Source organism: Electrophorus electricus, chromosome 19 (genome assembly GCF_013358815.1).
Source record: "Electrophorus electricus isolate fEleEle1 chromosome 19, fEleEle1.pri, whole genome shotgun sequence".
NCBI lineage: Eukaryota > Metazoa > Chordata > Actinopteri > Gymnotiformes > Gymnotidae > Electrophorus > Electrophorus electricus.
Window position 1 is genome coordinate 3293744 of NC_049553.1, and position 71031 is coordinate 3364774.

The window sequence follows — 71031 nt, forward strand, 5'->3', positions numbered from 1 at the left end:
ATTGACCTTTGCGTTTGGATGTGCGAGTGCATGGATGTGTGCCTGCATGTGCATTGCATATTAGACACACTAAAGTCTGCATGCATATCTATTTTCCCAGCAGTAAAAACAACACTATTCTCTGTGGTTTTAAAGCTAATGTGAACCAGTAAGAGCCATGACTGCCATTATGTCTCACTGCTCTCTTCAGTACAAACCAGAGGCACAGGATTGCCCAAAACCCAGAAATGAGAATGAAATCCTCCTCTAATCGCATAACCCCCCAAGGTCCATAAATAACCTTTACTCAACACACATTAGGCCTAAGTCATTATTAAATATTATCACATTTAAAAGAAGGTGCCAGAGTGGCAGCTGGCCATATAGATTAGAAATGATTACACAGCCTGGGTGGACATTAGGGCCCTCCAAGAATGCTCAAGGTAAATGCTGAGATAGTATGTTTAATGTCGTATTTCCAATACATTCACAAGTATCTATGAGTATAAGAGAATTAGAGAAGTGTTTCATGTAGATGTTAATGGTGCCTTTCTTTGAAAAAGTGTTATGGCTCTCCCTTGTAGCTAAGCACGTGTGCATTTCCTTGCAAATGCACTAATGATGCGATTAGACAGATACTGGAAATTGAGTGGGGGGGAAACATAAAAAGAGGTACACTTTTGGTCTATCATTTATTTTGCCCTTCAGCGAGTTTCAGTCTCTGCCTGAATGCACTCAAAGCATTTTTGTTTGCAAGGACTTACTGGGTCAGTCTGTTCTCGTATTTGTGTGCTCAGAGCCTCTGGAGGTTTGAATTGGACCTTCCATATCCAATATACCCATACCCTGTAACCCTGTGGGATTTACGTCATGCCGAGCCATGACTGCCCCTGTCCCTCTCATGTGGACTTTACTTCACGTTTGTGTCACGGTCTCTGCCCTCATCCCTACACACACTCAATGAAGCTGAGTGGCTTCTAGCGACTGCCATAACCTCACAGACCAAACATTTGCTTCGTGTCTAAGAGTTTGGCCTCCTGCCAATTTCAGTTAAGGATAATGCTGGGGGTCATTACAAAATGCAGCATTTAGCAGGCAAAAGCAGGTCGTTGTTTATACAATGTGCTTTAAATGTGTGAGGGCGGTGTACTTTGGAGCGTTAAATCAATGGCTAAGATTCCTGTCTGGAAAGCTCTTTGCTTCATTATCTTGTCTCCTAAGAACCTGAAGGGCAGTTACCTTTCATCTCCATAACACTTTCATTTGACAGATGTAACACAGCTTGTTAAAGGTGCGGTGAAGGCAGAGGTGGAGAGAGTCCTATTGAGACGCTGTGTTTTCAGCCTGAATGGTTGTAGTCTTCTCTTTCATCCCCTTAATGCAGCCTATTCAGATGGGACATCCGAGTTTTGACTCCCACAATCCAAACTTGCAGTACCAAACTGAAACCAGCCCTCTGTTTTACACACGCAAGACAGTGTAAAAGTCACTATCTTACAAAATAAGATATGAGAACATACAGATATCATTGCAGAACATGTTATGATGAGGGGGAAAAGAAATATTACAGCTAGCTCAATCATTTCATACATGATAGTACATGAGGAGCAGAACCTTGTGAGAACAGTGTCCCTAGCAGCCCTGGGAGTTAAAATTCACTTCACAACTCTACAGCTATGGCATGCAAGTTTAGCTATGCTTTGCTATGCTGAGGGTGAGTGTCAAGCAAGTAGTTCACACCTTCATATCAGCTGATGGGGAAAAGTGCCCTATCCACTGGAACACCAGGAAGACAAGAGCAGGTGAACATGATAGTGTGGGACAAAGCACTCCAGATTAACTGCCAAATCATGTATGATGTACTTATTGGCTTCAGCATTATAAAAATAACATTTGCTCTTGGCAAGTCATGTGTACAAAAGCAGCTCCTTCTCATAACAGGCCCCTGTATAGACTACAGCAGACCAAGCGGCATTCAGCCCAAGCAACCCTAAGTTCATCGGTGCCCAGTCATTTGGCCCTTGATTGCATTTTTATTGAATTATCGACAAACACAGCTGAGCCATCAACCAGTTTGGATGCATTTCACAAGGGTGCCAGTGAGGATCTAGCGATCAACTACCTCTGCATGCTGTGCGACAGTAGAAGCCGGCAAGCTGGAAGAAACGGCAAGGCATTGTCAGCTGCCTGCTCAGACATCTGCTCTGCTGATTAATACCATGACTGCCTGCTGTCTTAGAAGGTGAAGCGAGCTCTCAATCCACTCGTTTTGTCTCAAAGTGTGAGACTAAGTGACTCGAGGCTCACTAGCACTCGGTCGCACAGCAGGCAGCTCACACAGGAACAGATAGTCATAAAACCAATACATAATGGTAGGGAAATGAATCTAGAAAACACTGGTCTAATAGTTACCAAATATGTTGCCTCATTTTTCCAAGTCCCAGACCGTTTGGCTTGGAGAGGCAGCAATGTTCCTCAGCTCCACCATCCGAGCACAGGGGAATGCATTACAAGTATGAGCCGTCGATGTTCTTCCAAAGAATCATGGAACCACATTGACACGGCGAGATTTATCGCCTTCTTGCTTCACATGCGGCCACATGCAAAGCAGAGGTTGACTTTCCTCTACTATATGATAAAGCTCTGTCTAGTGCAGAAGTTCCTGCAGAACAAATGACGGTTTTGCTAAGTGGAACGTCCCATGTAGATGCACACTATATTCTAGTAAAGTCTGTGATGTGGCAGCTATACATCTCAAATTGTAATGCTCAACACTCTCAGGTCTTCAGGTGTCTATAAATACTCTAATGTTGGGCAGCTTATGTAATCTTTTTATCAAGTGTGAACTGAATGCATGTAAAGATGTGCTTGAAAAATTCAGGGACAACCAAGAGCTGACAGCTGCTAGTGTCCACACCTAAATAGACATGATGACTGACTAGGCAGTGTGAGTCTGCAAACCCAGAAGAGATTATAGGTCACTGTTTAGCTGCACGCGAGTTACAAACCAGCACCATTCTCCAGAAAAAAAGTGCCATCTTCAAAATTTTCTCAGGTCACGGCTGAAGTGCTCGATGGCCAGACTGGGAGAGACAGTGTAATTAGTGGTATCACGGTGTAAGTTTGGATAGCAAGCACTAGCACTAAATAACTCAGGTGGGACTTGGAATTCAACTCTTTCTTCCACACAAGGCAGGAGCTTAGGATAGCTCTATTGGCATGACATATGTTGCGTCTCCTGGTATATTAAACTCAGTGGCTGCAGGCAACAGCTCCTGTTCCGGTGCTTAACGGAGAGATCATAGGCCTCAAGCATCCTTTGGAGCGGAAACTCAACCATCTCATCTCCTTCCTCCGTTCATTAAGCCTTGGTTCCTTCAAAAACAGCAAGTTGGAGAATTTAGTGGGGTGATGGCAGCTTGAATGAATTGGTGAGATTAAGCGTGGAGGAGATACAGGCGAGAAAGCACATAGCAATTAGCGTTTAGGGTAAATCCAAAATGTGTGTAATGGTAGTAGAAAAAGTCAAAGAACAGATGAGCAAACTAGGAGATTTTACCCAAACTCCACCATTACTGGAGTCCAACATAGTTTCCAGGATCAGTCCTCAAGCAACGAACAGGTAGGGTTTAGGAACAGTGGATGCCCAAAGCTGAGTTAAGTCAGTGCTGGGTATACAAAGCAATACCAGGGCTAAATCAGACCCTATGGCTTCACTCATCATTGGGACACACATTTAATATATGCTCACTAATCTGATCTAAGATTAGCACAGAAAACTGTTAAAGCAGTGGTGATTAATTGCATTAGATGGCACTTGTACCCACACTTTCTTCACGTTTGCAATAGCATAAAGAATAAGCTTCTACCAGTTGATTCATGAGTGTTGAGGGCTGACTTCTGGATATATATATTAAAAAAAAAAAAAAAAAAAAAAAAAAAAAAAAAAAAAACACATCACAAGTCATGAAGAAAGACAAGAACAGACTGCAATGAATACAAAGACTGAACAACAAGATTTTGGTCCAATCATTCAGAGCTCAATCTCCTTTCACTCGTAACCACACCTCATTAACCAAGAAAGAATTCTAATTAGTGACATCAGCTGCTTCTGTGTGGTGTTAGCCAAAAAAAAAAAAAAAAAAAAAAAGTGTGAATACTACACCTTGAACTGAATAGCTCTGGTCTATAATGTTTTAAAATTACAGTGAACATAGACACAAGCAATTGTGCATTTGAAGGACTTTAGAATTAGTATAAAACAAAATCCCTGTTGTGTCGAAAGTTTTTTTTATGCCTGAAGAGGTGCTGTGCTGGTATGATGTGTTTTTCTAATTCATACTCACTGCTACAGTGACTCAGTGTCCCTGGTTCACCACGCTCGCTCACGCTCACGCACGCACACACACACACACACACACACACACACACACACACACACACACACACACACACACACACACACACACACACACACACACACACACACACACACACACACACACACAGGAGCTGTTGACTGCTGAGGTGTGTATATTAATACCCAATAAGCCAGGGTATTGCTTATTGTAATTATAAATTATGTGGTGATTCCATTTATTTGTTTACATTAACCAGATTTTACAAACACATACACTAATATTATACACAGAGATACAGAGATAGATATATCTATATCTCTATATATATATTTATATCCATCTCCTTAAGTTTAAAAAGCCCCGCCCAACTATATTCATGCAATATAAATATTCCTGTAATACCCAAATTGGCTGTATTAATTTACATCCCTGTGCTTCCATCAGAGCTGGATAGAAAGATCCCAGAATTGACTCATAACTACTCCAAACAGAAAAACCATCTCCATCTAGTGGTCTAAAGGAGACACTACACTTGAAACATACTTTCATTTGTTTTGCCATTTGAAGATCAGGTATGTGCAGTGTCATACTGTTTTAAAGTTTCTGTCCACTTATAGGCTTCCGAGACAAAACTCACAAGAACTAAGACTCGGAATGGCAGAATTTTATTTTAAAAAATTTATTTGCAAACAACTGTTCTTTTTGCAGAGTGATATGAAAGACCCCAAAAAGATTGTCAGAAAATATTTGTCTATCAGTGAGTTACAGCAAACTGCATTGCACATGGCCTTATTCAAAAACAGCTTGCATGGACATTATCCCTCCATGTAACACCAAAATAGACTTGATTAGAAAATATAGTCCTTATTATAAACATCTTAACTATCAATAATTACAACCAGTTTCGTCATAAAACAGTACATCTGTGTTCTGCAAACCAAACAAGCTAAAACTGTCCAGTTTTTTTTTTACCTATTTAATGAAACATTACATTTAAATAGTACAGCTTTTTTCATTTGCAAAAATAGATTCTAATGTCTATTGCTCATCCTGTTCGTACACGGTATGTATTCAAAGCATCTTCATGTAATCACACAACAGATGTAAATAAATGTTTGGTTTTCAAATCATTTCTTTGAAAGAAATGAAAAACAGAATGAAAAACAAAAATAGTAGCATCTCAGAGATCGGAGTAAAAAAAAAAGTTTTAATAAATTAAAAAATAAATTCTTTTGAACAGGCCATCGGCATATTTGAGAAACAATGAGAAAATAACTCGAATTAAATCAAGACCTTTTGAGCAACAAAAAGCCTACGTTGGTTAAAAATATCCACCTTCATCATGCAACTGTGCCCAGTATGTACTCAGCCCGGGCAGGAGATGAGGACACACCTCAGTTACACAGAAGAACCATCAGGCCATGGCCACATTCTGCTTATTCATAATGTGCAGCCATCATTCCTACTTCTGCTGAATGCTGATGAGACGAAAATGGCGCTCTACAGGCTGCTTGCCGACTGCATATCCATACACGAAATACAGCTGATACATTACATTATTAACCATAAGCGATTGTGTACAATTTATCTAATTAATGGGGGGGGGGGGGAATACTTTTTCAAGACATAAAAAAAACACAATACAACCAGTAGAGTCTCTCAAACACCTCATCTCCGTTAAGATACTCTAGTAAATTGATTCCTACACCGACACTCTTGTTCCCAATAAGGATTTTAACAATGGGTGCAATTCGATTTTTTAAGCCATCCTACAAAGGTAACGTGAGCAAAGACTTATTTGATGGCGCTCTAGCTCCCTCTAGTGACCGAAGCCTCCAAAAAAGCACAGCAGCACAAAGCAGCAACCTCTGACCTGAGAAACGTCAGTGTAGTAAACGCTTAAAATGACACAGAAGACACAAATAAAGCTGGAGCAGCATTTGCAGGCAACCTTCTCCATGTGTAAACATGCAAGTCCTTAAATACACCATGGCCGTGCTTTAACTCATCAAGCCGTTTGAGCTAACTCAACCAAATAACACTATGGCACATTTAACAATCCAGTGGTAGCCAACAACAGGCCAGTTTTCATTCAGGACAACTTCCAACAGGAGTTCACTGCCACCTCCGCTTTGGCTGGTCAAGTGTGATTGAATGCCAACTCCATGTCCAAGGATTATAACATCTATTTCACAAGTAGCAAGAAAAGGGAAAATGTTTCGCTGAAACAAACATGCAAATCCCTGATTTGGTCCATCTATTCTTTATTGCTAAAGGTTTACTTTGACTTAAATGGCCTTTCACACAAAAACAGCAGTGACTACACACTTCGAAGCACAATACTAGCTGAACACTTATAGCACCTATTCATGTCAAACCATTCAAATCATGTGGAAAAATTCCAAAACCATGCAAATGTAATATGTAGCACTGTGCACAGGTCGCTCAATCAGGGATCTATATCATTTAGATAGCAACAGAAATTAAAGTTGGATCCAAAATGCCATCATAAATAGCATTCCTGCTGTGGTTCTGGGTTAAAAACTAAAACAGAATACATTTTTCAGTTTGAGTTTATGGCGAGAAGATTCCAGTCAAAATTCTGTACCTCAAAATAATGGCACTACAACAGATATTATCTGAACAAACGTGTTTGACAAGTTAACCATACAGCCGAAGTACAGATCTTGGGTTCCTATGTTGGGACCGCTGTACAAGCCTCGGCTCTGATCGGCTTGGCGTGGTGCAGTGCTCGGGGTTCTCACCAACTATGCGTGGTGAAGGGCACAACACACCGACTTCCCCCACCCTCGAGGCACGAACCGCTACACACGGAAGGACAACGCTTAACAGTCACGGCAGGAGGGGAAAGGGGCGTCACATGGACATTTTTAGCACGGATAAATGTTTCTGGCCCCAGGGTGTTTCTTAGCCATGTGATGAGTTTTCCAAGCTTATATTAATCTAAAGTATTGGTTCTATTTTTTTTTTTTTTTTTACATGTCAAAACAAATGCCTGGGCATCAAAATCCTAGTCATCAGGTAGGTAGTCATCACACTACTATCAGACTGCACAAGGGAGAGAAGGAAAGAAAGAAAGATGGAAAAAAAAAAGCACTCTCAAATTGTGCATAGAGTACATACAACAGGTTAAATGTCATTGTTAACACCAAAAATTCCAAATATTTATATGCTACCCTCAATAAAGGCTGGTATCTTCTATAATCAACTGTTTATTTCGAGTAATAAAAACAAAGCTTTGAACCATAGTCTATGAATAGCTTGCTGTTTTGCAGTCATCTTTAAATGCCATAAATTATCTGGCATGAGGTCAGTAATAAATATGTCTAGCCATAAATCTATGCTCTATGGGTGCTAATTTGCATGTGAGTCAGAAGATTAATATTAATTACCCTTATGCTTTGTTCTAATACTTTTAAAAATGACATTTTTTTTTAAGTAAATTTGGGCCTAGACTCAACTGTGTTTGAAGAGGTTACAGTTGGGTGATCCATGACGTGCAGCTGTTAATGGTCACAGTTCTACTAATTCTTTCTTGATGACAGAGTGTAAAGCTGTAGATTTCAGTGAACCTCAGGGTAGAGTTGAACTCCATTCTTCAAGTAACAGGGCCAGTCAAAGCAGCTTATACGTTAAGTGGAGTCTGGAGAATTCAAAACCACACCGACGCAAAAAGGGGGTCATCTCCATAAAAATACAGTGTACAAGTCTTCCTAGCTGAACCATAAAACTCTATACCCTAAACCCGCCCAAATGCAAATATACAAATATCATCATAGAAACACGGTGAACGTGCAGCAAGATATAAATACCCGTCTTCAGCACACTCAAGAGAGTTTTACTCATAAGCTTCATTCACCAACATCCTCATGCTGATCTTGGGTCACTCTCGTGGCGTCTGTTTCGCCGTGGCTATGTTTTAGAATCACCAGCCCGAACACTCCTCGGGCACACAGACATTGTCCACAAACCTCACGGAGACATACCTGTTCTTGGCCAAACAGCCCCTTTGTTCTCCCGGTAAAACACCCATGGACCTGGAGAAATTGGGCAGCATTCTGAGTGGCAGGTCACCGTAGGCGGGGCAAAAGGAACCGGGCAGAGAGATTGGGGCACAGTCTGTATGGCTGGAGGGGGATCACGAGCAGAGAGAGCCAGGTTGGGTGGAGTCCAGGCTGCAGATGGGTGTAGGCCAGCCATAGAAGTGAGGGTCAGTCATGGGGAAGAGGAGCAGGAGGAAGAGGAGAACACCCAGCACGTAGAAAGACAGAACAATGAGGCGGTGGGGGTGCTCCAGGGCCGTGCTCAATGCCGGAAAACCCATGTAGTTACAGAAGGAGTGACACAGCACAGGACCTGCTAGGTGACCTGTGGAAAATCACATCCAGAGAGCAGACAAACACCAGTTATTGTGTCACAGCCAGAGACCATACTATGTATAAAAGCTGTGCTTCAAACACACACAAACCTGTTCTAAGGAATATAAAGGCAGTATAAGCGCCAAATACAGCTGTGTAGGAGAACTGGAACACTGCAACACAAACACAGACAGCCATGTGACACTGTAAGGGGAAAATGGAACTTCATGAACTAGCATCAAATCTGGATTTATTTTCTGACGGGGTGCTTACCTGCAGAGAGAAAAATCCCTGAGATGGTGCCCTGTCTAAAACGTAGCAGCTCAATCACATGGTGAAAATGTGCTGTGTTCCCCAAACATACCAGCCATACACACACCCCAGGAAAACACAGGGATATATACAGTCACTATAAGTAAACCATAAACCATACAGAATAGTTCTGCCAATTAAAATTTGCTTACTCTGAGTTGGAGTCTGAAGACAAATTACACAGTAAAAACTCACCCACACCAAAAAAGAGTGGGCACGTGAAGATGGCCCTGGAGGGCCCCGCACAGGGAACTAGCATGGGCAGCATACAAGCCCGGAACACCAACTCCTCAGTAAATGGTGCCACCACCTGGTTTCTTAGCCAGCGCATGTCACTCAAACACAGAGCCCAGAACCATGGGTCTGCAAGCAGAAGGAAAATAAAAAATAAAAAATAGCAGCCCATCTTGACAGTTTGGTAGCAGATTTCCCCAAACTGTACGCATCACATTTTAAAAAGTAATTTTTAGAAATTTGTTTTTGAATCAGGCTGATTTTTGGAAACATGAGTTGAGCTTCCTGTTTGACAAAGAGAAATATTCCTTCAGAAATAATACTTTAGTTCCTCACCAACAGCCACTTTGATTCCATCAAGAAAGCCCCATGGACAGTCCATAGCTAGCTGGATGAGTGGGCCCAGAAATAGTACCTGCAACAGCAAGGCAAACTCTGTTTAGTCATGAAACAAGTAAAACTATTTTGGTAAAAAGAAGGAGGAGTGGAAAGGAAGAGCATTACATTTATGGCATTTGGCAGACATTTTTATCCACAGTGGCAAATTCATACAAACAACATATTGCTGTTGATATTCTTAAAGAAGCAGTCAGTCCTTAATCCTCAAAAAGTATTTTTTTTTGTCAAATACTTGATTTAAAAGACATAGATGCTACAAAAGATATCCTCCTATAGATTCCAGTGCATAATTTCAAAGTTGGAAAAGAAACATGAATGTACAGTAAAAGAAAGAACTGTTGGGTAATCAATTTTAGGTTGAGACTTGATAAAAACATAAAATGCTTGTAAATTATTTTTAATTGACGATCAAGTGTATAACAGGAAAATAAATTATAAGATTGACAATGTTTGGTTCATAATCAGATCTTCATATGAAATGGAATTAAGAACCCCAACTCTTGTGTCGTCACTGCACTTGTAGCAGCCTACATTAGAATTTCTAATAGACTTTAGCAATTTTGGAATTATGCCTTGGCAAAAAACTATAAGAGGTCACTTATTTATAACTCTAAAATCACAAATAAAAATACCAAAACAGCAATAGCAATTTTAAATTACTCTAAACATGGAAATAACATGTTTTCTGAACTTTAAAATATGTTCCTTTAAAAAAGGTTTCCCAGGACTTCTCAGTACCACCTCTAGGGTTCCACTCTGCTGCACATCCCTGCACCAAAACACCTGATCCCGTGATTCTGCTCATACAACTCTCAATAACTGAATGAAGGACAGAATCAGCTGTGTCAGAGCAGAGGAAAGAGAAATGTGTGGAAAACAGAAGATGGCCTTGAGTGGCACTGGGAACTACTGGTTTATACTAACAGAAGGCCTCCAACAGATGCCTCAAACGAGTACTTTTGCAAACTTGCAACAATCATGTTTATTAATTCAAAGAGTATCATTTTCTACCATGGTGAGTACAAGGGGTAGAATGATGGCAGGGATGAGGCCCTCGAATCGGATTCCCATGAGAGCGAGTAAAGAAGCACCAGACTGGAACGGAAAACAGACAAATTAGGATTTAAATTAGGATTAAACCTCAGTAGGCAGACATTCCTACTGAACACTACTGCATCCTTCTCTAAAATGCTTGTGAAACAGAGTTAACACTTATATGCATGTTAGCATGCAACTTACAACAATATATACCGAATAAAATGGCACTGTTTGCAAAGGAGTTCAGTAACACATTAATGAATGAAAACATTAAGAAACATTTATCTTAATTAATAGATCAGGGTGAAAGCAACATCCACCTTAGCCACTTATAAAGCCAAGAGAAATACAGCCTTCATGGCTTTGGGAATATTCTAAATGGTATTTTCTTTGCCCAAACAGGCAGTGCAGGTGTTTGAAGTGTATGAGTAAGATCTCACCTGGACACCTGTGAGCTCTTTCCATGCCCACACAAATACTGGAGATAGAGCCGACACAATCAGCACACTGGTAAAACGTCTCTTTATAACTGACGGATGGTCCCTAATATGACATATACAAACATATACACAATAATCTGTTGAACACCACAGAATGACCTTTCGCTCTTATGCAGTGTGGCCTAGATAGTTGGTACATAAGATTCCTTTATGGATGACAAAGCAATGAAACTCTCTCTTGTATGTTTGGCAGCAGATCCATATGTCATGGTTTTGATTGGCAAGAAATGTGCATTACGTCTACATGATGCAGGCCAGCTCGAGGGTAGTGATTTTTTTTTTTTTTTTTTGCAACTTCTCATAAACTGGTCATGCCTCAACTGAAGACACCTAACCCACTGGTCCAGGATGCACAAAGGTAGGTTAGGTAACCCATCACTTCATACTGTTTCTTGACTTTCCGTTCCATTTACTTTTTATTCTAGTTACTTTAAGGTAACTAAGACAGCTAGTAAAATTTGTCCTTCGAAAGGAGAAGCAAAAAACAACTTAAAATATGATAAAACCTCACAGAATCTAAGTAGCTCCCTAGAAAAAAACCTGCGTGAGTTAAACAGCAGCTTATTGAAAGACTACCCATTGTGTAGACAATAATATGCTAGCTAGCTAACAAACTGCTTCTAAATTAATCGGCTAGCTACCTAGCTAGGTCAATTTGAACTAGGCTACAGCTAACAAGCCCTAAGGTGCAGATACTGTGCTACATGTCAATCAAGCCATCATAGCAAGCTAGCAAGTGGGCTTTGGCTTTCAGAATCTGATGGCATATGTCACCATGTGCGAATAAGAGAAACAAGGAGTAGACTATACCTTGGTAAATCACTTTTCCAGACGTATAAACTTCCAACATAGGAACAGGCGAGCAGTAAACAAGACAGGACTGACACCCAGCAGAGTCCATCAGGATGCACTAAATCGGCACTGGGAATTTTGTGTGAACTCGAACTTGATATCAAATCATCATCCTCTGTCATGGCGAGGGCGACAGCGTTAAAACCTCACTACAAGCGATGAAATCTAATTTTTGTTCCCTCAGTAAACACGACAGGTGTATTTGATTATGAGGATTTGAGTAAAAAAAATGCGTTAAGGGGTACGAAAATCACAAGACAGAAGTAAACGGATGATACTTCGGCGCTGTTGAATGACATCATCAACCCGCGTCTGCTTATTTTAAGCGAGCCGTTACGTCAATAAAAGTGTTAGACAAATCAGATTCATTATTTTAGGCCATATACCTCCTTGATATAATAACATTATTAGTAATTGTTGTTGTAGAATTACTAATAATGTTATTAGTAATGACATGCCGCTCAGGCTCAAAGTGTTGTACAGAAATTGCACAACAGAAATAAAAAAAGAATGGTGCATGAACATATAATAATAAAAATAAATAAAGCATGGTGTAATAATAAAAAATAATAATAATAAAAGTCATATCTGTTATATGTAGTGGCTGCGATACGGCTGGTAGCCTTTGACCATGATATAAATCAGATGTGGTTCCAGCATGTCAAAAGCAGTTCTCTGCTGAGATTTTCATGCAGTTAAGTCTCCAGGGTATACAGGGTATTACAGGGAATAGTGTGATAAACAAAAACACCACACACACTGGGCAGCTGATCATAAAACATGAAAATCTGAACCCTGCTTTCTTTAATGAATGTTGGATACTGCCATGGCACACAGATGGTGGGCTCAGAATGTGGCATAAAACAGGATGAATCCATGGATCCGGTAAGCTTTTGTCAAGAACACAGGCTTCTGTTTACATTGTAATGGTGTGGGAAATTATTTCTTGCCATACATTGATCCCATTTATATGAAAACAAGCATCGTTTGAATGAAACAGTATACCTGAGCTGCTGACCATGTGCATTTTTATGACCACAGCTCCCCCATTTTCAAATGGACACTTCCAGCACGAAGACATGTCACGACACACATGTTGTCTCAAATCTGCTCCACAAATATGAAAGTGATTTTAGTTAGCCATAACTGTCTACACAGTCCCCAGATTTAAAACCAGTGGATCACATTGAATGGAAGGTTAACAGCATGAATGTGAATATAAGGCAGGCTATGGCAGAATGAACGAAAATACACAATTAATGGCCACTAAATGTACAAATGATAAATAAAAACATTAAGTATTAATATTGGTTTTTGAAATTGGGAAGGTGAGTAAAATCTAAGGACAGTTACAAATCTGTTTATAATCAGACCTAATCTTGTTTATTTTCCCTATCTAATATGAAATGCGAAACGTTATCTATAGATGAAATGAAAATGACATTAATAGTTGCTTTTCAACATGTCTAGAGCGACCATCGGGCAGCATTAAACCAACATTTATATTCTTGCGGAAGGCTCTGGCAGCAATTTTTAGACTCATCACTTCTCTAGCGAGAGCATCACTGCGTGTAGGTACCAGCAGGTAGGTGGTGCCAACGCCGCTATCGGTACCCGAAGGCGGGCTTACGCAAGAGTCGTGGTATCCTAACCAACCGCAAAGACGCATTATGTGGGCGAGGGCAAAAACCTTCCTCGCTTTTCTTTGAAGGGGGGAACGCAAGGGAGAGATGGGCGTGACAACCGAGAGTCAGGTTCGGACCGAAATTGCCCTTATGCTGGACTAACATCCTCGCCGTCTGCTGTGTAACCGATGACACTGGTGTGGCAATGCAAACCGCACGATGTGATGACGGAGAAATCAACGTTACCGTAGCAGATGGTGATTAGACAGCGCAGCGCCCGATTTTGATGCCGCACGGGGATTGACAAACCAAGGGTGTTCAAGGCAACTGGTCCTGCGACGCAGATATCAGCGGGTGTGTATTCGATTTGGGTGTAGGCTGTTTTGTTATTTGCGCCGATTTCTGTCTTATTGCCGACTTTGCCCATAGGCCGGCACTTTCGGTGATGTTGTCACCGTTTCTTGTGTTATTATTAAACGGCACGATCTTTTATTTCGGTGCACGGTGAGCATGGTTCGGTAATGTCTTCTGTAGTAGTCTATTTGTTGTCTGTGCAGAGAATGAAAGGAATCCCTTTGCGTACTTCACAGCGCAGCAGTCTGGGAGTCAAGGGAAGTCGATAGGGTCCCGCCAAAGAAACATTTTCATGCAGCAGTCTTATAAGATACAATAATTTTGATAATGGTTCACCAAGTGCCATGGGTTGCTTGCAATTGTTCTTTTTGATGCAAAGGTGGCTGTTTATTATATGAATTTTTATAGCTTCTGGGATGTGAAGGAAGACAGATGGCCACAACATAACCGCCGTATAATTCAAAGTAAAATGTGACAGTTGGCGTAAAATGTCTCCAGACTACGGCCGGTTTACGAAATTGAATTGTCCCATATTTCTTTCCCACAATCAACAGTGTCCATTAACTCTCAGCTGTCCTGTTGTGTGGTGTGACTGTTTAGTGCTATAGACGCAATCCCCTGCAATCTGTCGCCTGAAAGCAAGGAATCTCCACAGGCATGCTATTTCAGTCATGGGGGTATAATCGTAATGCCGTTATAAAATGCCCCTTCTGTTGATATTAAGAGTTCTGTTTCGTTTGTGAATGCCGCGACCATAGAAGCATGTCTTGCAAGGCCTGTTTTGAACATAGTGACTAAAACGTGGCAACAATTGCAAGATGGCCATCACAAGGTTTTTGTATGGGCCTCGATAATGTTGTCCTGCATACATTGTTTACATGTACATACAACAATAATGTGTATTTTATTTATTGTATCAAATTATTTTTTGTCTGTTTTACAAGGATTTTTGGATATGCGAACACTGAACTGTAGTTATAACCTATGTTGTCCCTCTGTGAGTTTGACACAACAGGCAATGATATGATATGTTATTGCAATATATGTTAGCCAGAGTGACTCAGCACAGCCTGTGTCACTGTGGGGATTTACAGACAGCTATAACGGTTTAATTAGTTTGTGGTCCTCTCCCTGGCTGGCTGCACTTGGGGCGTGTGGGTTTGGGTGGAGGTGTAGCCACCTGTGACATTGGAGTGAAGAAATTACTCATTTTGTTCATATAGAATGAAAAGACAGGGCAGTTAGAATCTGCAGTTCAGTGATATTGAATCTTGATCGTTTCTGGAGTATTATGGAGGAATTTGAATTCACTCACAGTCTTGTGGTTATGAAGCAGTTTGCTATTAATTTACCAGTTGCGTCACACAGTATCTTCCATCAGATTCCTGTAATGGAGATTGAGATGAATTTCTGGAAGGTTGGCATTAGTTTTTCTTGCCTGTGGAAGTAAGTCGATCCCACCTCAAACAAAATGTGTTTGGTACACACCTAAAACGACATGCTCTCTCCTAAGAGGTATGTCTGACTGAAATATGTGTGTTGGTAAAGTTTGCGGCCTCTGAAGTGTCATTTTAGGTACGTTGCCGCAAACCAGACTGGTGTTTCTTGGCTTCCTCTTTGCTATTTTAATTTGGTTGCTGCTGTTGCTAGTTTAGAAAATGTGCTGTTTTAATATGAAGGCTTCCCCTTACTGTGACACCAGTGGGCTTAAGGCATAATAATGACCAAACCAAATTGGGTCCCATAGACATATAAAAATACTGCAGGACTCTGTGGCTGTGTTCTCTCCTAGCAGTCATTCAGTGAATCGCAGCAGACATTACAAAGTGTCACAATGTCACAGGAAAGTCAGACAAGGTAACCAAAATATGAAGCTGCTGACCTGCATTTCTGAATATTAAGTCTGTGTAGCACAGCTCCTCCGTGGTCTATAAAGCAGTTCACAAATTACAGGCGTGCAGCACTTCAGCAAAAGAGTAAGAAGGAGACAGAGGTAGAGAGATGCGGCGAGGACAAGGGTTGGTTGGTTGGTTGGTTAGTGCTACCAATTCTGCTTCCTTGTCCTGCCCTGCCTCTTTTGGTGGCTCTGGTTAAAGGACTCCGCCTCTCCAGACAGGAGCAGCAGGGTCAGACAGGACTGAGAGACACGGCCTATCATCAGACAGCGCAGTCTGCTGCACCCTGCACCTTTGCGCCGGTGTGACACAGAGGCAGGCCGCAGTGGTCACTCCATCGGACAACACGGACTTGGATGTTACAGGGCACTGCAGCAAGGAGCCACTTGATGGCACGGTGTGATATGACATTGTACAAATATATCTTTGTTGCAACAATGAGATATCCATCGAGTCCACAAGTCCACTGCGATAGGAAACAACAAACACGGTGGACGTTCTTCTGTACTAGCAGGTAGCAGCCTTATAAATACGCTTCCAATGACAACACTATTACCATCCTTTTGCAAACAGAATCTACAAACATATTGCAACCCCTATTATGTGCATAGCATTACCGTTGCAAATACCAGAACCATTGTAAGTCTTCCTTGACATGCATAATTTAGTTAACACAAACATGGCTGAAGATTAGAAAATGTACTCCCAGTCACAGTGCCTTGGTAAAGGGCTGCGGGTGGCTTTGTTTCTACAGCGGTGTCCGAGACACACGCTGCATGGAGTGTGCACTGCCAACAGGAAACTTAAGATTGCTAATGGTCTGCTGAGGAACACATAGATTATGAAGAAGTTCGGTGAGATCAGACCAGAGGAGGTACTATGAGTTATTCCTGGGCTCATTTCCGCATATGTATATATTTAGCACCCCCTTAATCTTTCATGATGGAGACAGATGATACCGACTCCCCTCTCTCTCCCTCAGTCTCTCTTTCTCGCTCTCTCTCTGTCTCTCTCTTTCTGTCTCTCACTCTCTCCCACTCATATGCACATACACACTCACCACACTGCAGAGACACCAAAGAGGGCTGTGGGATTGACATAGGAATATGTAGCGGTTTATTTTGGAAGAGAGGAGACACAAACAGAAGATCTCAAGAAAGTAAAGTAAAGAAGAAAGAGAAGTGTGTCTTGATGTGCTGGAGAGAAGACAGAAGATGAAGGAGCTGAAGATGGAGGAGGAAGAGGGGAGGACAGATGGTGCCTGGGCTAAGGGGGCCGCGTTGGTAATAAAGGCAGAAGGAGCCAACGCATTATTGATGAACTGTGTAATAATGTGTAAAAAGAAGGAACAGCATTAATACAGTCAGTGCTAGCCACCGTACTATTGTTCATGCTCCAGCCATCTTCATGCCTTTGTTTCCTCGCGTTCCTTTGTCTTAGCCAGCCTCTGGGCCTTTTTCTCCTATCCCCCCTCACCCCCCCCCCTTTCTCTCTCTTTCTCTCTCTCTCCTCCCCCAGGTTGTGACCATGGGATGCTCTCTCTCTCTTTCTCCCTCTCCTCCCCCAGGTTGTGAGAGTGGGTTGATTAGAAAGTGCATGGCACAGAACAGGCAATCCATCACCCTGCCAAGCTCACGCGCAGGCGTACAGGCCCCCCTACAAGACACACACACGACCCCCATCGCCACCACCAATACACAGATGCAGTCTTGTTGCAGACCTGTCTGCTTGTTCCAGTCCTTGTCTGTCTTGACGTAGCCTTCACCACCACCATTGTCATGTGCAATGTTTTTATTTCACCTCTACATGCCTTTCTCTCCATTCACACCCTGTCCTCCATCACCTACACTGCCATGCTAGTTCTATTTTTGGCTTTCTGTCTCACTCACTCTCTCCCACTCTCTCTTTCTCGCCTGCCCTCTTCCCTCTGTCCACGCCATCCCCTCTTACCACCACACACCCACAGCCCTGCTGCACAGTAAAAAATGCTGTGATTTGTCGATATGTGCTGTCCATCATCTGCTACCCAGTAAGCTGTTCTTGTAGGCAAGGGTTTGGGCAAACTATTGGTTATTCAGATATGAATCCAAAATGTACAGAATTCTTGCTGTGATTTTTGTTCTTTTTGTACCATTTTGGTTTGCAGATCACTGCGTCATTATAAAACAAAACTCAAAATAAAATAAAACATTATAAAACAGCTTGGTCTTTAAAATTGAGCTACTGTTCAATGAGGTAAGGCTTTATGAAAAAGTGGGTTGCTGTAAAAAAAAAAGGAAGACATAGTCATGCAGACAACAGCCTTGTATCTTGTTAAGATACATGATATCATAGACTCCAGAGATTTTAGTTTATTTTTATTTTTTATACCCTGTTAGCCTCTGCCTCTGTCTTCCAGAGAGACACACAATACCTGTGGAATGAGGTAAAGAGGAGAGCTCACAAGTAAGGATTAAGGGTTCTGGATTAAGGGTTATAGAGGGATGGTCACGTATCCCTTTATATGTATTCATCTGGCATTCTAAAAATATATTTTGTGTATGTGTGTGTGTAATTGTAATCGAGTCTGACATCTATAAAACATGCAACAAAGTTAGGTTTTATGTATGTGCAAAAAAGGCACTCTGGCTATGTTAATGTAAGTACAGGCTGGTACTAAGAGACACTAAACTTTTAAAGATATCTATAAATTGCACGTGATCATTATGTGTATGTAATTGTGTGTGTGTATGTTTGAAATTATGTGTAATCTTGTAAAACACAAAAGCTATGTAAAAGGAATATTGGTTGATTCCACATTTAAGAGATGGCAACATTTCAGAATTGGATAATCTATCTAATTAGATTTTTGTCTTTTTTCAACACAATTTGCATTCCTTGTTTTCAACTTGGCTTTACAGTTTGCACATTTCTCAGCATGTTTAAATGATGAATCCCCCCCCACAGTTAATTTGACCACATATAGGGTTGGAAATGCCAGCACGGTACACCTTTGTCTAAAGGAAAGTTTATCCTGGCACTGGGCTACATTTAGTACAGGAAGGTCATGGGTTTCTCAGGATTTGTTAAATATACTGTTCAAGATGGATTGACAATTGATGCTTAACCTAACAGAGCACTGCATTTTTAGCTTTTCCCCGTATCATCTGATATATGATACCGCAGTTCCCCCCCCCCCCCCCCCCCCCCCCGTAATCTGGATCGTAATGTTTTGCTGCAGTTATTTTTCTCAGTCCCGTTGCTTGCCAGTGGCGTCGTGGCGTGTTTCGTCCCATGACAGAATTGCGAGCGCGATGGGTCAAGACTACGTATGTGTCTCCCTGTCCCTATCAGCTGTGAGCCCCCGCTCCTCGCCCTTGGACATGGTTTTAGAGGGGAGCTCCGAAGCCCTGTGCCCCCCACCACCACTGGAGCTGCGCCCATCATGCAACAAAAGTCAGCCGTCGATGCCCCTGGGCTCAGGATCCCAGCCCCATGATGCCCTCTTCCCTGGGGACAAGGAGCCTGTCAAGTATGGAGAGCTGATCGTGCTCGGGTAAGCGCCACCTGCGTTTCTAGAGGGGCTGGCTTATCCGACGAGAGATGACAATTTTATGAACAGCTGGACAGCCAGGCTTATCTAATTATGTTATCTGATTTGAAGGGTTTTTTTTTTTTTTTCCCTTGTCATGTAATACAGGACATGATGTGTAGATGAAATCCAGAAGAGATGGGAAAGTGATGGGTCAGGTTGTCATTTTGCATACAGTGAATATAGTGGATAACAGTTTTAGTATAGTGTGTGTGTGTGTGTGTGTGTGTGTGTGTGTGTGTGTGTGTGTGTGTGTGTGTGTGTGTGTGTGTGTGTATACTCTCAATTTATTGCTTAAGCTTTGATATTAGTCACATTGTATTACCATTCAGTTGGATGCACTAGATTTCAAAGATGCACTATTCATTTTGCTAAAGCCCTATAGTTCTTTAACACCCTGCTCACATTGCCAATATTCTGGTACAATTGAGTTCGGAAGGAATTCAAGGATAAAACTGCCCTAAAATAATCAGACTCCAGTGATGATTCTTTTTGATGAATGAACGCAGTGTCATTCAGGTCGCTGGTCCCCACTGGTGCCACACACATACAGCTGCTGCTTTCACTTATCTTTAGAGTTCAGCTGTGGATGTAAAGCACCTCGTTTGACTGCCGACAAAGACACCATTCAAATCCTACAGCCACCGTGCAGAGCAGGGAAACGAACGCCCCTAGGAGAGATGAGACAGAGAGACACTATTGACAGAGAGGAAAAGACCGAGAGAGAGACCATTTTAACCATTTCGACATTGATGTATAAAGAGAGAAGAGTCAGGAAGAGTTAGAGCTCATTTAGTGAATTGGTTATTGAGCTGAGTATTGATGACTTGTAAGATAGGATCCCATTTTCACTGAGGGGCTTTCAAAGAATCTCATCATCCATTTTGTTAACTCTACATTACTCCTACTAATGCATAGACAAAACCAGTTATGATGAAATGTTGCTGTTTAATTGCTTTACTAGTGGTCAATTCATGTGTTGAAGCTTTATTTACTGGAACCAAAAGGAACTCTACCTCTGTAGCTCAAAACCAGACATTTATCAGAGAGGGCACAAAGATTACCATCACGGTTGTTTTTGGATCATGTTAATACTAACCCCATTTGTGTCACATGATTTGTAATACAGTCATCAGTACCAAGACACTATTCACCACACAATACTGTTCATCGCATTACATTTATGTAGATATGGCAAAGTTTTCTAGCCTGCAGATCTAATTCTTGTAGCCTTGTTATACACAGACATAATGGTTCACTAGCTAGTGGGGACAAAGGACGCAGGAGGAGCCGGCTGGCCCTTTACAAGAGACCGAAAGCCAATGGTGTCAAGCCTGATGTCATCCACAATGTCTCCACACCTCTGGTGTCAAAGGTGAGGGTGCCAACATTAACAGAAATACAGGAGAGACCTCTTTTCACAATGATTTGACATGTGAAGCCATACTCTATTATTGATTTTGTTTATATATAGCAGTCGATTTACCAGGATATGAATTCCGATAACAGATCAATGATCAACATTCATGCCCTAAACCTTTTAAATCAGAAAACAAAGTCACTAACTCATGATTTACATAAATATTAAGCTTTTTTGTCTTAGTAACAACTGGGCTAAAAATCTATTACCTTTCTTTGCGCACAGCCCCCCCCCCCCCCCCCCCCCCCCCCCCAATATCTGCTCTCTTAACTCACCCACTAAGTGGTATGAGTGAGTTGATGATGACGTTGCCTTTACATAACATGGCAGTGTACATTGCATAAGATTAGGAAACTTCAGAGCACCTCCTCTTCTATAGAGAATGAAGGGTGTGTGTGTGTTTGTGTGTCTATCTTTGCAGGCCCTGAGCAACAAAAGCCAACACAGTATCTCCTACACGCTGTCAAGGAGTCATTCTGTTATTGTGGAGTATACACATGACTCTAACACAGATATGTTTCAGGTAAACAAAACATTCTCCTCTTCTATGATTTGTGAGTAGTCAGCACTTTTACATCCCCCCACCCCATGCCAGGAGTGGGCACTCCGGTTTGTGTATACACTGTATAAACAGGTGTGTATAACAGCTTCAGCTACAGGCATTTCAATGCCTGCTTTGAATATGAATGGAATACCAACAATGAATGTCAGGTATGATCTAACAATGATTGTGACAGTAGTTTGAACATGACCAGGAGAGGCTAGACATCAAAGGCTTCATCTCATCAGAACATTTATATAGGAATGAATAGGAGAGACTGTGAGGTCCATGACACAAGGATCAATCAACAGTCTGTAGTACGACAGTTAAAATGTGGGAGAACAAAAGATTTCAAGCACAATATTTACTATATGGCCAAAAATGGGGGTGTGGACACCCATACTAACTATTGTGTTCAGGTCATTCAGGTCTATTTATTGAGTTCAGGTCAACAACCACAACTATTGCTAACGGGTGTATAAAATCATACACACAGCCATTCAATCTCCATATACCAATGTTAGCAGTAAAAAGGATTGTACTGAAGAGTTCAGAGACTTTAAAGCTTGGCAAGGTCATGGGATGTGCAGTTTCTGCCCTACTACAAATACATGTAAGTGCTTGTATTGTGAATTAGAAGCATCTGCGAGTAACAGTAGCTCAGACATCAAGCACTAGGCCATGCAAATTTACATTTATGCATAAAATCGTATGTTTTTACCACAGATCTAAACTGCCTCTCAAAGAAACATCAGCATAAGAACTATACATCGGGACCTTCATGGAATGGGTTTCCATGGCTGAGCAGTTGTGCACAAGCCTGAGATCACTATGCACAATGCCAAGCTGCGTCAGGTGGAGTGGTGTGAAGCATACTGCCACTGGACTCTGGAGCAGTGAAAATGTTTTTCTAGCATGATGAATCATGCTTCATTATCTGGCAGTCTGATAGACGAATCTGGGTTTGGCAGATGTCAGGAGAACGCTACCTTCCAGAATGCATGGTGCCAACAGCAAAGTTTTGTGGATGAGGGATAATGGTCTGGGGTTTGGGCTAGGTCCTGTAGTTCCAATGAAGGGAAATATTAATGCTACAGCATTCATTTTAGACAAACAACATTTTGGACAATTATTTGCTTCCAATACTATGGCAGCAATGACTGCCCCTATGCAGCAATGACTGCCCCTATGCACAAAGCAGGGTCCATAAATCATGGTTTGAGGAGTTTGATGTGTAGGAGCTCCAGTGGACTGTAGAGTCCTGACCTCTCTCCCACTGAACACCTTTTGGATGAATTGGGATGTCAGTCGTCAGCCAAAACGTCTTGTTCATTATCAATACCAGACCTCAAAAATGCTCTTTGAATGTGCACAGGTTCCCACAGACCCACTCCAAAACTTTGTTGAAAGTTTTCGATGTGGATGCTGTTAGAACTGGAAAAGGGGGGCCAACTCCATTGTAATGCCCATGGTTGCCCATGAATGTCCAACGAGCTCATTTAGGTGTGATAGTCAGGTGTCCACATACTTTTAGCCATGCATTTGTAGCTAAGGTTGACAAGTGTGATTAAATCACAAGATGGTGGATCCAGCCTGCAAGGTTATAGCTATAGAGCCCACCAAGGGCATAATGGCTTCAGAAGTATTCATCTGGCATACACCAGGTCCATTAACACCACTAGATCAGTGTATCCACATCTCGGTGTTGGGTAGTTATGTCAGCTCAGGACACTCATGGAGTAAGTGCCACAATATGTAGCAGCAGCCATCAAGGCCAAAGGAGGTCTAGTGTGGTACTGAACAGTAGTTTCTGTTTTCTGGTCACAGATCAATATTTTCTGGTCACTCCTTCCACCTCTTTATGAATTATAAAATAGTTGTGATATAGCTCAATATTACCTGAGAATTATGAGTAATCCGCCCATATAGTAACAGTAAATAACAGCAGAGTTTTTGTCATGCCTGCATGTCTGCTTCTATCCCAGATCGGCCGTTCCACAGAGAGCATGATTGACCTAGTGGTGACGGACTCGGCGGGCGGGGGCGGAGGGCAGGGCCAAGGCCAGGGGGGCGCCGGAGGAGATGGCGGTCAGTCGGCCCAGAGCACGATCTCTCGCTATGCCTGCCGCATCATATGTGAGCGCAGCGCCCCTTACACAGCTCGCATCTATGCTGCTGGCTTTGACTCTTCCAAAAACATCTTCCTTGGGGTGAGTCAGAAGCCCAATCGGAGTATGTAAGTGGAGCAGAAAAGTTGGGACGATCATGTCCCAACTGGAGCTGTTTACCGGAGAATGATGGTATTGATGGGGATAGTTTGCATTCTGCCAGTTGGAATGTTGCTTGCCGAGAAGCTATTCATTTGGTGGTGTTGACATTGGAGCTTTTGTGGAGTTAAGAACGGATCCTGAACTACTTGGCCAGCCAAGACACAATTTCTGCTGCTCAGATTCGAGTTTGATTCCCTTCATTGCCATTTGCCATTCATGACCAGGGGTCCAAGAGAAGTACCAGCTGTGTTCTTTAGGGTGGGAAGGATTCCTCTTCCCACATAAGTATAATGTAATACAAGCCACATGCCAATCTGGGCAACTTCTAAATCACAGGGACAGAACCGAGCAGTTAGCATTCACCTACAAGTGTGCCGAGCTGCATCTGCACATGGACAGCATTCATAAAATTACTGTGGTTGACTTTAGACACTTTGGAGGAAGGCATCTGTCAAGATTTGCAGTCAGGAGTTGGATGTGACCAACACCAGGAGAAAATGAGGAATGTTTTCAGTGAATCAAATCTGAAGTGGAATTTTACAATGGTATGGTATGAATGCTTGCCATTCAAGAGGGTATCTACATGTTGAAAGAAACTTAAACTAGTTGGTCACATTTATCATATTTGACCTAAATTACCAGAACACTTCCCCAATGCCATCAGACTTCTCAACTCCCAGTAACTGATAAAAAATATTAACAAATACTGTATTTAGTTTAACAACACTGTCCTAAAATTAGGAAAGGGAAGAGTTGTAAAGCATCGTAGCTCACAAGCAGTCAATGAGCAGCAGAGGAAAAACACTGATCGACATTCATTTCAGCCAAAGGTTTTGATTTGATTGTCGAAATGGATCTGACTAAAACCAGCACAGGACAATACCGTGCTTTTTAATTTCCCCCAAACCATCCATTGAGAATCACTTATCACAGGGTGGGGTTTGACTGTTGTAGATACCTTAGAGTCAGAATATTTGGAGAGAATTGGGTAAATAACTTTCAGTGCAGAACTTGGGCAGATACATATACAGCAGAGCGAGCAGTAATCAGGTGAAAGGAAAATGGTAATGGTTTTGTAGCTGTTTTTGCTGCATGTTCTGACTTAACCACAGTATGATTTCTCACAAACACTGGTGTCCTTGGCAGACAATGGACTCCCTCTGCCCATTGCCTTTTCCATGTAGGTGGAGAAAGAGAGGACAAGGAGAAAAGATGGAGAAACTGTAAATCCACAAGGATATCCAATGTTATGAAAAGCACGTGCATGAATCTGTGTCCCATACACATAAAATAGGATGTCTTTTTCTAACTATGAATTTTCATTGCTTAGTCATTTATTCATTTTGCAATAGTGGTGAATTTACACTGAACTGATTGAATGAGATGCTTAAAATCTGACAATACTGATTTAATGTGTTACGTTGTGTAATGCATTTTAGAATATATGATCTATTGAAGATGTGAGGTTTCTATGCATGCATATACTGAAGTCCAATGCATTCTTGTCTTGGGTTTGTTCTAGGAGCGTGCTGCCAAATGGAGGACCTCAGATGGCCTAATGGATGGACTGACCACCAATGGGGTGCTAGTGATGCACCCTGCGGGGGAATTTGTGTCCGAGCCGACACCGGGGGTGTGGAGGGAGATCTCAGTGTGTGGCAATGTCTTTGCCCTCCGAGAGACACGCTCCGCCCAACAGAGAGGAAAACTGGTAGTTGGTATTTTTAGTTCATGATCAAGCACCCTGGCTTACAACCTTTCTAGAAGGTTCTAAAATGGGGGGAAAAGTTAGGCTGTTTTGAAGGGAGATATATATATATATATCTAACATTTATATTTATATTTATTTATTTAAAAAAGGAGGAAAGGGATGGAGAAAAAATGAGGGTAAAGTAATGGAGATATTCTCTGCTTTTATCTGAAAATTCACACAATACTGAGCTTGGCAACATGTAGGCCTGCCAGCACTCTCACCGCTGTGTGTGGGCCTCTGCTCATGCAGGTGGACAATGAGTCAAACACACTGCAGGATGGCTCCCTCATCGACCTGTGTGGGGCTACCCTGCTGTGGCGGACACCCAGTGGTCTACGCAGGACACCCACGCTCAAGCAGCTAGAGTCCCTGCGGCAGGAGCTGAACGCGGCACGGCCACAGTGTCCCGTGGGCTTCAACACGCTGGCCTTTCCCAGCCTGGCACAGCGTGCCACCGTCGACAAAAAGCAGCCCTGGGTCTACATGAACTGCGGCCACGTCCATGGCTACCACAACTGGGGTTTCCGCAAGGAGAAGGCAGGCACGTCCCAAGCGGCAGCTACCGCTGTACCCGGCATGCCTGGCAGCGGGGGCACAGCGCCCGCCAGCACAGGCGACCGCGAGTGCCCCATGTGCCGACGGGTGGGCCCATACGTACCACTCTGGCTGGGCTGTGAGGGGGGGCTTTACCTGGACGCCGGGCCACCCACACACGCCTTCTGCCCCTGTGGCCACGTGTGCTCGGAAAAGACGGTACAGGGCTGGAGCCAGATCCCACTGCCGCACGGCACACACGCCTTCCACGCCGCCTGCCCTTTCTGTGGGACGTGGCTGACTGGCGAGCAGGGCCACATCAAGCTCATCTTCCAGGGGCCCGTCGACTGAGAGTGCAGCTTGCACACTGGAGAAAGGGGCTGACGAAGACTGCTGGACAGGGGGTTCGGGAGGGGATGACAGATGGACAGAACTGGTCTGAACCAGGAGACCGAAGTGCTTAAGAAAGACATAAGAAATTGCTGTGTTGAGAAAAATGTAAATAAAAGGTGATGAAATAAAAAGGAGATGAATGAAGATAATTTTGTCCTGACTGAAATGTGGAGAAGAAAATTGTTTAGATTTACAAGTATAATTTTAGGGAAGTTGCTGCTGTCTCAAATCATGGGCATTTCTTTTATAGCTCATTTGGTGGTTAATGCAGACAAAATGTGTGCATGGTAACCACAGACTGCTTCTCAAAATATACATAGGTGTTGCTGGCAGGATGTTAAAACGTGAGAACAATTTATAGTGTGCTTTGATGGAGAAAAAGTGCATCAGCAAAATTCAAAACGGTAAACATCTGGAGGCAGATTGTCAAGGTGACCTCATGTAAGGTCTCTCCATGGACTCTCCATGACCTCAACATCATCATTTTAGTTCATTATTACAATAAAAATGTGCATGTGCATTGGACTGAGGCCAACAGGCCATTACACCCGTTTGCATTCCCAGTGTGTTTGGTAGATCCAATGACCTGGCAGGCAGGGACAGAAGGAAGGAGAGATGGAAGTGGAAGTGGGAGTGGGGGGTTGTTAGGAAACTCCACCCACCTCCATCCCCTCCCGTTTCTCAGGGGAGTCTGAGCAAAACGGCACAGTCCTGCCTGCAGACTGCAGCTCCTCTCCTCTCTCTGGCTATAAATAACTCAAGGTCATCACTGACTCACTGCTACTTCACACACATATACACAAAACACACAATCGGGTGTGTGTATGTGAGAGAGCAGAAGAGAACAGGGCAGACAGTAGAAAGGTTGTTTACAGGTAATCCAATATGCAAATATTTATTTTCATTTAGATAACAATGTAATAGCAGCTACTCTAACATGCACAATCATGAGACAATCAGACTTTTGAGATTAATCTGTGTAATTTTCATTGACATTTTCAAAAGACTGATGTTCAGCAGACGGCCTGCATGTGAGGATTGTTTCTGCTTTGGATGTGAACAATTGGTATAGTATACCATTTGGTATGGTATACGCTTCAGATGAGACTCTCACAAAACAGTGAGCCCAGAAAATTGCAAGCTGAGCACAGAAGTGACAGACACTCACGCAGTAGTCATGAACACTACGCCTCCCACTAACAATCCACTGTCATCATCTAAATGACTTCAAAATAGAAACCAAACGTTGCCCTTCTCGAGGACAACATGCTCTGTTGGTCTGTAAAAGCTAGCTAAAGCTATTGACTTATGGTTGAGATGATAAAAGTTGTGTGAGTGGGGCTGCATTTAAACACCAATTATTGCATAATAGCAGTCTAGCCTGTTTTTCAACCCAGTCAACCAAAGCCACAGGATGCTATATTTATTATTAAAGTGACATTCATTTTTACGTAAATTGTCAACTACGCAATAAAAAGAAAAGTACAGAAAAGCCATATTTAAGACAGACATTGATTTTTTTTTTTTATTATATATATATTTATAATATGTACAGAGAAGGAAAAAAAACCATGATCAAACTGAGCTATGAAAGAAAGCACCAGAGTCAGCAAGCAGAGGGAGAGGGGAAAGTACTACCAGCCTGGTACTCGCTAGAACCATCGTCCATGCTCTCATCTTGACTTACCCAAAGCAACACTGAGATGTGCAAATGAAAGAGTGAAAGATGAAGTTAAAATGTCAAAGCAAAAAAAAAAAGAAAAAAAGAAAAGCGCATAGCACGGTTCCATCACATTCAAAAGCAGCCCTCCCCGCTTCTAGTCATGTCCCACCCTTCCAGAATATTGCCCCCAGCCCCGGATCAATTAATCAGACACACAGCATCACAACACAAGTTCAATTTGTAGATTAAAATCAGTAGAATCGCAAGCATCCTGAAAATAGAAAGCACATTCAGAACATGTCCAAAACAGGATGTGCTGGTGTGTGATGGTGTACAAGTGAGAAGTTTTCAATCATTTCCTTTTGCAGGCTTAAATTTGAAAGCAAGCTCAAACAGCTTTTTTCAAGATATAAGGAATGTTTCTAAACACAGTAGCCCTAAAACCTAATAAATCATTCCCACCCACTAGACATGCCCCCACCAATCAGCTACTGCTCCCTCCAACCCCAAGCCAACAATTCTTACTAAATGTCTCCAGTTTAAAAAAAAAAAAAAAAGAGGAAAGAAACGAGTTATTCTTTGAGGTTAAGTTAGCATTGGCTGAAATGGTGTTTACTAGTTTTAAATGGCTGTTTATTAGTAATCTTACGACAGACATTGATGCAACTACTTAATTGAGACAGGTCAACACTACCAGTGAATTCTACAAACGTTATCTATGTTTTTCTAGATCCACATCCTATATATTGAAACAGTTACAACAAAAACCAGTCCACCAGGGAGCAGCAGGATGTCATCTGAGGTCGCACAACTGCTAGAGGGCTCTGAAGTCAAAATGACATTCGGCAAATGGGTTATGATATCCTTTCCAGTTTGAACTTCATGAAACATGGGAGGGGCATTCAGTCAACCTCAGTGACTCATAAAACCTTAACAATGCCAAAAGCATCATTCAGATAAGACTGTCTATTGGTCTGGAGTCCTAACAAGACCAAGAAAAATTCCTGGAGGATAAAGGTACTGAAGATTTCTGGAAGGTTCTGAAAGATTTACCTCACAGGCATGAGGCAGAAGAGTGAGAGTTCACTGTCAGTGTTGTATTTTTCTGTTCAAAGGACATGGGAGTTCATATCCGGTCTCTCAGCCAGGACCAGTCAGTCCCAACATCCTGTCCTGATAGGACATGTTCTCACACCAGCTTCCAAAAGAATAACATCCAAAGAGCTACAACAAACCTACATGAGTACTTTGTCAAATCCCTCCACATATGTATAAACATGGGCCAGTTTCCTGGACATGAATTAAGCCTAGCCTTGGACTAAATTGCAATGCCAATGGAGACAGCTTTGGAAATTGCTTTTAGGCTAGACTTGGGCTTAATCTGGGTCTGGTTAACTGGTCCAATATGTCCAAATACAAAGACATTTCTAAATCACACTTTTTGTGATGCATGATGGACCAAAATGTGACAGCACATAGGATAAACAGAACACCAAGTCTACAAATTCTGTGGAAGTCCAACTTGTCAAAATGCTAAGATATCATTGCACACGTCAGATCTTTAAAAACCAGAATGAAAGCCAAAGACTACAACAAGATTGACAACACAAGACAGCATGGGGCTTCTACTGCAAAGCCATCTCTGAAAGCCACAATATCCTGAAGTTGAGGTCATGAAAACTTAAAAGTTGAGAAAACCTGAAGCTCTGAAGCACCAGATCACAAGCCAAAGACTAGAAGAAAAAGCTCCAGAAAAATACTCATATTTGGAAGTCTGCAACAAGCTCATCATTGTCCTCCAGTGACAATGGACAACCATGCTTCCACTTTATACAGAAGAGAAATCAAATGTGCCAAGTTAGGAAAACTGGGTTTCCTGGTCCAGTGTGGGCATGAGGATTTTTCCCTGCTGCTGGATAGACTGGAAACACAAGGGGGAGGGGCTAAATGAGGTAAGTGAGGGAACAGTAGCTTTACTCAACCAACCCAAACCCCAGACATCACAAAGCTTTTATTATAAAGACAGATTTTGTCCCCTCCCCTCCAAACACCTTCATCTGACAGCAGTAAGCCACTGTACAAGCATTTTAGAAAATTCCTACTGAGAAAAAAAAACAAATCTAAATCAATAATAATAATAACAATAGAATATTGCCAATATTTATGCTCTCCATTTCCATATATGACTATGCTGAAGGTCTCATCCATGTCTTTACAAGAGCCTTCTAAGAATGTGAGTGTGAGTGACACGTGTGCACGTATGGGGAAAGAAGTTGACCATGACAGTCTCTCAAGTAACCCATCCTGCTCTCTTAGGACAATTGCTCTGCATACAGACAACAGTAAGTCACCCAAAATGCAATTCATTTTCTTTCATGCATCGTCTGTCCCTTTTACAGGACATGTACCTTGCTAAGGACCAAGCCAGTGGAGTGTCTGCTTGTGGTTAGGGATGTTGGGGTTTGTGAATGTAGATGGAGATCATGTGCGTGTGAAGCTAAGGGCTAAGAACAGGCAGGGAGGGTTAGGGAGACGGGATGCCAGTCTAGGAGTATAAAATCAAGGAGAGGATTGGGATGTCACGAAGGAAGCTACTAAACTTCTTGCAAGCCAAAAGAAAGTTAAAACACAAGCTTTGGCTCTGAAATGCAGTGGCTACTCCCTTAATGTTAGAACGTCTTCACCTTCTGTTCTTATGCTCCTAGATGTATGCAGATGTATGTTTGAGGGCTGACAGAGCATGTGTGTGCATGTGCGTGTGTGCACGCAGGTAAGTGCAGGAAGGGGCTGAGGCTCTTCAACAACAGCCACCACCCGACTGTCGAACTGGAGTGCTATCAATCTTCAGGTTGGGCTTGTCGCCTCCAGCTGTGGCTCCAGGGCCCATGCGCTTCTTGATCTCAGCAGCCATGGTCATGAAGGCTTGCTCCACATTGGTGGCATTCTTAGCACTCGTCTCCAGGAAGGGTATAGCAAGGGAGTCTGCAAACTCCTACAAAAAAAAAATAATAATAATTTTTAAAAATGTAAGCACAAATTAATTCAAGACTCTTATCGAGTGCTGAAACGTCTCGTTACCCTTTTGGCCTGAGAAAAGAAAACTGGAGTAATTAAATCTGAATACTCTAGACAAATTAGCTTTTGACATGTCAGCATTTTCATTTATATGTTCAGCAACTGAGGCCTTGAGGCTTTAAAGAGCCTCAATCCATGACAAGCTCTCATCCATTTCTGGATTTCTGGCACCAGCAAAATCTTTTGCTTGCTTTACACATTAATTAAAATCAGTCCCAAAGATTCCAACCTCTGGAGCATTCTGTGGATGATAGGACCTCCCTGAAACACTGGCACACCACCCAGCACCATACCTTGGCTGTTGTGTAGTCCACTACTTTCTTGGTGGTGAGATCACACTTGTTCCCAACCAGCAACTTGTTGACATTTTCGCTGGCATAGCGGTCAATCTCCTGCAGCCATTGTTTTACATTGTTATAAGACTCCTGCAAAGAGAGATTAAGGGGGGGTTGGGGTGGGGGTTAATTAGGAGGCTGAGACTGCAGCAATGAATTTATACTGCAGGGTTTGATCTATGCACCAGCGGACCCCATAAATACCCAAGCAAGTTGCGAAAAAATACATTTATGCACATGCCACCTGGAGTAAGAGACCAAGTGATCCATTTCACCATCACGACAGCACAAAACTACTATGCATTGTACTCAGCCCCCCCAGTTCCATCAGCCTTAAAGGACCTTTGCATTCAAGTAGCACAACAGTGAGCAGAGTTTAAAAGTTCACCATCAGCACAACACAAAGGCAAGTAGTGACAGCACAACACAAGGAGTTGTTATGTAAAAGCTTCACAGTTTTGAAGAAGAGGTGGGCGTAACTTGTGACATCACTGATAGAAATCCAAAAGAAAAATTTGAGAATCTGCACAACTAAAGGACCTCTCCAGCCAATGCCACATTTCAATAAATGTCAAAGTGTTAAGACTTTTGAGGTGGCCTGCCAGGGTGAGAATATATAGGATTTATATTTTTATGACAATACATCCAACTGACCCAAAAATAAAATTTATTAAAACAAGTCATTTACTCGCCAAGACAATAATTTCACATCCCTTTGAATCTGTGTAAGCCAGGAGTCCTTTACTGATGAAGAGACTGGTCACTTGCTGCTTACCTTGGGATGCAATGATTATAATAGTATTAATAGTTTTTTCATGCTAACTTTTACAACATGCCAACACAGTCAAAGATTGGTCTTTAACAAGTTAAATCAATTATTAGCTAAAAATATAAGCCTTCCTGAAATGAGTCCAACATGACAAAATTCTAGATTAAGCAGGATATAATTTTAAGTAAGAAAAACATGACATATAACAAGGGTGATGTTCGGACAGTCACTGGTAAATTACAGGAGCTTAGCATAGCATTACATCTATAGAATCACAGGTCGAACATATGTCAAGACTGCAGCCATTCATTTTTCACAACATCCAAATCTGAATTCAGGGCAGTGTACGTCACCTTAGATCTGAATCAAACTGAGGTGAATAAATTTTTTAAAGATGCCTTACCTGATCTGTGACATCATAGACCACAATGATGCCATGAGCTCCCCTGTAGTAACTGGAAGTGATGGTGCGAAACCTTTCCTGTCCAGCGGTGTCCCACTGAGAACGAAATGGAGATATTGAACAAAGATTGGAGGGGTGAGAACAAGACCACAAGAGCAAGAAAGAAGAAAACATTTGTTGACTATAAGCAGAAACAGTAGTAACAGCACAAACTGAATAATTGTCTTTAAACCCAAAGGGGCTGTCAGATTTTGTATTATGACTATAGTTGTCCAAGTAGTCCAAGTTCACTTCAGCACTCTTTATTAAAACACACACACCTCTAAAGCTGACTTCATGACAAACACAACTCTCATACCTTGTCCCTCCCTCCCTCTCCCTCATTTATGCCCATTTATTTTCTACCCTGCATTTTCGCCTGCTTGCCCCTGGCTCATACCACATGCAGCTAGCACAACTACAGGTTTTAGTGGGGGGGGTCCTGCTTTCTCTACTGCAAACATGGCTTAACTCGACAAATACATTCACCCCAGGCACACCTCAGCCTGTGTAGCATAAATTAAACACAACATAAGAGAAACCATAAGAATGGCCCAAAAAAAAAAAAAAAAAAAAGAGCTTTTCATGTTTTAGTCTGTTACCAGAGGTCAGCAGACAAAACTTAAGAATACTCAGTACAGCTCCAAGTTAAACATTAGCCAAGAAATCTAGAAATACACCTATGATTTATTTTTTTTTTTATTGAAAAGTAAGGCTGTATTAGAAATCAAATGAATAAGTACAACCAAACAAATGAGACCATCACTCACAATCTGAAGCTTAATGGTCTTGCCATCCAGTTCGATAGTACGAATCTTGAAGTCCACCCCTATGGTGCTGATGTAGCTCTCTGTGTATGTGTCATCCTAGGAAATACCCAGGTATTATGGTATGGAGCAATAAATAAAACATGTGTTTAATGCCCTCCCCTTTGAATAAGTACTACATTTTTGACAAAGATTAAGCCTGTGTTATTCTTAAGGAACAAAGTCCTAAGCAGCTTCTAGGGCACATTGTTGTTGTTTTTTATTTTTACAAATATTAACTAGTGAAATCAAATCTTAATGGAGAGAACTAGTTTGGGTATTCCCCACTTCCAACGAACTGCAAAAAATGGACACACAAAATCAGTCCAAAAGGAGACATTTGGAAACTGGTTTAATATCATACAGAAGAGATGTTTTATTTTAGGCTGCTACAATACACCAACAAATACTACTGCGATAATAGTTTAATGAAAAACACATGCACAAAGTACAACCCATTTATACATTTAAATATTTTTGCAAGATATAAATTTAAAAAAAATATATTTTATATATATATATATTTTATATATATATATATATATATATATATATATATATATATATATATATATATATATATATATATATATATATATATAGAGCTCTAATCTGGGAGGATCATTCTCACCATAGCAATTACACAGACATGTTGGTGGCAAGGTATTTAGGGGTTTTTACAGATCTGTGGTAACTGCTCAGTTTAAGGTCATGTGCCAGAAACAAAGTAAACAAACTGAGCACTAAAGAGGTGGCCTAGCACAAATTACACATGGCTATACTATCTAATGATACACCTACAAGTCAGGCTATTCCTAATTGATTCATTCTAACCAACTCCAATTTCTAATAAATTGGGTGGTGACCAAGTGTTATGTACTTAACATTTAGCAAATGTATTTCTGAAATGACAAATGGACATGAACATTTTCAGTACCTTATAAAACAAAGGAGCCAACAGACTTATGTACTTACTGCAAATCTCAACAGAAGACACGACTTCCCCACTCCAGAGTCGCCAATTAGGAGCAGTTTGAACAGGTAGTCACTGAAAAGCAACATAACTCATAATTTAATCATAAATCATATAATCTAAATGTCACAACTTACATTTAAGATGAAGAGAAAAATAGAGGTGACAGCAGGAGGAAAATATGGTGCTAAAGTGTCTTTAAAATATATATTTATTCAATGGGTTAAAATAAAACAAGTGCATCTAGGCTTTCTATTACCAAAGCTCAGGAGACTTGGAGAACCTAAAACTCTCAAATGTACCAAGCAGACGCTCAACCTGCTACCAGAACAGCATCAACTGTTGTTTTGGACCCAATATACCAGCAACTATGGCAGTGAATCTCTACTGATAACATGCATCTCTCGATCATATTAAATCACTTCACGCCAGCTTTCAGTCAACATGACTGAATGGATCAAAGCCATTGTTAAAATGCATTTCCCTAATCGTAAAGTACATTAGAATGGTAGTGACAAAAACAATGCAGTCCCTTTGATAAACAACAACACGTGTATTTGATAGCTCTCAAATATGAAAATGTCGCAATGAGCTATTCTGGAGCTCTCTGAATTCAGGGACCAAAGTTTCTGCCAAGTAGCAGCCTAACATTAGACATGTAACATAATGTTGAGTCACATCTGTTGTGAAGCAATCGTCACTATGTACATATTGCCATACAATTTGACTTGTGTGAAAAGTCTACACTTAGTTAAATTGTTTCACTACCACTACAGGCTATTGGTTCTTACCTTAATCAACATAATAGTGGGCAATGTAGAAAATGTGCGAAGAATCAAACGTTTTAAGTTGAACCATAGTGAAGTACAAACAAGAAGCGAAGGTTAAGTGAACCTTGGGCTGTAGACTCGTTACTTGCGGCCCTAATTTAAAAAGATGCCAAGACTGCCAGTTTTACGCTGTGTTTAAAGGATTCGTGTTAGCCTGTATGTAGGCTATTTTAGCTAATGAGTCGAAATAACACTAAGTACACTAAGCTAGCTCCCCATCGGTACGAGCCATGAATCCGGTGCTGTAGGAAACCAACGTCGTCACTTTCATAGACGACTCGGGTTACGTTAGCAACCCCTGGCCGTTGCGGGTTTGAAATAACACACAGCTTTAGCCAAGTAAAAAACAAAAAGCTAGTCAGCCACAAACCCAGAATACCCGATTAACGCCAATGACCCCAGTCATTCCTGGCTGTCCCTCAAATGAGTACAGCTAGCACAAATATTCATTTAACAGTTAGCTCGCTGTACACACCCCGCGCCCGTAACGCTAGGTTGGCTAAACTTAGCTAAGCTAACAGCTAACAGCTAAGTCCGTTTACGAGGAGAATAACGACTCTTGTCCACTGACGACGCCGAGGTCTGCTGCTCTAGGGGTTTTAAAAACGAGAAAAAACGACGAATTTCTATCGCTTGGGTGGTTTAAATAAAAGTACTCACTATTCTGGATTCATGGCGAGTCCGAAGGCCGGGTGTCTCTTTTTTTTCTTCTTTTCAGATGGAGATTTGACACCGTTTCTTCCTCTTTTCACTCCGTGGAAAAGAGATGACTCGAACGGTTGGAATTCCGGGGCACCGTGGCAAGCGTTGCTCCTTCCCCTGCTGTTCTGCCGTTTCCACTTGTCTTTTTTTTTGCTGTATTCGCTTACTTAACGGACATTACTGTATTGAAGAATAATACGATTATTTGATCCTTTCTTTCTTCCTTCCTTCCTTTCTGCCTTCGCGCAAAGTACAAGATGGCTGCGCAGGTGCGGCAGTGACATCAGATGACGTGGCGTTACGGGCCGATTTCAAAGGCCTCGTTAGGAAAAAAGAGGAAAGTTTCTTGCCTTTAGATTTTTTTTTCAGTCTGCAGCTCTGTAGCCTAAATTTAATCGAAAATGTATGATTAATTCAGTGCTAATTAAAACAAAGGTAGACTTAGCCTATTTCCCTACTTTGGTTGTGATTGTATGATTTATTAGTCACTAGGGGTGCAGTTATATGTATGGAAATGTAGTTATACGTATAAAAAATATATTAATTTAAGCATTAAAAAGGGCAATACATAATAGCCTACAGTTGCAGTGTTGGTTGATGCAAGAGACTTGACCTTCTTAGGACACCCATGAGCTGCCTTTAATGTACACCTGTCATTATGAGAAAATTGGGAACCAGTTGCTCTGTTATATTATATAATAATACCAGTTGCTTATCGTATAATAAAATTGCAGGTGCCAGTGTAAATTTCTGTTCAGTAGCAATAGCCAGATCATGCTTTCGAGCAAACAATGCCTATAAAATATTAACATGTATATATGTCAATTATTTTTGCCTTGTTATTAAATTGTTTCTTCACATCAGCAATCCACTGTGTCATAAATTGTGTTAGAAGGAATCAGCAGCAGTGTTTGTGGGAAAAGTCTACCCTCTGAAATCAGTAGTCTATATGTCACAGACCTGGCCAGAGGATTGGTATACATGAACAATGTGAGGCTTCACGGAATTGGAGAGCATATAGGCTTACAATCAGGTCATATGAGGATAGTAGGGACTTATATATGTGGATATATAGTAGGGATAAAACCTTACATTTGGACAGGTTGTTAGTGTTATGACATGGAGCCATAAGTTCACAGTATAAAAGGTGGGCTGCACAGAGTGATTTTGGTAAAGCAGGTGGACCAAATGAAGGTCAGCACTCTTCCTCCTGATTTGACAAAGATGGTTTCCCATGTATTTTTCTAAGCTTTGTGAGAAAACATGATCATGATGGTATAAGGGGCATAGTTGTTTTAGCATTGGCTATTCCAAGACCTCCGAGCTCTTCAGAGGGATTTTAAAGGAGTTAAATCTCTCAGACCGTTTCTGTGGAATATTGTTGGCTGCTTGCCACTGATTTAAGAGGAACCTGCTTTGTTTGAACCCCCTGAACTGTGTTAAAAGAAGTTAACATTATGTTTGACCAGAGGAAAAGAAATCAAGCTTTATGATAAATGAGTGGGCCATGGCCCAAATAGTCAAGGGGCAAGTCTAGTGATGTGGAGAGAAAATGTAAATACTGTAGGCACAAAATATAATATAACGAGTGTAATGCAGGACTAGTTGTCACTTTATCTATATTGATTATGTCAGTTACATAAATGGACAAACAAGGAATTTAGCTATATCTTCTATTTTATTTTTGGTGAATGACTTTTAGTCTTTTATGTTCTTTATGTTCCTGGTTATTTGAAGGTTAGGCTACTTGAAAATAATCAGTATTATAAAACATATGACACACACACCACACACACACACAATATATATATATAGTGCTTATATATATATATATATATATATATATATATATATATATATATATATATATATATATATATATATATATATATATATATATATATATATATATATATATATATAGTGCTTCCTTCCTCTTCCATTCTTCCAGTCTAAGTCTCACTGTTATTGCAGAGCAGATATCCTTCCATGTATGTCCCGCTCACCGGGGCAGGCAGGTAAAGGTTCCCCACAGTTCCATCAGGGACAGGGCCTGCAGCACTGCTCTGGCTGCCATTGGCCAGCTCCAAGCCCTGGTTGATGTAGTGTGCCTCCATACTTGCCTCCAGGGGCGGAAGCTCAGATAGAAGAGCTTTGAGCACGCAGCCCAGCTGTGCAAAACAGGGCCTCTGAGAGGGGTCCTTGTGCCAGCAGCTAAGCATCACCTCGTAGCTGAGAAGCCGAGGGGGGAGGAGAAGAGAAAAGAACAGAGGTTTCATAGACTTGTCACCACTTAGTCACATCAATTTGTACTCATTAAGAAGTTTCATGTCAACAAATAATGAATTCACTGAATTTAATTTAATTTAATTTCCTCAGTATGTTAAGCATCCTCAGTACCTTTTGTATCACATGGCTGGTGGGAGGAAGCCTTTGAATTTTTTACATGTGTCACTACAAGCATTCGCATTTTAAGGTGTCACCCAGCCCTGCCGACATCTTGGTCAGTAAGTATAACAATGCACTCACAGTTTATTGTCACAGTCACCCTGCTTGATGCGATGCCCTCCCTCCAGCAGCTCCAAGAGCTCATGGTTGGGTATGCCAGGGTAGGGAGTCTTTCCCCTGGACATGATCTCCCACATGGTCACCCCAAAGGACCACTGGCACAGAGACAGTTAAAGGAGTCGGTTCTAAACTCTTCCAAAACAAGAGCCAAATAACATTCCTTGATTGCATTTAAAGGTTAACTTTAAGACTAGTGTCTGGCTGCAGTGTGTCTCACCACATCACTCTTGGTGGTGTAGACCGATTCAGAGAGGCTCTCTATGGCCATCCACTTGATTGGCATTCGGATAGCCACCCTCTGCCTGTAGTAATCACTGCAGAGGATTTGCTTTGACAGGCCAAAGTCAGCCACACGCACACGAAGATCATCACCCAACCTGTGTGTGTGTGTGTGTGTGTGTGTGTGTGTGTGTGTGCATGTGTGTGCATGCGTAGGTGGTTGTCAGTAAGTGAGAAAGGAATAATTATCAAAGAATAAAAAAACACAAATTGTCCTAGTTTAGTGTAACACAAAATGTCCTAGTTTGGTGTAGTGCTACAGACCCCCCACCATGGCCTCACATGCAGTTTCGTGCTGCCAAGTCTCTGTGCAGAAAGCCCTTGGAGCTGAGATATTCCATGCCCGTGGCAATGTCAACCATGAAGCGCAGAAGGCTCTGATGAGGTACGAACTGAAATCAAGCACAAAGTCAGTTACACAGCTTATCTGGTGGCGAAAAAATAAATGTGGCTCAAGAATGCATGCTGTTTGTGTCTGTACGCAAATGTCCGCTCTGTTACATGTGTGAGTGGGTTTGGTTGTGTGCACATGTGTGCATCTGTGCGTGTGGGAATGTATATGATGATCACCATAGGAATGTCACCATAGCGGGTAGCTATAAGAAATCGCCGCAGGTCTCCATGTTTCAGGAATGGTAGGATGACAAGTGGGACAGGGATAGATGAATCCTGCTGCCTCTCAAGAGTGACACCTGGTGGACAAATATGAGAGGTAAAAACCCACTTATACTTTTAATCAGAACACCAGTTGTTCAGAACAATTTCACTATGGAATTAAGTCGAGTGAATCAGAGCAGTGTTGTTTATTATGTTATTATGCAAGCATTCTCAACACAACAGCAAACTTCAACAGATCAGGCAAGATTAAAGGAGAGTATAAACTGCACACCATTAACATGTAATCTCCAATATCAGATAGGCACAAATATACACAACCAGTTTTTATGTGCTAAAAATTGCATAACAAAACATAAACATCACTGGCAAGAATATCTGAGGCAACATTTACAATTATTTGTTGATTACCTTTTTGAATATTAAATATGGGATTGTTCGGAATCAGATGTTTAAAGACGCCATGCATTACCTAGAAGTTTCACCACGTTATCATGGTCAAAGTGCTGCATGATCTCAGCTTCCTTAAGAAATGACTGCAGATCATCCTCACTGTAAATCCCAACTGCAATGACATTTATAAACGATATTTACTTGCCACGCACTATATTACAAACAAACTCTTTGCACCTACGCTCGCTGTCCACTTTATTAAGTATACTAGGGTGACCATTTTTTGATTTTCAAAAAAGAGGACCAACGGTAGGGGGCTTGTATACATAACCAATTTTTTACAGTTGTATTTAACAGATTTACAGGACCAGTAGCAATTGTCTTCGGAGATTGAATAGGGCCAGCTAATCTTAATCCTTTCCATTCAGTTGTTTCTTACAAATAAAATTAAAATATTTTAATGTATAATGAAAAAAAAATTATTTTCAAGGTCACAGATTAAATAACAATCAGTTCCCATAAAAATCCATTACTTCACTAGACACTTTTCAGTAGTTCTAATGTACCCAGTTATACAAATATTAAAGATATGAAAATACCATTTTAGATATTTTAGATATGAAATGTTTTAGATACCATTAAATACCATTTTAACAGGTCAGATGTGCAGGCATAGTCTAATACAGATTTCCACACAAACTCTGGGAATGTCACACCTATCAATGTTTTATTAAACTTACACTGTAGCTGGTAGGGTGTGAGCATAAAGAAACTGATTAATGTCATGTCATTTTGTTGCATGTACGATGTACTCGGACAAAATAGAAAAACGAGCCCAACACTAAGAGCATTACTGTCAGTTCTGTGTTTGGACATTTTTAGGTCTTGTTAAGGTGGCATACAAAAGATCATATAGAAGTTAAACCTAAAAAATCCTCTGTGGTCATACGCTTCTGTAAAACACCTATAATCACACGCCCAAAAAAGTGGACATGTCCAGGGTAAAGAGGCTGTATGGTCACCATAAGGTACACAAAGTGTACTTTAATTGAAAATTGTAAAAAAAAAAAAAAAAAAAATGGAGGTTAACAATTTGCCCCAATTATTTGATATATATATAATATCATGACCTGGTGTGAGTTTATCAGGCACACCTGTGTTTTTACACATGTCAGTTTTTCAGCAGGGTTCAGAATGATCTGCCATCAAAAATGAGCATCCTGTGGTCATAAGCACACCAGAGTGTCTTTGACTAATAGAAATTATGGTTGGCAATAAATAAATGGTTCTAATAATGAGTGTGGTAAGCGCATACAAAGATGGTTGGATTTGAAAACTAAACTTTTGCATTAGCATTATATAATACCAAATACAACGTAATACATTATATTTTTAAATCAGTCAAAGTGAATGTCATTAATCGGGTTTCTTAGATAGTGAATTCTGGCTAAGGTCAGCACTACAAAATGAGCACAGCCTGTCTTGACAAGTCTTGACTCAGCCATGAGTCAAGTTAAGGAGAGATTTAAATACCTGAACTAGAGTTCCCATTGTATTAGGTTTCTCACTTTATTACTATGTTTTGACAATTAAGGAGTTATTAATAAAACTAAAATTTGAGAAATATGACAATGATTGTAGCTTATAATGTTAGAAGCTGGATTTTCTTCCACATGCTACTCACCTTTCATGGTCTTCACTGCCACTTTTATGTTCTCACCCTCTTGAGGGGAAAATATACCTTCATAGACTGCCCCAAATTCTCCTAAGGGAACAAAAGATCAAAAAGATTCACACAGGCAAAGATGTCCTGGGCACTTCATAAAGGTAATAAGTATTGCAATCATACTAGATTTGTAATGTTCAAGAGCAGATTCAAATTCATTTATATGGTGCTTTTTACAACATGCATTTTTACAAAGCAGCTTTAGGAGGACCAAGACTCAAGAGGAAACCCACCCTTCTTGGGTCAAAAAAGTATTAGCCATTATTTTTGGAAAGAGTGTGACATCATTCAGAATGATGAGCTTATTTAATACTGAAACATGATAAATCGTCTTAGTGTTATTTCAGTTCTTCAGTTTTATGTTTGCTTGTTTGTTTGTTTTTTGTGTAATGGATGAATTTGTGCCTAAAGAGTTGTCATTGGCTGAAAGGCATGTCAATCATTTTAGCAACACATCTATTACTAGACAGAAAGCATAACAGACATTCAATCACTTTTCAGAAATTACATTTTGAAATTAATAATGCTAATAGTAACATCTGAAATCAATTTGAGCTGATCAAACTGATCAGACATATTGTCCAGCACTGGGCATTACATTTTAGTTTACCAACGTTCAGTCTGACTATAGCAGTCGACTATTGTAGGCTATTCTATCAGTTAAATATATTTACATAATGAGGCCTTGGCATGTTTTACAGTTTGACGGTTGAAACATATGAGCATATGCGGTAGGAACAGTTCTGAGGCACCTAAGGGTGTGGTAAGTGTTTTGGCCTGTAAGGGTGAGGTGGGGATGGTGTCAGGGATATGGGGGATGGGTGGGGTTGGGAAAATCTTTCTTTAGTGTACCTTTCCCGATCTCCTTGCCCAGTGTTAATCTGCTGCAATCTACCAGCACATCTCTGATTCCATGCAGCAGACTGTTGCTCACACTGTCCAACACATGAGGTGAACCTAGAAAGGGAGCAAGGTGGAGAGAAGAGGGGTGATTGCTCTGGGTCTTTGCTACTGATCATACTGAAAAACCTACTCAACTACTGGTCCTTACAGAAGTCCCCCCAACCAACCGAGAGCCATGGGCTCCTTAATGTGCTGATGTGCTACAGTGTGCCACAGTTATCAAACTGTTTGTGGTAGTTTCTGTGTGTTGTGTAATGAGATGGAATCCTTACTTGTTGTTTGTGGCAGAGGAACGGCCTCTTGCTCCTCAGCACTGCGGTATCTTCTGCCAAGATTTGACAGAGGCATGAGCTCCATATCATGGTCTCTACTTATGCAAGGAGTTACAGTTTAATAAGTGAATACAACTTGAGCTTCATAGTAATTGCTTATGGTGTATGTAAATTAGTCTTTTCTCAATTTAATGTCTTTTCTAGCACAGTAGTAATGTCTTTTCTAATAGTGGGATAAAACTGCAATAATTTCAATTATTGTTCTATAATATTCTGCAGTATGTTCAGACACTGTCATGATGATTGGATCACTGATATACTTTGTATTAATTATTATGAATAAGTATTATTGTTGCTGTTCTGTTGCTTTTGTTTGTTTGTTTACCGGAGTGGACTATAGTGGTGGCATAGAAAGTAGAAGCCAGCTGTTGTCAGAGCCAGGAGCATCAGTATTCCACACAACACACCTACAATCACTGGAGGTGTAAATTGCCGGACAGGAGCCATTGGTGTAGGGGAGATAGCAGTCTTCCCTATCAGTGCACAAGTACATTTCAGAAATACCGCCTGATGCTGCCCTTACAGATACTTTGAAATGTATTCATGATTCCATAACATAAACTTTTACAAAATAGTTTTGCTTTAGATTTTAATGTAAGGTCAACAAACAAAGCTTTATTTCCATCAGGCATCACTTGGCCTGATTTGAAAGTTAAAGTTGTGACTAAACTGGTGAGAAATTTTTAACATGTCCTTATTTGAGCAGAGCTGTGAATCATCACTCACACACAGTAATGGACTGCACAGAGTCAGAAGTGCGCAGTATAGCAGATATGCTGTTGTGTGCTCTGACAGAGATGTGGTAATTCACATATGGATGCAGTCCAGTAATGTTAGCCATGGTCTCAGTCAGTCGTGTGCATGCTGGAGTGATATGTGTGGTATCAGCACATGAAACCCATTGAGCATGGGGCTCTCCTGTTTTCTGATGACACTTTACATCATACAGCACTTCTTCTCTTCCCCCCAGATCTGCAGGGGCATCCCAGGTCAGTATCAGGGCTGTGCTGCTCAAGTGATGGATGCTTAAGTTGACTGGTGCTGATGGGGGTTCTGAGGATGAAGGACAGATGTGGAAGCAACATATTATTATATGCATGATGTTGATAGCAACATCTATGCTATAATTTACATAGGCTTTAATGCAGAAATGCAAACGAATAACCATATTTTATATAAATGATGCAGACAGTGAAAACAGAAACTGAATGTGTCTCTTAATTTATCTCACATGTCACAAAGTATATTACATACTTGTACAGCCTAACTGCCATGGGTCATCCTGTAGACGTGAATATCCATCATTACAGTCACATTTCGGCGCACCTTCTGATAATGTTTTGCTATTGGATGGGCAAAGCTGGCACTGTCCGCTGGCCTTGAAGGGTTTGTAGGTGCCTGGCTTACAAGCTGTGCAGAAAAAAGTCAAATTGGTGAAAAGTTAAGCTTCTGTCACTCTTATGGCAACAACTAAATCCATAGGCCTAAGCACCTAAAACTGGTTTCCAGATTAAACCTACATTAAATTTAAAATATTTTGTTAGTCTAGATTTAGGTTTACTCTGGGTCTGGGACCCTGTCTAATGTGCGTGTGTGTGTGTGTGTGTATGTATATATATATATATATATACACATACACAATGGTGTGGTTTGTCAGATTGTCACACAAGTCCTAAAAGTAGGACTTGTAAATATAACCAAATCAAAGAAATGAGACAAAATTATTAGACTCATGGGAAAATGATCCATTATTACATGTCTGTGAATGGCAAAAGTATGTGAACTTTTAGCCTTAGCAGATTATTTGAAGATGAAATTTGAGTCAGCTGTTGTCAATCAATAGAATGATAATCAGGTGTGACTGGCCACCCTGTTTTATTTAAAGAACAGGGATCTATCCCTAATTTTCACAACACGTGTTTCTATAAGTGTATAATGGCATGAACAAAGGAGATTTCTAAGGACCTCAGAAGATGAGTTGCTGCTCATCAGGATGTCAAAGATTACAAAACTATCTCTAAAGAGTTTGGAGTCCACACCATTATTACTTTCCCCACGAGTGGTCAACCAAAAAATGAATGTGAATAGTTAAATGAACTGCTATATTTGGCTAGAAATATATTAAAATGTGAACGTGACAGTGTGGGTGTGACTGAGTGTCATCTGTGGGCTAAGAGGCAGCCTTTGTGAACCAGTGAGTTGGTTGCACCTGTGTGTGGATAACAGCAGCCTACTTATATGCCAGCTTCTCTTTCAGTAGGTTGCTGGAGCCACAGAAAGAGAGAGAGCGAGCAAGCGAGCGAGAGAGACAGACAGACAGACAGACAGACAGACAGACAGACAGACATCACTATAACAGAGCCATACAACGTAAATTGCTGAAAAGCATATCAGTGGTGAAAAGCCACCAAGGAGTGCTTCCCATTTTGTTTTTGAGGTGGTTTTAATTGGAACATCACTTCTTTGGCAGTGAAAAGGTATGGATTAGATATAGTCATCTTAATCAGCCTTACAACCACACACACTAGGAACTATGATAACAAATCTTTCAAACAAGGATAGTGTCTCTTCTACCCCAAAGTTCCCACAAGTCCCAGGGCGAGGGCCGTGCAGTTGGAGTTCATCACAGTGGAGAGGAAGATTGCCTCAAAGAGTCGATGAGTCTATGACTTCAGTACTCATGTTAGGAATGACAGAGACTCCTGGAGGGAAGTGATTGTTTGGAATGGCCTGCCTGGTCTGAACCCGAGGGAGCAAATGTCATTAGACCTCTGTGCAAGTCATGGTATGTTATAACAGACAAACACAAGGAAGCTCATAAGGGTACATGATACCATAGCAACATGAGCTGAAGGTCAATTAACAATTTGCTAATCATGTCATGTGACTTGAGACCATATGTTTCAGACATTTAGGAGAAGGGAAGATGATCATCATTTGATGGTGAACTGGATTTGACAAAAGGGGTTTTGCACTGCAAAAAAAAAAAAAAGATATCTTAGCATGTGAAAACATCTTAAATCTAATTATCTAATATTTCTCATTTTGAGATTGTTGTGAGAAAATTGTTTTAACTTATTTCTAGATATTGTTACTTGTTTTAAATAGGTTTATTAAGTAGAATTATCTCACTATTGTCACTTTCAAGATAAATACTTAAAACAAAATTATTATTTTTATTATATAATTATTATTAAGTTCAGTCACCTTACAATACTTTTACAACAATCTCAAAATGTCTCAAAATGAGAGTTTAGATATTTACACTAAATTTAAGATGTTTTCACTTGCTAGGATATCTTTTCATATCTTTATCTTATCCTGTCCTAGAACATGTTGTAGGGAAGGAAGCCATCACGCTAAAGATGGAGGCTTTCCAAGTACTGCTCACATGGAGATTCAAGAGGTAGTGATGGGCCAGAAGGGCTGAAATTGTTGAAGTGAGAGCTTGGAAGAGCTTTGGAGAGGCCATGGATAAAGACCTTTGGGTGGCTCCCAAAAAGTCCAAGTAAATGTTTTGATGCTTCAAAAGAAGAAGATGTGATATCACCCATGCTGGCTGCAGGAGTGGGGAAGTGCTGACCTCTACTGGTGGCATTGTTGAGAGGTGGATAGACCATGGACAGGGTTAGGGTTGGGGTATTCAAAGTTGCACAAAGTCTTAGAACTGTTATTTTGAAGCAGTGGTCGCTATATTTAAAAAATGGACCACATAGCATGTGGTCCAGTTATAGGGGAAACATGCCTCTCCTCAGTCTCCTAGGAAATGTTTATGCCAGAGAGGAGAATCTGCCTGATAGTTGAACCTAGAATGCATGAGGAAGAATTAGCTTTCCAACCACTCCATAGAACAGTGGAGTACTTCTTTTCCAGATCACAGCTTTATGATGGATCATGTGAGTATGCCAACCCAGTCTACATGTTCTTTGTAAAAAAGGCAAATGACCATGTACCTCAGCATAAGATGTGGTAGGTGGTGCAGGATTATGGAGTATATGGGGTACTGCTTTGGATGGTCCAGTCTCTGTATGAATGCAGTAAGAGCCATGTCTGCATTTTTGGCAATAAGTTGGAGTCTTTCACTGTGGGTGTCATGCTCCGAAAAGGGTGTATCTTGTCTCCATTCTTTTTTTGTGGTTTTTAAGGCTGGTGTGGTGTCCAGTATGGAGGGCTAGAGGTGGCATCCCCGTTATTTGCAGATCATGTTATCATATGAGGTTTTGTTCCTTCAGCACTCATTTGAATGCATCATGGTCAAATCTGAAGGGGCTGGGATGAATCTCAGCACCTCCAAGTCTGAGGTTATGGTACTCTCCTGAAGAATATTGAAATGCTCTCTTCAGATAAGATAAGAAAATTTTCATTTTGGGGAGGAGATTAAGTATCTCATGATATTGTTCACGAGTGACGGGAAAAGGGAGTGTGAGACTGACAAACAGATTGGGTTAGGAGCAGAAGTGTTGCCACCTCTGAATTTGTCTATACTGGGGAAACAGGATCTTAGTGCTAGGATGAGGTTGCCTGTGTACTGGTCAATCTGTGTCCCAAGTTATGGTCATGTGTTGAGATATGGTTTGTGATCAAAAGAATAATTTAATTAGTACAAGGGGCACAAACAAGGTTTCTCCACAGGGTTTCTGGACTCTCATTCAGTAATAGGGTGCAGGGCTTTACAATCAAGGAAAGCCGCAGAGTAGAGTCACTGCTCATCAAGATTCATAGCAATCAATTAAGGTGGTTTGGGCATCTTACAAGCTGTTCTAGGCACATCCTTCTGGAAGCAGGCCCAGAGGCAAACCCAGAACTCGCTGGAGGGACTATATCTCATATGGCTGGGGGGGTGTCTGGTTGAACCACAGGAGGAGCTAAAATCTGTCACAAGGAATAGAAAAGTCTTGGCTAATCTTCTCATCCTATCCCTAACCCTAGCTTCTATGACCTTCATCAGGAAAAGCAGTAATCACACTGGATATGACACACACACACACACACACATATATATACATACACACACATATATATATATATATATATATATATATATATATATACACACACACACACACACACACACACACACACACACACACACACACACACACACACATTATGTACATTATATCTTATTTGGTCAACTACCTAAATGTCAGAAAAATTAAATGGTTGTTTTTCTGTATGAAATGTCTTTTTGCACTGAAGCTTTGATGTTGCTCTACAAGCCTGTTTTTGTGGCCTGGCAACAAGATGTGCAGTGTGTGTTACACAGGCCATTATGGATGGCATAATAGTGCAAAGCCAGAGAAATTGATAATACTCTGTGCACAAAGCTAAATGTAATACAATATTTTGGAAAACAATTATTGGAACACCATGGGTCAACCTTACTCATGAGAAAATTATTGAATGTATTCAGTTGTCATTCTGAATGCAGAAATAACTATGAGAACTGGATTACACCCATCTACGCCAAGCTTTTTTGATTTCTTTTGTAATCATTATAGGGGTCACTACTAAAGCCAACACTGATGTAATTTATGTCTTCCTGGCTTTGCATATTTACTGTAAGTCTTTACTGGAAGCTGAAGTTATTGAAAAAGGTCCATAGCTATAAATGGATTAATATAGTTATAACTATATTAGTACATAGTGATGTACCCTATAACATATTAATATCTATGTTAAGATAATAACTTGTTAATATCTAAGCAAGAATCTCTAGATCTCTAGTATATAAGCAAGACAAGTCACCACACTTATGTTAATATGTGATTGTGAAATCTGAAAGCAAAGCATGATTGAAAAAGCAGATCTTCTCCATAGCTGTACTTGATAAGTTGTAAAGTCAACCTGAAAGTTTTACCTGACCTTGACAAATGTCACCATCTGCCTGAAAACCAGGCTTACAGGCACAGGACCCAATCAAAGCACCCCACTCTCCATTGGACTGACACTCCATTTTTGGGCCAGAAACTTCTTCAGCACCATCCACGCAGTGGCCATGGTTCCAACCTGATCCTGCCGAAGCTTCTTCAAAGCTGGTTTGGTTCCTTATATACCCTGGGCATTTCACATAGAATATGCGCACAGATGAAATTAACATGCATGATCCACTGTAGGAGAACCCCAAATGGAAGCCTTTTTTTGAGATCTTCCCCAAATGAAGTCCATGAGCATGATACAAATGTTCAGCCACCACCACAGGGGTAGCTCGGTCAGGAAATGCACTTGGAGCCACAACTTCAAGACCCCTTTGCCGCAAGGAAGGACTCTTGACAGGTTTGTCAGACTCTAGTAACTCAACAGTAACAGGTGTTTGGTCATCTTGAGCAATGTGCAAGTCCAGCAAGAGCTCATGGGCATCCTTCCTTGGAACCCATGTAGTCCACAATGTTTTCAACTTGTTTTTAAAATGAACATTACAGCCTTGGTATACAGAGTGTGAAAAGTCCTGTCCCAGTTTCATCTTTATTTCTTGCCACTGAAAGGAATGTTTTGTAAAACATATATGTTAACATATGTGTGCCTGATCATCTAAATACTATTTGTAGTAAGGGAAATTGCAGTTACTTACAGATTTTTCTGGTTCAGATTTCCATTGCAAACCTTCCTGTGACATCGAATTTAATATTTCCTCTAAAACAAATGTTTAAAACGATTATAAACCTACTATATCAGTCCATTTGCGCTTGTGAAAACTTTCACAACTAGATAATGACGAAAATTAATATCCTATAAATATGTGACTAGTAAACAAAAGCTGAGTTGTGAACCCTTCGAATCACGAAGTTTAATATAAGTCTTGTTTCATGCCTTCATGTATTGCTGTCAAATTTGGCGAAGTACATTAAATTCTGTAATATATTTCGCTTATTTTCATGTTCTCTAATCTCGGTCTATATGAGCCCCTGACAGACAAAATCAAGACTTAAGAATAATAAACTCTGGAAAATTAAACTCCGAAGTGTAAATTCGTCCGATTTCAGATGCAGTGATGACATCATTTGAATTCACAAACCAGGATGAGCAAAACATACTATTAACTAATTACAAGTGATTACATTAATAGTTCTGAATCACTAAACACAAGATAACTTTACTGCAGTTAAACACTATATAACTTCACTTTGCAGCCCTTTAAACAATAAAGGAAATAATATTTACATTGACTTACAGTGTAGAATCATTTTATAAACATTATACGCGTCAGTCTTGGCAAATGCTTCTTTAACAGTTAAAAACATTACAGATTATCAACAGAACAAAAAAAAAACTATAAGTTCTACGATAAAAAGATAACCTATTAGGTTATTACATTTCCTACCTTCCACAGGGTTCAACTGTGCAGTACTACCAAAAAATGTCATGGAAAAAAGGGAAAGTGAGAGTAAATAAAAGACAATACCCATATCCACAAGGATCGCTGTGTTATATAAAAACACTCTAGATAGTTTCGCGTGCAATATACTGTCGTATGATAGTTGGAAGAGGAAAAAAAACTCGTTATATTGTCCTACAACTCATGCGCCTTGGTAACCTTTTCATGGTTTCAGTAAATGCACCTCAAGTTACATCTTAAGGACTGAAGCGAAAGGCGCACCCTCTGACGTGCTATATAGCGTATTTCATCTTAATTTGGGACGCTACCGTATGAGATTTTTAGTGACAGGTATAGGTGCAAATCATCACAGAAAAATAAAAGCGATGAAATAAATGTAATCATGTTGATGAATTCTTCGAGAGTTAATTTGAGCATTAACTTTAAGATATTGGTACGAAATTCGTTTTTAAATAAGAAAAGACCCATTATCTGACTTTTACCATGTTTTATTTGCTTGTTTTGTTGGCTTTAAATTGTACAACAGAAAACAAACCGTTATCCAAGTCTACAACAAGGAAAGTGAGAAATATTTGGATATATTTGAAACGAGATATTGTATGGTAGTCCATACGTACCAAAAGTGGCAAAAATATGCCAAAATAGTATTTAGTATACAGAATGTGACTTTGGTAAATTTTCGCGTCAGCGTCATGAATAGTGATAATCTATCCACTGCCCCTTGTACAGCTTGAACTTCCCTTAACTTTTCACCTCTTTTCATCTCCCTTAAAATTGCTGAGCTGTTTGTGTAATCCACTTCGTATGAATCTACTCATTTGAACGAGTAAATCCACGTAGATCCTTCGAATGTAAAGGTGTGAATGTATGCATGAAACTTAAATATTCTGGCTGGAGTTATTGCTTCGGAAATGATCATCAGAGTTTCAGACTAACCAGCAGCTAACAAGCTAAAAGTCATTCAGGTTCATTGCCTCAGGTTAGCAACCACTAACAGAGCTGAAATCTGTTAACGTTCTATATAGTGTGAAATTTTAAAAACGTTTATCTCGCTACAAATTGAGCAGTCTCCCTCTGTCAACATTACCACTCTGACAGGTAACTGATCAAATGACTATATAGTCCAGTACGGGCAAAGTGTCATATTGGATATTGGATATAGGGAACAGTAAGCAGTACAGTAGTGTGACGCTTCAAATAAAGCCAGACACATAAGACCGGTCTTTTCGTGTCTGTTTTCTGGTCTGTTTTTCTTGACAATACACGGTGTATTGTGCAATGTGCAATGGTTTAATCTAGTTCGCTTGCCACAGAAGATTTGCATAGGTTAACAATTTAATTCAGAAACACTGGCAGCATATACAGAATTAATACAGCATATAGTACTCAATGGTATTTCAGACCATGAAGTCTCCATATATTTGGTAAAATTACGAGTACAAAGAGAGGCTTCTGAAAGAAGCATTTATAGATTTTTTTTGAGCAAAGTTTCAACAGGGGATGTATATGACATGCTCATTTAAAATTAAGGCATCTAAGGCAATATGTGAAGTATGCTCTGATATATATCACTAATAATTTCTTTACATATGTTAGATATAGTAATCAGACATTTGTCTTTCAACAAACTGGTTCCACCTAGGGTCAGAAGTTAATGAGTGGCTATTTATCCTTAATGGAAGAGCACCCTTAGAAGTTCAAGTGGATGAATTCTATACTATTTGCATGCGCCTTATAATTACACCTGATACACTGATCAGCCCAACATTAAAACCACTGACAGGTGAAATGAATAACACTGATTATCTCATTATGATAGCACTTCTCGAGGCATGGGATATAATATGTAATAAGTAAATATGTCAGTTATTGAAGAAAATGTGTTGGAAGCAGGAAAAATGGGCAAGCTTAAAGATCTGAGTGAGTTTGACCAGGGCTAAATTGTGATAGCTAGACAAATCAATCAGAGCATCTCCAAAATGGCAGGTCTGCTGTATGCAGTGTTTAGTACCTACCAAATGTGGTCCAAGGATGGAAAACCAGGAAACTGTAGCAGGGTCATGAGCACCCAGTACTCACTGATCCTTGTTGGGAGCAAAGGCTAGCCTATCTGGTCTGATCCCCAAATAGAGCTACTGCAACAGAAATTGCAGAAGAAGGTCATCTGGTCTGGTGAATTGCAGTTCATTTTACATTATGTGGCCCATTGGGTGCATGTTTCTCACTTACCAAAGAAAGAGATGGCACCAGGATGCACTATGGGAATAAGGCAGCCGTGTAATGCTCTGGGGAGTTTTTTGATGCTCTGGGCAATGTTCTTGGGTTCTGGAATAGACGTGGATGTTACTTTTGCATGTACCACCTACCTAAACATTGTTGCAGACCATGTGCACCCCTTCAAGGCATTGGTATTCTCTTATGGCAGTGGCCTCTTTCAGCAGAATAATGCTCCCAGCCACACTGCAAACCTTTTTTATGAATGCTTTGAGGAACATGACAAAGAGTGTAAGGTATTGAATTGGCCTCCAATTTCCCTAGATCTCAATCCAACCAAGTGTCTATGGGATGTTCTGGAAAAACAAGTCCCATCCATGGAGGTCTGATGAAATGACATGAAGGTTAGGAGTGTATGGTAGATCCAATCCAGCAACGATATATTAAATATCTTCTTAGTGTCATTTCATTCATCAATGGTGTTTTACCTATGTCAAGTGTCATTATCCCAGTAGCATAATGCCACCTGACATAGCACAGATGAATTGATATAAGCAGTGCATCCATGAGCTGGGGACTAAAGTACAAATTTGCCTGAGCTGGAAAATCTTTGCCTGGGTATTTTTAACAGGTTAGGTAAATATCACTTTTAGATTCAATTTTGTCTCACTAGTCCTAGCATTAAACTGTATATTTTATGCTACACTCGTCCTGAAGCTCAATGATGTTGCTCTTTTTTTTTTTAAGTCATAGCAATATTAGGCTTTAATGACATATACCAAATGAACTATCCTTTCCATTACGTATCTAATGGAAACCTATGAACCTACAAAACATGGATGCATAAAATAAAATAATTTATAAAATGCATAAAATATACATAAAATAAAAATGCATACAATAAAAATATTTATTTTTGAGGACTACAGTATTTATTAAAACTGTCTCCTTGTTTCCAAGGGCCATCTTACATCCTACGTGAACTTCACCTGCCACAGTGCTAGTATTTGACCTTTGCATTTAAAAGTTTTTAGATCAGTTATTAAGATAAAATACCTATGTCATTGAGTGACTGCTAGTTATCTCTGTTCCTTAGCTGTATTACCTTAATATGATCAAATTAAGTGACAATAACATGATCATTTTTATGTATAATCTTAAAACATGATGCATGCCTGGAATTGCCTTGAATTAAATATAATAAGGAAACCCTATACTGATGTAGCTATACTAGAGGTATGTACATATATTTTAGGCCTTTATATTCTTGGTATTAGAAATGATCTGAGGCTGAGGGATGCAAACAGGCAGTAAAAGGACCCTAGACATGCAACAGTGTTCTGTAAAACAGCTGGCACTTAAGCATTAGCAACCACTTTATTATGACAGACTTTTAGTTCCCAACTCTAAATAAATTTGGTTCAGTGGTTAACATATTAGCACTTTGATGTCACAATGTTTGCAGAAGCCAAAATCCTTTGTCCATTTCTTTCACTTCTTGTTTTTCTATTTTTCCTCTGTCATAGGACAAAAAAGTTCCACTTTAAAGAGAGATGTTCCTCTTAAAAACAGTAGATAAAAAAGTTAGAAGTTATACTGGTTCAAATAGCTGTGGAACAATGAAGCATGCAAGGAATGTAATATGGTCATATATGCCTTATTTTACCATTCCATGGTACAGAATGGTCAAGGTCTTCAGGTTCTATACACTCAATACAGCTATGATAAAAATAAACTAAGTTTGATTATATTTGTAAAAAGATGAACAGCCATATTTGAGTTAACATCCTTAATTGAGTTAACAAGCTAATACATACTATGTAGTCCAAATTTACTATGAGAAAGAGTCAATTTCATTCAAGTCACCAGTGTTTTACTATTTAGTTATGACTGCTGATACAGAACAATCTAGATATCTGACTTCCCTCTTTTGCCTCTGGATTTCTGGGTTTTTATAGTCATATGACTTCCTCAGATAAAAATGCTGAATGTTTTTTTCACTCAGTAAAATATAGCATTTCTGTATTTATTCATGAACCTTTGTCACAGATTGCCTTCACTATACGTCATCCCTTCACTTTGTTGAATTGGCTGTTTCTTTTCTATTATTAGAAGAGAAAACATATTGTTGTAATCTTATGTCTAAACAACATTCCTCTATTATGGATGAAGTAGAGTTCTTTACCTAGTTCAGATCCTTCTTTCATACAGCTACTTTGAAAGTGTGGTATAAACTAAATCCTGCTACCACATACCAGATGAGGAATGTAATCTGAATGAAGTGCTCATTATGTTTGTTTGTTTTTTATCTGAATATGAACAGTGTATTTTAAGATCATAATTGATATATATTTAGATTTTTTTCCCCTAGTTGGGATTAATATTTCATGGTCACTCAACAAACATTTGACAGACGATTACACAGAATTTGGGATGTAATAAAACATTTGAGACACATCTAAAATACATTTTATTTCTAAAGCAGGTGTCTGGATAGTGCAACTCTAACAGTGCAGTATGTGAAGACGTGAAGTAATTCTGGATTAACATAAAGCCAAAATCCCTCAGGACCAACACATCTTAAAAGAATGAAATCAAAATCAGACACATTCACAGAACAGCACGCACAATAATTATCTACCCATCTACCAGTAGTATTTTTAAGGGTTCCATAAATAATACTGTATTTCAGAAACTTTCTGAGGAAACACAGGTTTATGACAACGTCATGCATCTGCCCCTATTTTGCCTGACACACTCTGGCCATGTGAGTTGCCAGAAATGCAATGTATAGAATCAAATATCTTTGAAAACACTGCACATGATAAACAAAGCACAAAAAAAAAAACATTACTGAAGTGAAATAAATCTTTTAAATGCAACATGTTTCAAGAGCAGTGCTTGGGTATACTTAACAGTATGGCATTTACACTCAACAGCCGCCTTATTAGAAACACCTGCCGTGGAAGTAAACCTTGGAGGTGCTTAAGTAGAGTTTAAGGCTCATCTGCAGAATACTTAGTTTCTAACCAAAGGCCCACTCTTATCTTATCCACTCTTAGCACACAGTTACCAGATTGCATCTTTAAACTTTAAACAAATCAACCTATGAAGAGAGAGAGCAGGATTGCTGCTTTGGGGATATTTGTTGTATTTGTTTGTGTGGTTTGCAAATCTACAAAGTAACCAAAAGATCATAACACTAAAATATGCTTTATCGGATCATGCAATAGCTAAAATTAATTTATCCCCCTTTCTACATCTTCAGTAAACAGATTCTCACACTTCTCCATGCGTTCCTTTGCTGAGCATACAGATTTTTGTCTGTGGTAGTCTCTTGTGTAACAGAACATTGTATGATAGCAGACACAATGGGCCTGGATTTAGTTTTACAGATTTGTAATAGAATTGTAGCTACTCTGTTCTTCACAAATATAATACATTTTCCAGTGAAACATTTGTCTTAGTTTGTAATATTTAAGCCTTGGTGCTTGGTTTGTAGGTAAAAATGTCATGTGATGTTTGTGAAGATACAATTTTAAAGCAAACATCTACACTTATGTCGCATTTTGATTAAAATATATGCAATATGTAAACTGCAAAATACAAAGTATCATTTTCCAATTTTATAAACTTATAAATACCAATTTCTGTTGGTTCCACAAATCTTCTCAATGACAAAAAGGAACCGCGTAATCTATTTGAGGCATAACAGGACAAGAAATGCCCACAGTCTGATATGGCTCCTCGATTTCTCTGCTTTTTAGTGTGATACAAAGACCATAAGACAACATTCGGCTTTCTCCTCTTTGTTGTTTCTTGTTATGCGGTGTTAACAAACAGTATCTTATCACTTGGCACGGTGCATGGAGGTGATGGCACCTCATTTATCCTATTTATTCACTTGCTTTAGGTCACTAAAATTGCTATAGGTTCCCTCACTGTAATACACACTTCTCTTTCCGACTGCTGTACTTCCTACGTCTCTGCTCCAAGCCTCGTTCCAGCCTTTCATCTTCTTCCAGTGCTCTGAATGGACAGAATGACAAATAAAGATAATGATGGTGATTGTGGTGATGAACATAACAAATAAAGCCAAGCTATTTAAATTTCAAACACCAGAATGTTATCTATTTAATATATTTTCTTGAATAACCAAGCTTTAGGCTACTTAATTACAGAATTTAAAGGTATCAACAATTGGAGACATCAATCTTTATATTCACAGCTTTCAAACTGTATAAATTCATTGGTTCCCTTCAAAATCATTCTCAACAAAAGAAATGTATCTAGTTTTGTATTTCTTTACTGTAAAACATTCCTCTAGTAATCATAATGATCATTTCATATAGAATCACAATATTTTGTATGGTTAGTGTCTGTACATTTGCAAAGTTTCACAAAATTAGCATTCTCAGTCTGAAAACAACCTAGTCCAATGAATAATACAGAAAATTGGAAATAAACATAGAACTGTTTATGATAATTGTCCAAAGCTATGCTGAAACTTTATCAGGCTAGATTTCCCATATCTCAACCTTCATGTATAAAAAACATGTTTTATATGTGAAAACCTTATAGGTGCACAAATCTTGAATAGCAATCTGTTATAACTACAGAGAACCATAGAGTGGAGACACACTATAGAAAATTAGACATGGGTTCATTACAAACAGATCTCACTTTCTCTCTTTGGCATCCATGTTGTGCACTAACTCATCCCTCTGGTTGACCAAAGAAACCAGCTCTTGTAGCAACAACTGCTCTCTAGTTTTATGTGCCTGGGTCTTCTGCCAATCTACAGAAGAACAAACCAAAAAAATGGTAAAGGGGAGGGACATTGGTATATTGTTATATTTGTATAGACATTTATTTAACACATAACCAACCAAACATAAAACACGAACAGCAACACATGAGTAAAGGGGCTTCAAAACACGACAAGGCAGCTAAAGTCAAACAAAGGACAATGCCTGAACTGAAGCTTAAATGCACATGCTAACAAGGGCAACAACAAGGGACAGGTGTGACACATGGACTGGTTAACAAGGGAGGGGCGTGGCAATAAAGATACACATACATACATACACACACACACACACACACACACACACACATACACACACACGAACAAACACATCCTCAACCTAAAATGGGGAGGAGTCTAGGATGAGGGGGCAGTGCAGAACACATGCTTACACTGCTGAGGAAGATATCAAAGCTTATCATCTACTTTTAAGAAAACATTCACCAAACCAGAGTGCGAGGTGCAACAAATTCTCACTTGATTTTAAGCCACAAAAAAAAACTATCCAAATGGTGTCATTCCTACTTTTTTTTTAATGCCAATGGCATGGGACTTGGGGCATGGGAGTATCTAGCCATGGAAAAGACTAGAGATTTTAGATTTACCAAAAAGCCTTTCCAATGGTTACATTAATTATTAAATTATTTTAACATATACATTTTATTGGAGATAATTTTTTTCAATGCTTAATATGAGTGCCAGTGATGTAAAATTATGCTGAGATGAGTAATCTTACCCTCAACAGCCATGAGATCTCTAAGTTCTTGCTTAAGCAGTTCAAACTTCCTCTCCAAATCCTGCTCCTCTTGCCTACCAGAGAATTGGACAGCTAGTAAGGACATTGACTTCAACCAGATTGATGTTATATACATGCTATATACATGTTAAGGTAATCAAACTTTCATTTGCACAAGGAATGTTCTGCAGGCAGAACACAAAATCTCACAGTAACTGGAGATGATCTTGTCTCCTTATTAGGGCATTCTTTTTGTTAACCAGTGTGAACCACTCCTGAATCAATTTCTCTTCCTCCACACGATCAGTGCCTACAAGAAATAGCATGAACTCAGTTATTAAGTAAATAAGACAATCTGACTTTTTCTGGCATAGTCTGTAATTAACACCTTTTAGCACCTTTTAACACTTTACTTCACTCTTTCTTTATACGGTTAGTACAAAAGGTAGATTCAATCCATATTCTGTCCACACTCATTATGATACCAATATTATTATTGCCTACAAGGCAGTGTTCTATTATGTATAATAACCTATGCCTAGCTAGAACTCTTGTTTATAGTAACATCCTTTGGCTGGCAGGTACCCTTGTGCATGCTATTCCTTGGTAGCACTTGTTTAGTCAACTGTAACATCTCTCTCTCACTCTAACAGTTTCGCTTCCAGCAGCCTTTTTTCCAGTGTCCCACTCCCACACACACACACATACACACACACACAATCATACACACACAGCTAGCTTACCAGACTCCATAAGAGTTCTTAGTTTCCTCTCCACAATACCAGCCCTGTAGTCGATCTGCTTTTGTTCAGTCTCAAGAGCCTGCATCTCACTGAGGACATACTGACTGATGTCCTACACACGTGCACACAGACACACACACACACACACACACGCGATGATCATGATCATTGCATCCATGGTAATGACATTGCTTTATTTGTTGTTGTTTTTTCTCATCTTTTTGTTTGTTTATTTGTAATTATTTTTCAATGTTTATGCAAACAAGGTTGTCTCACATCTTTACCACCATATATGTTTTATAATATTTAGGCTGAAAATATATTATATAAAATTAAAAATGGCCTTGTCAAGATGAAACTAATGACATATTTTGTTCGTTGATTTTGCAGTGGTGACAGTTAGTGATGACTCATGTAGACTGACAAACTGACCTGGTTATCACGTGCAATTGCTTCTTCAGCACATTCTGCTAGAACCACACACACATAGACGTATTGCAGATAAATGACAAAATAATTATCAGTACAAAGTTGCCTATATAACAGTTCACCACATGCTATACCAACCCTGCACAATCCAATTTTACATCAAAGCCATACTAACAAATGTTAGTGTTGTACCTTTCTGAAAAGTATTTAGAGACCCTCAACATTTTTATTTATTTATTTATTTTTAAATGAGTTCAGGACCTGATCATTATCATTGCCTCTGGATGTATTATCTACGCAGGCTGAGTATAATAAATGGTGTGTCATTGAAATGTCTGCTTACGTGATCCTGCTTGTCTTTGGGCTTCTCCATTCTCAGCATAATCTGACGCACTCTGTGTGTAAACAAACAGGGTTGACTGTTCAATTGAGCAAGGTTAAAAAGTTCCATATTAGTCACTACCAAGTTCATACTTATGCATCCTGTCTCCACCCAGCTGTAACATTAATTGAACTACTGAACTGAAATCAAAGTAGTCACCCAGCACAGCAATTTAGAGCACACAAGTTTTCAGATGAACAATTTACCTACCCATCAGGGGCCCAAGTATTAAAACTAGAATGTAAAACCTTACCAAAGCCCATTCCAACAGCATGGAAACTATGAATAAGGGAACTGACAATCAGTATAGCTGTTAGTATAAAGTTGAAGTTTAAAGTTTGATAAGTGGAGAAACATTAAGATTAGTGGGATTGTACGAAAGTACATTAAGTGCATAATCAAGTATATTACCTCTGTGCCAGTCTGCTTCTCTGACATATCACCCTCATCGAAAGACTCCCCTCTCAGCTGAGAGCGGTGCTTCTTCACCAAATCTGCATCCTTGAGACGAGCAAAACCCTTGCTGGAAGAATAGTGAGTCCTTGGTGGAGGCACTGGACCTTGGGCTCCCGCCGAGTCACCAGCACTGCTAATCCCATGACTCCGCTTGGTTCGAGGTGGTGGCACCACGGCGCCACTGGCATCAGAATCCCCCTTTACGCATTTGTCAGGGGCATCCCCATTGGTCTCCTGGGCAATGCAGCTGGCTTGGAGCCTTTCTGCACAGTAACGAGCAGCAGCCTCAGGGTCTGAGTCATGTAGTTTGTCCCCCACAGCATAACTAGACTCACTGCTGTTTTGTTCAATATGCACCACACTGAGCTGCTGGCCAGTGAAATGTGTTTGGATCTGGTTGAGGTAAGTCATGACAATGAGCCGGTCAGGCACAGCCAGCATCACCATGTCGGAAGGTTCTATTAGTTTGGAGATGCCCAGTTCAGCAAAGCCGTCAAAGGCCTGTAACGAATCATTGAAGCAGTATTTATTATAAAAATGCTTATGAACTTCACACTCCAAAAAGATGATAATACTATACCATACTATATAATGCTATACTATGCTGTATATAACAATATCTAGATTGTTCTATAAAGGAAACACACCAACAAGCACCACCAACAGGCAAATCCCTCTCAGCATGACAACAGGAATGATAAAACTTGACTTTATTTGTTGATTAAGCTCAACTCTAAACTGCTTTAATCTCAGTTGGACATATTTAGTTTAGTCAAGCCAATTTAAAGAGAACCAAACTTTGTAAAAAATGTTAAGAGTATTTAATAGAATAATGCTCCTCTGGAGTGAAGCACACTTGTATAAATAACTTCAGAAATTACTGTTTTCTACTTGAGTACTGGCTACCTGAAATAATGATGTTGCCTGCTAAAATTCCAAAATAAACAAAGGTACAAACCTTTTTATTGTTTTGCTTTATGTTATAAGGATCCAACATTTCATAATTCCTAGATGAAAGAAAAGTGGATTAACTTGAGTAGTCAGATCTTTTGAATAATCATGCATGAACTCATCACACTAAACAGCATTAATTCTCAGCTATCAAAGTGCCTACACTTTATCAGGGTGGAAATGATGTAGAATGGCACAGAAAGCAAGCCCATTTCTCCATGAGGTGCTGAAGTTTGTGATCTTCACTGCCTTGTAACCTTGTGTGACCTGTTGGCACCACTGTAGAAGAGACTGGCTGGAATCCACAAGGCTTACCATCTGGTGTTAAAAATGACAATATGTCAAAACATGAATAGTTTTTTCAGTAATGACAGATGAAACAGATACACAGATTGTAGGAAATAAAATGGTAAATACAATTTATGTACCTCTGCCAAAGCAGTGTCATCTGGGGAACTTTGTTGATGGTCCAGAGATTTTGTCTCTGGTTTCCTCTTGCTCTTAGTAGAAGCCCCTTCCTGATGGGCCAGATCATTTGAAGCAGATGTGGTGTTTTCTGGCAATGATGCACTTAGACGTTTCTTTACCCGAGGCACTGGGACAGGCAGATCTGAACCTTCTGCAGATTCTTGCCTAGAAAACAAACATAAGAAAAACAATTTAATCCTATGTATAATTGTATATATTTTCATCACCAGACATTTACTGGATGCATGTTGCATTGAACTGACATGACGTTTCATTTGCATTAACATGGGATTACAGATGTTGATTAATAAACCAAATAAATAAACAAATGAATATTGAGAAAACAAAGCCAACACTAAAATTTTCATAAATAAATCACATCCTGGAAAAAATGTATAGCAGATAAGTTGGTTAGCCATATCCATTACCCACAATGTCTGCTTTTCAAAACTTACCTCTGTAAATCTAAGACAATGGCAGTCTCTAAAGAAACAGTGCCCAAAACACTCTTATCCTCTACTTTGTCCTCTTCAATAACATTCAAGTTTATGTCTACTTCCTGATTTTTCTCACTGGACTGCTTCTCTTTGACTTCCACATTGTGCTTATTGTGAAGAACACTGATTGTTTTTGTCTCACTCAAAGCTTTAGCTTTGGCACCCTCTCCAGATGTGCCTTCAACAACCTCATTAAAAGAGTGACTGCTGGTTTCATGAGTTGTGGATGGAAGTTCTGGATGCTCAGTAGCCTTTCTCTCAGGAGTTAAACGGCTGTCAAATGAGTCCCTCTCCATTTGCTCAAGGCCTTTGACACTCTCATTTGACAGCACTGGTAAATTATTCAATGAAGACTCATTTCCTGAAGGGAAACAAGGTTTGTTTTCAGTTGGGTCCATCAAGGAGAAAGGGTGGTCATCCCCAGAAGCACTGTTACCTGGAAAGTTAGCACTGAGTCGGTTCTTTGAACGTGGAACTAGAACAGGAAGGGATGTCTTCTCTGGATCAGAAACAGGGATTTCTTTCATAAATGAGTCACTGAGGCGTTTTTTCACTCGGGGAAATGGCACAGGCAAATTGGAGTCATGATTTTCTTGATGGGCTGCTCTGTCAACTTCATCTGTTAGACATGGAGGGTAGGCTGACTCAGATGGACAATTTTCATTAAATGAACCGCTGAATCGTTTCCTTACCCATGGCATTGGGACTAGAAGATCTGTTGGCTTGACTTTTGATCCATCTTCAGAAACATCAAATTGACAGGCAATTTGCTCAGGTTCTTGTTTTACTTCCTGCTCTACGACAGCCTCGGTTTTTGAGACCCTCTCAGAGTCAGAGATTTCTCCTGTGAAAATTGCAGAGGGCTGAGAGTTCTTCATCATTCCAGTTTCACTTTCACCACTGCTAATCCTAACAATTCCACTCATCTGAGGATTATTTGACTCATCACTCTGAGAAGCAACTAATTCCTTTGCTGGGAATAATTCAACATACTGACTACCTGTTTCTGAGGATAGATCTTTCGGATGTAAAGCAGGAATAGTTTCTCTTCTCTTGCCATACCATAATGGTATCAGTTCCTGGGGAGAGCCTGACACTGGTTCTTCCTGCATTTCAGTGGAAGATGTGCAAATCCTATTAGTAGGTATATTTATTTCATGTGTCCTAGTTTCCAAAATATCCTCTGGAACTGTGAAATTATCAGGGAAAGTAGCACTCAGACGCTTCTTCACCCGAGGCTTTGGGACAGGTAAATCTGCAGTACTCTGTACAATGTTTTTAGCTGCAGAATCTTCCTCTGTAGTTGCTAGAGACTGTTTCACAGATGAAGGCATGACATCTTTGTCTATCACCTTAGACTCCATGACTGATTCAGCACTGCCCATTTGCATGTTCTGTGTTACGTCTGGTATATCGTTAGTCTGTTGTACAACCAAGATACTCTCAAAGCAAGAATTCTCCCCAGTTGTGTTACCATTTTTCTTACTGTGAGAAGCTACAACACTTGATAAATCAGAACAAGATGCAATGGGCTGTGGGTCATCAGCAACTAATGTCTGAGGAGGCCCTTGAACACCTTCTTTCCTCCTAGTTCGCTTTGGTGGTACTAGATGATTTGATTTAAAAATGGATATCTCTTCATTCCCATCCTCTGAAGGTTTTTGTGGGGAGACCATTATATCATCCCCCTTGCTACTTGCAGGCTGGGTGAACACATAGACATCTTGGGCACTATGATTCTGAGTCCTTAGGAACAAGAATATAAAGTCACTACTTACAATATATTTATAACTGTATTCTTAGATAAACATTCCCCATGATATCCAGAACATTCTCAGTAAACACCAAACTATCTTTTCCACTTTGGAATAAACAACAAACAAGAAGCACCAAGCAGCAAATTGTTGGTTCAAAACCATTAATCTCCTGAGTCAACAAATAAATCCTCAAGCATTAACCACTTCTTGCATCATGCATATCTGATATACCAATCAGCAGCTGCAAGCATTACAAAAATGTACAAACAGGATCAGAGCTTAATCAGTCACAAATAAATTTATGCCTTTGAGACAATAATAAAATAAAGCATTACATTCCGTGGCACAAAAATGTGAGGTTGCTTCAGGAGCAAAAAAAAAAAATTGTTAATGGCGAAATGCACGGCAAAAAAAAGTATAATTAAGCCATGCTGCCACTGGGTTTCAGTCCACACACTCACTCACCCCTTCACTATCAAAAATGATGGTGATATGGTTGTTTCCAACTCTTCCTTGATTGGCTTATTTAAGAGCTCTTCTTTACTTTTCTTGTTGAAATAAAAATACTGCTCTTTGAGAGTTGCTTTGCTCTCTTGAGTTGAAGGGTCCATAATTGTGTGGTCTACCTCCTCTTTGGTAATCAAATGTAAGTCAGCCTCAGATAGTGGGGGCCACTTCTTCATCAGGCTATATTCTCCAACCTCAGTAAACCAGCTTTCAGCATCTTTAGAGGACAAAGATGACTCAGATCGACCATCAGCCAAATGCCAACTGTATGGCTCAGTGCTTGAAGGCAAATCTTCAAGCTGAGCTGGAGATACATTTAGTGCTGTCTGCAGAACTGGCTCTTCAGCTGGTTCACTCAGAGACACTTTGGCCTTAACAGCAGTGGTGTAGTCAGGATCCACTGAAGAAGAGGGGTCTTCAACAGGAAACGGATCATCTATAACCGTTCCAGAACCAGAGGGCTGCAACATGGCAGCCACTGTCTCATAACTAAGAAAATTGAATAGCTTCAGTGTGGGTATAAGAGTGCCAGATCAACATTGTTGAAATTAATATAAAATACATGCAACAGCAATTATTTTAAAATATTACACAGGATTTGAAAAAGAAAATGCATATACTTCTTACAACATAAGCATATTTACAAATCAAATATCCACACCTGCATTATTGCTACTGTAATTTCTCAGGAACAGTGGTTTCAAGTTTATATTTTATATTTAAAGGGCTAGGGTGTGCTACTATTTTGTTCTGAACAATTAAGCTTCAACAAGCCATGCTCGCCATGTGTTTGTAATAATGCCTGGACTTTAAAAGCAACTATCAATATCTAACAAAGTCTAAACGGTAATTGATAGTAATTTCTAGTGAGTAAAAATATAAATCAACAAAAGGACTATATTTTGTTCAACCCACCATATAATTTGACTTAAGAAGGTAACAAAAACATTGATTTTATTCAAAAGCTAATGCACTCATCACACTAGGGATTTACATATATTATACTAGAGATTATATTTGGAGAACACTGACAAAAATGAACAAAAACATTTTATTTAATCAATCTGTCATCCTAGATATCATTCTCTTGCTCACCCCTTATGAAAAACACCAAAAATGGTCTGGACAAAACCTGAAGATCTCTCTTCATCTGCAGAATAGTCTTCTGCCTCCAGTATGTCCCATCCTGATCTTATATCAGTCTCCGATAAATCTGTAGTATCATGGGTTTTGCTTGAAGGTGACGTCTTCACAGTTTCATCTTCCTGGAACTGTTTTTTTTCCTGAGGACTTCTGCTGAGAAGTGGACCATTGAACTAGAGTCCTATTTGGTGTTCTTTAATGCTTCTCTATTGTTTCTCTCATCACATGCGCACAAACCCCTTTCTCCTCAAACCATACAATCTTTTGCATATGAAGCAGAATATATAAGCAGTGTAGACTGGGAATGGAGTGACAAAATTTTGCTTGGAGTGAGAAGCTCCTTTTTAGAAAGGGGACACCTCAGGGCACACTCTGGCCCTAAGAACACTAGGACTACTCAAGCCCATGAGCATAACAAATGCTAATGTCTAATAATGTAACTGTATGGTAGCATTTGTTAGAAGCCTTATCAGTGGTTAAACACTCTACTAACATGCAGTCAGTGAAAAACAAACTGACTGGGATTAGCAAAGTATTTTTCATTAGGAAAAGTTTGTGAGGGAGCAGAAGGTTTATGCTTGCTGCACCAAAACCACAGAAACGCATGCCACAAGTCCAAATAAACTCACCCATTAAGCGTGAATGTTTCTTCAGCCTTTCTTATCTCTAAGGGTTTATCTTTAAAAAGACAGCAATAATGACTTTGCTGTCAAGATAAATTGTTGTATTAAGCACACCATACACTGAGATGATTCCTTACCAGCTCTTTTGATGTCCATTGTTAGATCCCATTCTGATACCCTAAGCTGGGTAACATTTGAATCAGCTACAAACTCCATTTGGGTCTGGGTTGGACTAGAGGCTGATATTACAGTTGATGTTACATACAGATAGGTTTGTACAGATTCATGAGACATTGCAGGTTTTGATGGGAATCCAGGGATTCTTGTTTCATTTGGGCAACAAGGCACCAAAGCAAACATATTTGTTTTTTCTTGAATTGTAGGAAATGTAGAGACAATGACATCTGGTTTTGTCTTCAGAGGTTTTTCCCAAATTGAGGGCAAATAAGGCATTATACTTTCGATTTGAGTAAGATATTGAGTTATTTGCTTCCTAGATGGCATTCCAGAAATACTTGATACATTTGGGCAAGATGATAAGAGGGCTGTCATTGTGTGCTCCATTTTTCTGAGCCTGTTTGCAGACGGAAATCCAGGAATCCTAGCCTTATCAGGACACATTGGTACAAGTAAAACCATCTTTATAGATCTTTCAGAAATATTAGTTATGCTTGTAACCAACACTGATCTCTCTTTTACTGACTCACTCCATATTGGCTTTTCCTGAACTGACCATGATGATGCCACTGTGACTAGAGAATTTCCTGAAGGGAAGCTAGAAGCAACAGCGATCTTGTGTTTAGGTACACTGAACCACAGTTTTCTGTCAGCAAACCAGTCTAAATGTGTTGTTTCTTCTTTAGAAGGGAATCCAACAATGTTGAATCTCTTGGTGCAAGAGGAAAGAATATTTTGCATTTTTGGTTCTGGTACAGTTGGAAAACCTGGAATTCTGGTTTTTGATGGACAGCTTCGCACCAAAGCAACCATTCTTTCAAGATTTTCTTTGTTCGCTTTTGCCATAGTTATGACAGGTGACTTTTTTGTTTGCCTAGCCCACATAATGGTTTGGTTGGTTGGCCAATCTGATGATAAAGAAATCTGTATGCTCTGACATCCAACTATTTGGGACAGCACTGGACAAGAAGGGTGAATGTTTTGCATTCTTGGCCCTCTCTGACATTTAGGTTGTGCAGATGGAAAACCCTGAATACATGCTACAAGAGGGCAGGTTGGTAATAAAGATATACTATTTCTCATATACTCTATATTCTTAACACTCTCAATAATAAGTCTTTTTTCCTTCAGTGACTTTCTCAAAATTGGATCAATGAACCATTCAACTTCTTTACAGTCCTGTTTAGATGGATATCCAGGAATCCTAGAGGTAAGTGGAAATGATGGATGGAGATTTGACATAGATGTCACTACTTGAGCTTCAACTTGTGCAGTGGGGAATCCAGCTACCTGAGCTTCTGGTGGAAAACAAGACCCTACCATTTCAGTTGTGTCTTCTTTGTATGGTTCACTAAGATGTCCTTTTGATGCTGTGATATCACTTGATGTCTCCTTAGGCATCCCATGTAATCCTTCAGTATCATCCTGCAAAGTGCATCCATCAAAGGTAGCCTCTAGTGAGCCAGCTGAAGCAAGGATTTCCACACTTGGCACCTGGATATCTCTTCCTTTAGCATATGATACAGATGGAAAACCAGGAATAAGTGCTCTCCTAGGGCATGTTGGAACAATATCTGCCATTATCATGGAAATCTCAGTATACTGAATTGGTCTAGTTGTTGTAAAGACTGCTTTGACTGCTTTTGACTGCTTCTCTCCAAAATGCATTTTCATGTTCAGCCATTCTACATGAGACCTGTCCTCTTGAGCTGTAGATCTTGAAGGTAGACCAGGTACTCTTGATATCTCTGGGCAAGTTAAGCTAATGGATGATATTTCTAAAACTCTGGGCCTCTCAGTGGATGGAAAGCCTGGAATACCTGTTTTACTGGGACATGAATAAGCCAGAGATAGCATGTTTTCAATCATTTTTGTATCATACTCAGGTCTTCCCATAAATGGTGTAGACAGAGTGGTAGCTACTGGTACCATTTGTTTCTGCCATAATGTACACGTATTTATGGGCCAGTCCATCATCTCTGTCACAGAAGTGTTAGACAAAGCTGTAGATGGAAATCCAGGTACTCTAGAAACTTTTGGACATAATGGAAAGAGATCCACCATGCTTGGTAACCACTCTGCCTGTGGTCCTTTAAATAGACTTTTACTCATCGAAGGGACCAGGTTACTTATATCTTTCAATGTCTCTTTTTCACCGTCATATTTGTATGTGAATTCTTCTGGTTTTTGTTTTAGGTCGCCAAGCCTAGAATGATCATAATCAGCATACTCATTGCCTATACCTGCAGAGTCCTTCATATTTAGGATCTCAACATTTGTATTTTCAAATCTAAAGAAAGCAAAACATTGTGGTGAGGGAATGAGACATATAATTTCTTATAAAATTATGCAAGGACATTTAGTATAATTTAAACATAACCATGAAATAAATAACACAACAAATCAGTAATTGTACTTCAATTCTATATATTTTGTCTTCTAGCATCTCTTCCAAAAGAGTATAAAACATTGTAACCACATACCCAATAAACAACATATTCACAAAACACAACATACACATACACGGGGCTCCATTAAATTCATGAACTTTTTTCATGAACCTTTACCTTAATTTGTAAAACACAACTTCAGGTTAGTCTCAAATGTTTAATTTGTCAAACTTAATTAGCATTGTTTAAGCATAACCATGAAATAAATTCATGCCTTTGTTTGATGAACAGAAATTCTTTTGGTATGTCATATTCTCTACCACACTGTGTAGGTACTGGTACAGATAGACAAATGTTTTTAAATCTTATTAAGAGGGAAATACACGAAGAGTTATAGAGCTGTTATTGCAAGACATGCAGAATATAGCACTGGATTAGGTTACACCATGCACTCAGGGGGCTTTAGCATACAGCACTGAACTAGGTTACACCGTGCACTGAGAGGATTTCAAGCAAAACTCACCTCTCCCTTGCAGTAAGTAAGAGTGGCATATCTGGAGGATTGGAGTGCCACATTTTGCAGTGTATTTTCCTGAACATAGGGTTTGTAAAAAATTATTTTATGCACAGACTACTGGCTGCAGAGTGAGAAATTGAAGTTTCTTTTTTCTTTTTGCATTATGTAACGATCCTAAACTTACCCACTCTCCAGAATTCCCTTTTCTTTTTCATCACTTCTTGCCCAAAAGCCCATATCCTCTTTGGTCTCCTCCATTGAAACAGGATCCCATTTAGTCACATTCTTATAAGTCTTTTCTAATACTGTTATTCTGTCTGCTGAATGTTCCATCTTTACACTTTGTCTATGATTATAAATATATTTGTTTGATGGAGTGATTCCCTCATTCTTTGGAATTTTTGTAGGGTCTTCAACATGTGTCAAGGAAAAGCTAGAGATGCTAGCTGATTCTAACAATGTAGAGGCATGGGTTTCAACAAGTTTTGATATGAGCCATAGTGCAGATGGAAAGCCAGGAAATGTTACTTTTCTTGGATAAGATGGCATCAATAAAGCCATGTTTTCTATGTGATCTTCATCCTCCGGAAATTCATATTGAGGTGGATATAAAAGTATAGAACTGTGTGGATGAGTTCTTGTTTCTTTGACCCAGAATGGTTCAGAGTTCATAGGCCATACATCAAAAGAAGCAGATTCTGTGTTAAGGGCAGGTATTCCAAGGACACAAGAAGCTATTGGACAGGAAGTCAGAAGTCTTATCATACTGTGTGAGTTCTCTTTATTCTGTGTTGGTAAAGATGGAAAGCCAGGGGCATTTGCTTTTCTTGGACATGTTGGAGCTAAGGTTAACATAGTCTTTTTGACATGAATGTTTTCTTTCAATATGTCCATAACTTTAGCTAAACTAATGTCCATTTGAGACTTTTCCTTCTTTGGCATTCCAATTAATGCATTCTTGTTGGCTCTCCATTGTTGAATTACATCTTGGTCTGTTCTTTGAACCAATATGGATGGAAATCCAACAATTATGGATTTGTTTGGGCAAAATGCTAACATATTCACAATATCTGGATGTTTCTGATGACTAGGCTTTGGGACAGATGGAAAGCCAGGCAAATTTACTTTTCTTGGGCAAGATGGCACTAATAAAGCAATGCTTTTTATGCTATGTTCATCATCTGGAAATTCATATTGAGGTGGATATAAAAGTTTGGAAAGGTATAGATGATTGCTCATTTCTTTGACCCAAAATGGCTCAGTGATCATTGGCCATTCATCAAAAGAAGCAGATTCCGTGTTAAGGGAAGACATTCCAAGGACACAAGAAGCTATTGGACAGGAAGTCAGAAGTCTTATCATACTGTGTGAGTTCTCTTTATTCTGTGTTGGTAAAGATGGAAAGCCAGGGGCATTTGCTTTTCTTGGACATGTTGGAGCTAAGGTTAACATAGTCTTTTTGACATGAATGTTTTCTTTCAATATGTCCATAACTTCAGATAAAGTAATGTCCATGTGAGACTTTTCCTTCTTTGGCATTCTAATTAATGTAGTCTTGTTGGATCTCCATTGTTGAATTACATCTTGGTCTGTTCTTTGAACCAATATGGATGGAAATCCAACAATTATGGATTTGTTTGGGCAAAATGCTAACATATTCACAATATCTGGGTGTTTCTGATGACTAGGCTTTGGGACAGATGGAAAGCCAGGCAAATTTACTTTTCTTGGGCAAGATGGCACCAATAAAGGCATGTTTTTTATGCTATGTTCATCATCTGGAAATTCATATTGAGGTGGATATAAAAGCTTGGAAAAGTATAGATGATTGCTCATTTCTTTGACCCAAAACGGCTCAGTGTTCATTAGCCATACATCAAAAGAAGCAGATTCTCTGTTAAGGGAAGATATTCCAAGGACACAAGAAGCCTTTGGACAGGAAGTCAGAAGTCTTATCATACTGTGTGAGTTCTCCTTATTCTGTGTTGGTACAGATGGAAAGCCAGGGGCATGTGCTTTTCTTGGACATGTTGGAGCTAAAGCCACCATAATATTTTTTAAATCAATGTTGTCCATA

At 39.9% G+C, this 71031-nt stretch overlaps 5 protein-coding genes across 17 annotated transcripts in view; 1 reads left to right on the forward strand and 4 right to left on the reverse strand.

Moving 5' to 3' along the window:
- Positions 1-7321: 7321 nt before the first annotated feature.
- rce1a (Ras converting CAAX endopeptidase 1a) lies at positions 7322-12331 on the reverse strand. The gene is made up of 8 exons (XM_027017201.2): positions 12013-12331; positions 11143-11245; positions 10676-10759; positions 9602-9680; positions 9227-9394; positions 8993-9064; positions 8830-8892; positions 7322-8729 (listed from the first exon to the last, which is right to left on the reverse strand). Exons 1-8 carry the CDS (start codon positions 12174-12176, stop codon positions 8500-8502), a joined length of 963 nt encoding a protein of 320 aa, XP_026873002.1. The 5' UTR covers positions 12177-12331; the 3' UTR covers positions 7322-8499.
- Positions 12332-13679: 1348 nt separating this feature from the next.
- peli3 (pellino E3 ubiquitin protein ligase family member 3) lies at positions 13680-26550 on the forward strand. The gene is made up of 7 exons (XM_027017264.2): positions 13680-14033; positions 19262-19463; positions 20745-20874; positions 21341-21442; positions 23446-23670; positions 25253-25441; positions 25733-26550. Exons 2-7 carry the CDS (start codon positions 19291-19293, stop codon positions 26366-26368), a joined length of 1455 nt encoding a protein of 484 aa, XP_026873065.2. The 5' UTR covers positions 13680-14033; positions 19262-19290; the 3' UTR covers positions 26369-26550.
- Positions 26551-27289: 739 nt separating this feature from the next.
- Positions 27290-36288, reverse strand: rab1ba (zRAB1B, member RAS oncogene family a). Its single transcript, XM_035519692.1, has 6 exons — positions 35964-36288; positions 34476-34548; positions 33465-33560; positions 32656-32751; positions 31442-31573; positions 27290-31065 (listed from the first exon to the last, which is right to left on the reverse strand). The coding sequence occupies exons 1-6, from the start codon at positions 35975-35977 to the stop codon at positions 30871-30873; spliced, it is 606 nt and encodes a 201-aa protein (XP_035375585.1). The 5' UTR covers positions 35978-36288; the 3' UTR covers positions 27290-30870.
- Positions 36289-37934: 1646 nt separating this feature from the next.
- Positions 37935-50354, reverse strand: si:ch73-40a2.1 (tyrosine-protein kinase receptor TYRO3). 2 transcript variants are annotated; one of them, XM_027017213.2, is made up of 15 exons: positions 50143-50354; positions 49393-49454; positions 48687-49299; positions 44076-44231; positions 43548-43874; positions 43147-43294; positions 42762-42814; positions 42439-42543; positions 41545-41625; positions 39940-40032; positions 39423-39544; positions 39135-39244; positions 38791-38950; positions 38535-38668; positions 37935-38237 (listed from the first exon to the last, which is right to left on the reverse strand). In XM_027017213.2, the coding sequence occupies exons 1-15, from the start codon at positions 50225-50227 to the stop codon at positions 37958-37960; spliced, it is 2529 nt and encodes an 842-aa protein (XP_026873014.2). In that variant the 5' UTR covers positions 50228-50354; the 3' UTR covers positions 37935-37957. The 2 variants fall into 2 exon arrangements, with proteins under 2 accessions (XP_026873014.2, XP_026873013.2); XM_027017212.2 differs by having other exon boundaries at positions 42762-42856.
- Positions 50355-54823: 4469 nt separating this feature from the next.
- The window catches only part of ehbp1l1a (EH domain binding protein 1-like 1a), a 37610-nt gene continuing 21402 nt past the window's right edge, over positions 54824-71031 (reverse strand). For 4 of the 12 annotated variants that reach the window (XM_035519773.1, XM_035519772.1, XM_035519770.1 and 1 more), the window contains 18 exons: positions 69139-71031; positions 68961-69029; positions 66008-68337; positions 65877-65925; positions 65200-65400; positions 64063-64593; positions 61799-63586; positions 61304-61508; positions 61039-61193; positions 60883-60931; positions 59880-60425; positions 59430-59481; positions 59090-59127; positions 58658-58769; positions 58125-58224; positions 57915-57988; positions 57055-57169; positions 54824-56400 (listed from right to left, as the gene is read on the reverse strand). The exon at positions 69139-71031 is cut by the window's right edge and continues 1710 nt beyond it. In XM_035519773.1, coding sequence (XP_035375666.1) covers positions 56310-56400; positions 57055-57169; positions 57915-57988; positions 58125-58224; positions 58658-58769; positions 59090-59127; positions 59430-59481; positions 59880-60425; positions 60883-60931; positions 61039-61193; positions 61304-61508; positions 61799-63586; positions 64063-64593; positions 65200-65400; positions 65877-65925; positions 66008-68337; positions 68961-69029; positions 69139-71031 — 8398 coding nt within the window. In that variant the 3' untranslated portion in view covers positions 54824-56309. The remainder of the gene's footprint in view (positions 56401-57054; positions 57170-57914; positions 57989-58124; positions 58225-58657; positions 58770-59089; positions 59128-59429; positions 59482-59879; positions 60426-60882; positions 60932-61038; positions 61194-61303; positions 61509-61798; positions 63587-64062; positions 64594-65199; positions 65401-65876; positions 65926-66007; positions 68338-68960; positions 69030-69138) is intronic. The other 8 variants (XM_027017228.2, XM_027017227.2, XM_035519768.1 and 5 more) reach the window with 7 other exon arrangements.

Bases quoted from the DNA above. Each gene is read 5' to 3' on its own strand.
- si:ch73-40a2.1 (XM_027017212.2), bottom strand. From the start codon at position 50,227: ATGGGTATTGTCTTTTATTTACTCTCACTTTCCCTTTTTTCCATGACA. The intron at 41,626-42,438 runs GTACACTAAAGA...TTGTTCCCTTAG, and splicing joins GGGCAAGGAGATCGGGAAAG to GAGAATTTGGGGCAGTCTAT. The intron at 39,245-39,422 runs GTGATCATCATA...GCTTGATTTCAG, and splicing joins GCTATGGTGACATTCCTATG to TTCGTACCTCATCAGAGCCT.
- rab1ba (XM_035519692.1), bottom strand. The intron at 32,752-33,464 runs GTGAGTGATGGT...TTTCGTTCTCAG, and splicing joins AGACCATTAAGCTTCAGATT to TGGGACACCGCTGGACAGGA. The intron at 31,574-32,655 runs GTAAGGCATCTT...CTCTCTTTGCAG, and splicing joins TCTATGATGTCACAGATCAG to GAGTCTTATAACAATGTAAA.
- rce1a (XM_027017201.2), bottom strand. From the start codon at position 12,176: ATGACAGAGGATGATGATTTGATATCAAGTTCGAGTTCACACAAAATT. The intron at 10,760-11,142 runs GTGAGATCTTAC...TTTCCGTTCCAG, and splicing joins AAGAGCTCACAGGTGTCCAG to TCTGGTGCTTCTTTACTCGC. The intron at 9,681-10,675 runs GTAGAAAATGAT...TTGCTGTTGCAG, and splicing joins TACCCCTTGTACTCACCATG to GTACTATTTCTGGGCCCACT.
- peli3 (XM_027017264.2), top strand. From the start codon at position 19,291: ATGGTTTTAGAGGGGAGCTCCGAAGCCCTGTGCCCCCCACCACCACTG. The intron at 19,464-20,744 runs GTAAGCGCCACC...TGTTATACACAG, and splicing joins GGAGAGCTGATCGTGCTCGG to ACATAATGGTTCACTAGCTA. The intron at 25,442-25,732 runs GTAGTTGGTATT...CTGCTCATGCAG, and splicing joins CCCAACAGAGAGGAAAACTG to GTGGACAATGAGTCAAACAC.